This window comes from Haliotis rufescens, unplaced genomic scaffold (assembly GCF_023055435.1).
Source record: "Haliotis rufescens isolate VD_foot unplaced genomic scaffold, xgHalRufe1.0.p SCAF_1, whole genome shotgun sequence".
NCBI classification, from domain to species: Eukaryota; Metazoa; Mollusca; class Gastropoda; order Lepetellida; family Haliotidae; genus Haliotis; species Haliotis rufescens.
Window position 1 is genome coordinate 3,291,670 of NW_025963779.1, and position 72,089 is coordinate 3,363,758.

Genomic DNA, 72,089 nt, shown 5'->3' on the forward strand with positions numbered 1-72,089 from the left:
TTATAGCATTAAGTATTGCATTTACATAGCGACAGCCACTATCCACTACACCCCGGAGGCTGTCTTAAAGGAGACAGACAGTGCAACACGGCCATGCATTATCACGAGTGAGTCGTGTACTGCATTATGCAAACATGCGCAGTGTGTACACAACGATAACTGCATAAACAACACAGCTGGGAGATAAGGCTTTACCAGGGTGCTTCCCCCCCCCCCCCCCCCCCCCCCCCACACACACACACACACACTAGTGAACACTGCCTAGCTCTGTTGAGTGCAGTCTTTCTTTCTGATTGAGTGAACCCGCGCTTAAAGCGTCAGCTGTCACGTGATCTAGCATATATTTAGGGGAATCCTCTTCGATCGGCTGCAAAATTTAGGTCGAAGCAAACTTCAACATGGCTCTCCCAACCCCGCCTATTCCACCGATCAAGAACCCGGAAGTGAAATGCACACAGGTAAGACACCTGCCTTCTTCTTATACTACATCTGATGCAGTGATTTGCACTTGTTCTGATTGACATCGCCCTATCGACCTGAATGGACGCTAAAGTAGCGGCGTTCTGGAATGTGCACTAATGGGTTCCCCTTGTACGCTGGCGGTGCTGCTGTGGATGTTTGTTGTTACTGCCATTGTCACAGACAAACTTAGGATACAGACATTTTACGGTTGTTCCTGTTTGGTAGTCTGTGGATACTTGCTTGAACTATATAGACTCCATGGCTTAATAGAGGGCTAATTTTGATATACAAGTACTCGCCAGTATTTGCTATGGGTTGCTATCTGGTGTCGTCCTTCACTATCGCGGTATCGACGACTGTTATCTCATAGCGGCCCGGGCGCCCAGTGGTTTAACGTGATGTATGGGGTGTTAATGTTATGTAGAGGACGTTAAAGTTATGTATAGGAGGCAAACGTTATTTACAGGAGGTTAACGTTATGTACAGGAGGTTAACGTTATGTTTTGTTTGTTTGTTGTTTAACGCCGCACTCAGCAATATTCCAACTATATGACGGCTGTCTGTAAATAATCGAGTCTGAACCAGACAATCCAGTGATTATTATCAAGATTATCGATCCGCGCAATTGGGATCGATGACATGCATTAACGTTATGTATAGGAGGTAAATGTTATGTATACGATGTTAACGTTATGTAGAGGAGGTTAACGTTTTGTATAGGAGGTTAACGTTATATATAGGAGGTTAACGTTATGTAGAGGAGGTTAACGTTTTGTATAGGAGGTTAACGTTATATATAGGAGGTTAACGTTATGTAGAGGATGTTAACGTTATGTATAGGAGGTAACCGTTATGTAGAGAAGGTAAATGTTATATATTGGAGGTAAACGTTATGTATAGGATGTAAACGTTTTGTACAGGAGGTTAACGTTATATAGAGGAGGTTAACGTTATGTACAGGAGGTTAACGTTATGTATAGGAGGTTAACGTCATGTAGAGGGGGTTAACGTTATGAAGAGGAGGTTAACGTTATATAGAGGAGGTAAACGTTATGTACAGGAGGTAAACGTTATATATAGGAGGTTAAAGTTATGTAGAGGAGGTTAACGTTACGTAAAGGATGTAAACGTTATGTAGAGGAGGTTAACGTTATATATAGAAGGTAAACGTTATGTATAGGAAAAAAACGTTATGTAGAGGAGGTTAACATTATGTATAGGATGTAAACGTTACGTATAGGGGGTAAAAGGTTAATGTAAAAATATTTTTTCGTGTTAATCCACCTCCCTAGCGTCTATAGGGGACTCTCAAGTTCATATTGAAGTTTTTCTATTAACCCTGAGTGAGTTGTATCAATAAACTTGTTTAATACACACTTGGTCATTGGGATTAACAGACATCTATGGCTAGATATTTCTTTATAATACATACCTCTTTTACAGATTTTTATCAACAATGAATTTGTCAACTCCGTCAGCGGGAAGACGTTCCCGACTCTGAATCCGTCGACGGGGGTGAAGATAGTGGACGTGCAGGAGGGCGACAAGGTGAGTGGTAACATCGCCTGATTCTGACACTGGATCAATTTGAAATGATAGCTTTTAACTTGGACTAAAATCATTAAAAGAAGCCATTAAACTGCCACAAAACAGGATCTGAACATTCCCGGAATGACTATTATATCATTCTCCGATTCCCCTTGTCTCTCTTAAATTTACCCGACACAAGAACCCTGAGGCGGGAATCAAGTACTGTAAATCGTGAAATTAATACGTCTACAAAAGAATGCGACCACTGACCCCTAGCCCCAAATGCGTCTCAATATGAATGCGACACCCCCTCCTCTCAAACATCAGAGGATTTACATCTTAAGAAAATGATGTCAGGTTTACAGGAGAATCCTCACATTAATCCAATCATATATTGGCAATAAAATACCGTTGTCAGGACAAGACCCATGTGCTATGTTTGTTAAGGGGGACATACCGTTGTCACCACAAGATCCACGTGCTATGTTTGTTAAGGGAGACATACCGTTGTCACCACAAGATCCACGTGCTATGTTTGTTAAGGGAGACATACGGTTGTCACCACAAGATCCACGTGGTATGTTTGTTAAGGGAGACGCACCGTTGTCACTACAAGACCCATGTGCTATGTTTGTTAAGGGGGACATACCGTTGTCACCACAAGATCCATGTGCTATGTTTGTTAAGGGAGACGCACCGTTGTCACCACAAGATCCACGTGCTATGTTTGTTAAGGGGGACATACCGTTGTCACCACAAGATCCACGTGCTATGTTTGTTAAGGGGGACATACCGTTGTCACCACAAGATCCGCGTGCTATGTTTGTTAAGGGGGACATACCGTTGTCACCACAAGATCCACGTGCTATGTTTGTTAAGGGAGACGCACCGTTGTCACCACAAGATCCACGTGCTATGTTTGTTAAGGGGGACATACCGTTGTCACCACAAGATCCACGTGCTATGTTTGTTAAGGGGGACATACCGTTGTCACCACAAGATCCACGTGCTATGTTTGTTAAGGGAGACATACGGTTGTCACCACAAGATCCACGTGCTATGTTTGTTAAGGGAGACATACCGTTGTCACCACAAGATCCACGTGCTATGTTTGTTAAGGGGGACATACCGTTGTCACCACAAGATCCACGTGGTATGTTTGTTAAGGGGGACATACCGTTGTCACCACAAGATCCACGTGCTATGTTTGTTAAGGGAGACGCACCGTTGTCACCACAAGATCTACGTGCTATGTTTGTTAAGGGGGACATACCGTTGTCACCACAAGATCCACGTGCTATGTTTGTTAAGGGGGACATACCGTTGTCACTACAAGATCCACGTGCTATGTTTGTTAAGGGGGACATACCGTTGTCACCACAAGATCCACGTGCTATGTTTGTTAAGGGAGACGCACCGTTGTCACCACAGGATCCACGTGCTATGTTTGTTAAGGGGGACATACCGTTGTCACCACAAGATCCACGTGGTATGTTTGTTAAGGGGGACATACCGTTGTCACTACAAGATCCACGTGCTATGTTTATTAAGGGAGACGCACCGTTGTCACAGCAAGATCCACGTGCTATGTTTGTTAAGGGTGACGCACCGTTGTCACAGCAAGATCCACGTGCTATGTTTGTTAAGGGGGACATACCGTTGTCACCACAAGATCCACGTGCTATGTTTGTTAAGGGGGACATACCGTTGTCACCACAAGATCCACGTGGTATGTTTGTTAAGGGGAAATACCGTTGTCACCACAAGATCCACGTGGTATGTTTGTTAAGGGGGACATACCGTTGTCACCACAAGATCCACGTGCTATGTTTGTTAAGGGGGACATACCGTTGTCACCACAAGATCCACGTGCTATGTTTGTTAAGGGGGACATACCATTTTCACCACAAGATCCACGTGCTATGTTTGTTAAGGGGGGCATACCGTTGTCACCACAAGATCCACGTGATATGTTTGCTAAGGGAGACGCACCGTTGCCACCACAGGATCCACGTGCCATGTTTGTTAAGGGGGACATACCCTTGTCACCACAAGGTCCACGTGCTATGTTTGTTAAGGGGGATATACCGGGGACATATCACACGTCCCTTCACATTGTTTGTTTGTAGGCTGACGTGGACAAAGCTGTTGCCGCTGCAAGGAAAGCCATGGAGTTTGGGTCAATTTGGCAGAAGATGGACGCCAGCCAGAGAGGTCGTCTTCTAAACAAGTTGGCTGACTTGCTGGAGAGGGATATCGGTTACATAGCCGTGAGTCGAACACCGACACCGACTCTACCCTTAATGCCATACAGGGCAATGAATAACCCATATATGGATGATCCATACGTTGTCAATGTATATATACAACTCAAAAGAAGTTAAAGCACACCCGATTTTCTCTTGTGACTGAAGTTAACATAATCATGGACATGACAGATTAACTATTGTCATATGATAAAATCGTGTTGTTTTTTACTGCAGTGACAGATTAACTATAGGCAGATGAATACACCGGGTGTTCTGTCAGCCATACACTAAGACTTTCACATACTTTCACACACTATACGCCCTTGTTTTGTAGAGTCTGAATTGTTTTGTAGAGTCTGAATTGTTTTGTAGAGTCTGAATTGTTTTGTAGAGTCTTGATGTTTTGGACAACGGTAAACCTTACAAGGACGCCTTCTTCGTCGACACTGGGAGCTGCGTCAACATCCTGCGCTACTACGCGGGGACGGCCGACAAGATATGTGGAAAAACCATCCCAATAGGTGAACATGCAACAGTGAATCATAGGCAGGATTGTTGAATTTCTGACCTCTAGTCATACGAAAGATTTCTTCATATACATGTATGTCTGTTCACTGATATAACGCGACGTCGGTATTGTATATACATGTATGTCTGTTCACTGATATAACGCGACGACGGTATTGTATATACATGTATGTCTGTTCACTGATATAACGCGACGACGGTATTGTATATACATATGTTAGAAACCTATATTTCCCTTTATATTACAAATTTAATTTATTATTTAATTCATCGTACGAATGTATTCCATATTCACACACCAGTTTAGTACATGACGTTCCTGATCGTCCCTACGTTGATAAAACACGCTTGTGTTTCGACCTTTCATTGACCCTCGCCGCGACTGACGGCTGAGGTACGGTCGATGCGCGCATACTGCCTTTACAAGCCATATGATGGGAAATCACATAGCGACAAGCAGAATGCGTTTGATTAACCTAAACTCGTACGATCAATTTATCGGAATATTTCAACAATGGAAATCAATGTGTTCTCATTTTATGCTCCTTATGAAATCTAAAGTCAAAATGTGAACGTGAGAATCTTCACAATCCACATTCAGTGAAACCCCTTTAAACCGGAAACCGACATTCCGGAAATGATTATTTTAACATCTACATGCATACAAAGAACGATATTAAATACCCAGACTCGCCTATCCGGAAACCTGTTTATCTGGACGATGTCACTTGAAACGGCACAGTCCACATTAACGACTTTTCACTGTATTTCAATATATAACACTTTCAAAATCATTTAATTCAGGTGGATGTTATGGACATTTATTTTTATTTCGCAAATAAGGGAAATTCCAATGTATATCTGTAATAATGACCTGATTCCCATTTACATTGTGCAACATGTCACTAACTGTTCAACAACCACCAGCCGCTCAAGTGGACCTCGCTTGTTGACAATGCTGATGATACCATAATCTGTCTATGACAATTGTATATACATGCGCATGTTTAGACAGGTGTAATCAGCTGGGTTATTGTACACAGTGTGTATCGATTCTGTTACCATGTTTTAGAATGGCATAACAGCATGGTACAGCGATCAGCGCATTCACTCAAAGCATAACAGTTTTGTTATCAGTTGAATGTATTTTGTAATCTATTTTTTTTCGTTTGTATGTCGTAGACGTTGAATAACATTTGTGATACAAGAAGAATGATAATATGAGTGAAGTGTTAGAATAATGCATCCTTAAGTAATTATCAGAACCTGGCAGAATATTTTCGTTCAGTAATATATCTGTCGAGAACCATAACAACTATGAACAAATCTGTCTGTTTCAGTTGACAACTTTTGACGATTGAATAAACTATAGTGGAGATATGTACAAACAAGTGTTTGGTCGTAGAGATGTGTACAAAGAAGTGTTGGGCCGTAGAGAGTTGTACAAACAAGTGTTGGGCCGTAGAGAAGGGTACAAACAAGTGTTGGGACGTAGAGAGTTGTACAAACAAGTGTTGGGCTGTAGAGAGTTGTACAAACAAGTGTTGGGCCGTAGAGAGTTGTACAAACAAGTGTTGGGCTGTAGAGATGGGTACAAACAAGTGTTGGGCCGTAGAGATGTGTACAAACAAGTGTTGGGCCGTAGTGATATGTACAAACAAGTGTTGGGCCGTAGAGAGTTGTACAAACAAGTGTTGGGCTGTAGAGATGGGTACAAAGAAGTGTTGGGCTGTAGAGATGTGTACAAACAAGTGTTGGGCCGTAGAGATGGGTACAAACAAGTGTTGGGCTGTAGAGATGGGTACAAACAAGTGTTGGGCTGTAGAGATGGGTACAAACAAGTGTTGGGCTGTAGAGATGGGTACAAACAAGTGTTGGGCCGTAGAGAGTTGTACAAACAAGTGTTGGGTCGTAGAGATGTGTACAAACAAGTGTTGGGCCGTAGAGATGGGTACAAACAAGTGTTGGGCTGTAGAGAGTTGTACAAACAAGTGTTGGGCTGTAGAGATGGGTACAAACAAGTGTTGGGCTGTAGAGAGTTGTACAAACAAGTGTTGGGCTGTAGAGATGGGTACAAACAAGTGTTGGGCTGTAGAGAGTTGTACAAACAAGTGTTGGGCTGTAGAGATGGGTACAAACAAGTGTTGGGCTGTAGAGAGTTGTACAAACAAGTGTTGGGCCGTAGAGATGGGTACAAACAAGTGTTGGGCTGTAGAGAGTTGTACAAACATGTGTTGGGCTGTAGAGATGTGTACAAACAAGTGTTGGGCCGTAGAGAAGGGTACAAACAAGTGTTGGGCCGTAGAGATGGGTACAAACAAGTGTTGGGCTGTAGAGAGTTGTACAAACAAGTGTTGGGCCGTAGAGAGTTGTACAAACAAGTGTTGGGCCGTAGAGAAGGGTACAAACAAGTGTTGGGCTGTAGAGATGGGTACAAACAAGTGTTGGGCCGTAGAGAGTTGTACAAACAAGTGTTGGGCTGTAGAGATGGGTACAAACAAGTGTTGGGCTGTAGAGAGTTGTACAAACAAGTGTTGGGCTGTAGAGATGGGTACAAACAAGTGTTGGGCTGTAGAGAGTTGTACAAACAAGTGTTGGGCCGTAGAGATGGGTACAAACAAGTGTTGGGCTGTAGAGAGTTGTACAAACATGTGTTGGGCTGTAGAGATGTGTACAAACAAGTGTTGGGCCGTAGAGAAGGGTACAAACAAGTGTTGGGCCGTAGAGATGGGTACAAACAAGTGTTGGGCTGTAGAGATGGGTACAAACAAGTGTTGGGCCGTAGAGATGTGTACAAACAAGTGTTGGGCCGTAGAGATGGGTACAAACAAGTGTTGGGCTGTAGAGATGGGTACAAACAAGTGTTGGGCTGTAGAGAGTTGTACAAACAAGTGTTGGGCTGTAGAGATGGGTACAAACAAGTGTTGGGCTGTAGAGAGTTGTACAAACAAGTGTTGGGCTGTAGAGAGTTGTACAAACAAGTGTTGGGCCGTAGAGATGGGTACAAACAAGTGTTGGGCTGTAGAGAGTTGTACAAACATGTGTTGGGCTGTAGAGATGTGTACAAACAAGTGTTGGGCCGTAGAGAAGGGTACAAACAAGTGTTGGGCCGTAGAGATGGGTACAAACAAGTGTTGGGCCGTAGAGAGTTGTACAAACAAGTGTTGGGCCGTAGAGATGGGTACAAACAAGTGTTGGGCTGTAGAGAGTTGTACAAACAAGTGTTGGGCCGTAGAGAGTTGTACAAACAAGTGTTGGGCTGTAGAGATGGGTACAAACAAGTGTTGGGCCGTAGAGAGTTGTACAAACAAGTGTTGGGCTGTAGAGATGTGTACAAACAAGTGTTGGGCTGTAGAGATGTGTACAAACAAGTGTTGGGCTGTAGAGATGTGTACAAAGAAGTGTTGGGCCGTAGAGAAGGGTACAAACAAGTGTTGGGACGTAGTGATGTATACAAACAAGTGTTGGGCCGTAGAGAGTTGTACAAACAAGTGTTGGGCTGTAGAGATGTGTACAAACAAGTGTTGGGCTGTAGAGATGTGTACAAACAAGTGTTGGGCTGTAGAGATGGGTACAAACAAGTGTTGGGCTGTAGAGAGTTGTACAAACAAGTGTTGGGCCGTAGAGATATGTAGAAAGAAGTGTTGGGCCGTAGAGATGTGTAGAAAGAAGTGTTGGGCCGTAGATATATGTACAAACAAGTGTTGGGCCGTAGTGATGTATACAAACAAGTGTTGGGCCGTAGAGATGTGTACAAACAAGTGTTGGACCGTAGAGATGTGTACAAACAAGTGTTGGGCCGTAGAGAGTTGTACAAACAAGTGTTGGGCCGTAGAGATGTGTACAAACAAGTGTTGGGCCGTAGAGAGTTGTACAAACAAGTGTTGGGCCGTAGTGATGTGTACAAAGAAGTGTTGGGCCGTAGAGAAGGGTACAAAGAAGTGTTGGGCCGTAGAGATGTGTACAAAGAAGTGTTGGGCCGTAGAGAGTTGTACAAACAAGTGTTGGGCCGTAGAGAGTTGTACAAACAAGTGTTGGGCCGTAGAGAGTTGTACAAACAAGTGTTGGGCGGTAGAGAGTTGTACAAACAAGTGTTGGGCCGTAGAGAGTTGTACAAACAAGTGTTGGGCCGTAGAGAGTTGTACAAACAAGTGTTGGGCCGTAGAGAGTTGTACAAACAAGTGTTGGGCTGTAGAGATGGGTACAAACAAGTGTTGGGCCGTAGAGAGTTGTACAAACAAGTGTTGGGCTGTAGAGATGTGTACAAACAAGTGTTGGGCCGTAGAGAGTTGTACAAACAAGTGTTGGGCCGTAGAGAGTTGTACAAACAAGTGTTGGGCCGTAGAGAGTTGTACAAACATGTGTTGGGCTGTAGAGATGTGTACAAACAAGTGTTGGGCCGTAGAGATGTGTACAAACAAGTGTTGGGCCGTAGAGATGGGTACAAACAAGTGTTGGGCCGTAGAGATGTGTAGAAAGAAGTGTTGGGCCGTAGATATATGTACAAACAAGTGTTGGGCCGTAGTGATGTATACAAACAAGTGTTGGGCTGTAGAGATGGGTACAAACAAGTGTTGGGCCGTAGAGAGTTGTACAAACAAGTGTTGGGCCGTAGTGATGTGTACAAACAAGTGTTGGGCCGTAGAGAGTTGTACAAACAAGTGTTGGGCCGTAGAGATGTGTACAAACAAGTGTTGGGCCGTAGAGATGTGTACAAAGAAGTGTTGGGCCGTAGAGAGTTGTACAAACAAGTGTTGGGCCGTAGAGAGTTGTACAAACAAGTGTTGGGCCGTAGAGAGTTGTACAAACAAGTGTTGGGCCGTAGAGATATGTAGAAAGCAGTGTTGGGACGTAGAGATGTGTAGAAAGAAGTGTTGGGCCGTAGAGATGTGTACAAACAAGTGTTGGGCCGTAGAGATATGTAGAAAGAAGTGTTGGGCCGTAGAGATGTGTAGAAAGAAGTGTTGGGCCGTAGATATATGTACAAACAAGTGTTGGGCCGTAGTGATGTATACAAACAAGTGTTGGGCTGTAGAGATGTGTACAAACAAGTGTTGGGCCGTAGAGATATGTAGAAAGAAGTGTTGGGCCGTAGAGATGTGTAGAAAGAAGTGTTGGGCCGTAGAGATGTGTACAAACAAGTGTTGGGCCGTAGAGATATGTAGAAAGAAGTGTTGGGCCGTAGAGATGTGTAGAAACAAGTGTTGGGCCGTAGAGATGTGTAGAAAGAAGTGTTGGGCCGTAGATATATGTAGAAACAAGTGTTGGGCCGTAGATATATGTACAAACAAGTGTTGGGCCGTAGAGATGTGTACAAACAAGTGTTGGGCCGTAGTGATGTGTACAAAGAAGTGTTGGACTTTAGAGAAGGGTACAAACAGTGCCCGACATTGGTGTAAGCCACACTTTTAAGGCCTCTACTTCTGTGTTCCAGATGGGGCGTACTTCTGTTACACCCGACACGAACCGGTGGGAGTTTGCGGACAGATCATTCCGGTTGGTTGCTCCTCTGTTGTTCTTCTGTTGTTCATATGTTGTTCCTCTGTTGTTCTTCTGTTGTTCCTCTGTGGTTCATATGTTGTTCCTCTGTTGTTCATATGTTGTTCCTCTGTTGTTCTTCTGTTGTTCCTCTGTTGTTCATCTGTTGTTCATTTGATGTTCCTCTGTTGTTCATATGTTGTTCCTCTGTTGTTCTTCTGTTGTTCATCTGTAGTTCCTTTGATGTTCCTCTGTTGTTCATATGTTGTTCCTCTGTTGTTCTTCTGTTGTTCATATGTTGTTCCTCTGTTGTTCTTCTGTTGTTCCTCTATTGTTCATATGTTGTTCCTCTGTTGTTCTTCTGTTGTTCCTCTGTTGTTCATTTGATGTTCCTCTGTTGTTCATATGTTGTTCCTCTGTTGTTCTTCTGTTGTTCCTCTGTTGTTCATATGTTGTTCCTCTGTTGTTCCTCTGTTGTTCATCTGTTGTTCATTTGATGTTCCTCTGTTGTTCATATGTTGTTCCTCTGTTGTTCTTCTGTTGTTCCTCTGTTGTTCATATGTTGTTCCTTTGATGTTCCTCTGTTGTTCATATGTTGTTCCACTGTTGTTCATATGTAGTTCCTCTGTTGTTCATCTGTTGTTTATTTGATGTTCCGCTGTTGTTCCTCTGTTGTTCCTCTGTTGTTCTTCTGTTGTTCATCTGTAGCTCACTTGATGTTCCTCTGTTGTTCCTCTGTTGTTCTTCTGTTGTTCCTCTGTTGTTCATATGTTGTTCCTCTGTTGTTCATATGTTGTTCCTCTGTCGTTCTTCTGTTGTTCCTCTGTTGTTCATCTGTAGTTCCTTTGATGTTCCTCTGTTGTTCCTCTGTTGTTCATATGTTGTTCCTCTGTTGATCTTCTGTTGTTCATATGTTGTTCATCTGTAGTTCCTTTGATGTTCCTCTGTTGTTCATATGTTGTTCCTCTGTTGTTCATATGTTGTTCCTCTGTTGTTCTTCTGTTGTTCCTCTGTAGTTCCTCTGTTGTTCATTTGATGTTCCTCTGTTGTTCATATGTTGTTCCTCTGTTGTTCATATGTTGTTCTTCTGTTGTTCTTCTGTTGTTCCTCTGTTGTTCATATGTTGTTCCACTGTTGTTCATATGTTGTTCCTCTGTTGTTCTTCTGTTGTTCTTCTGTTGTTCCTCTGTTGTTCTTCTGTTGTTCCTCTGTTGTTCATCTGTAGTTCCTTTGATGTTCCTCTGTTGTTCATATGTTGTTCCTCTGTTGTTCCTCTGAAGTTCATCTGTTGTTCACATGTTGTTCATCTGTTGTTCACATGTTGTTCATCTGTTGTTCACATGTTGTTCATCTGTTGTTCACATGTTGTTCATCTGTAGTTCATTTGATGTTCCTGTTGTTCTTCTGTTGTTCACATGTTGTTCCTTTGTTGTTTATCTGTTGTCCCTCTGTTGTTCATTTGTAGTTCATCGGATCTTCACTGGGAAGAACCGAACTGACGAGAGAAAGTCATTGATGATTATTTATGCAGTATACAGTAAATAAATGATTTCGTTAAACAGCTAAGATGTTACACGCGAATGTATTAACGATACTTTAAGTATTTGTGGTACCAATTTGTTTCCTTCAGTGGAACTTCCCGGTCCCGATGTTGATCTGGAAGATTGCCCCTGCGCTGGCGTGTGGGAACACCATTGTCGTGAAGCCGGCGGAACAGACGCCTCTCTCAGCGCTCTACATAGCGTCTCTTGTTAAAGAGGTATCGTAGCTCACCTGTCTATCTTTGTTTAACCCGACCAGTGTTGGTGCACTGAAATTAAGAGTACAACGTAAGAAAACCAACAATCAAATTACAATTTCACAATGTAGAAAACACGCATTCGTACATTGAAAAGGAACAATACAAAGGTCTACCACATGTTATGGTATAGATGTTTATTACCGATATGCTTGAAACTGTCACCAGGCCGGGTTCCCGCCAGGCGTCGTCAACATGGTTCCTGGGTACGGCCCCACCGCCGGCGCTGCCATCGCCTCCCACCCCGACGTCGACAAGGTGGCCTTCACGGGGTCGACAGAGGTACGTCCACGTCTCATACAGCAACACAAACAAATTAGCCTCCAACTACAATGGAGGATAACGAATTAATTCATTCGGGTACCAGGTTGTCCCAGTCGCTGGTATTGGCTGGTATCTGATACAGCAACATACACAAACAAATTAGCCTCCAACTTCAATGGAGGATAACGAATTAATTCATTCGGGTACCAGGTTGTCCCAGTCGTTGGCATTGGCTGGTATCTGATACAGCAACATACACAAACTAGCCTCTAACTTTAATGGAGGATAACGAATTAATTCATTTGGGTACTTGGTCGTCCCAGTCGCTGGTATTGGCTGCGGAAGTTACGTCTTGTATAGGTATGCCATGTTCCTATGATGATGGGTTCAAATTCCAGACCAGCTCTTGTGATCTTAGATTGCCAACACCGCGCTCGTGGGTTTCACCAAAGTGACCGATTAAGTCACCTCGGGCTTTCTTGTAACTCTAAATAAGCCGCCACGCTGTGACATAACTGGGATACTTTTCAGAATTGTGTGAAACACAACTCACTCAATCTCCTAATGTGAAATATGCTTTTGAAAGCAATACTAGGGTGATTATATATGTAGTGATATTTTCTCCCGCGAGTGTGTGTTGCATGCCCTGCTTGTTGTGTGCAGATCGGGCGGGTGGTGATGACATTGGCGGCCCAGTCCAACCTGAAGCGGGTCTCACTCGAGCTGGGAGGCAAGAGTCCTAATGTGGTGTTCGCCGATGCCGACTGTGAGTACTAATATCTGCACCGATTTGTACTTCTTGGATTTATTGTCCAGTGACTTGGTAAACGTCTGTCCGTAGTTCCACTGTCACCGTCCCCTCCCTCTCTCTCTCTCTCTCTCTCGCTCTCTCTCACTCACTCACTATCTCTCTCTGTTGTCCCAATTACCGTGTCTCTCTGTAGTTAGCCAATTACCGTCGCTATGTGTGTTCAAATACCACCTGTCTCTGTTGCCGACCCCCTCTCTCCGTGTGTCTCCCCCACTACTGTCTCTCTGGGTGGGTGTTGTCTGCCCACCCCACCCTCACTCACTCTTGACAGTGTGTTATCCTGCACCTCTTCTAATCGACGCTCATGCTCCCAACAACTGGATCCCCACGCCCATGTTTCAGTGGACTATGCGGTGGAGATGTCCCACATGGCGCTCTTCTTCAACATGGGCCAGTGCTGCGCAGCAGGGTCAAGGACGTACGTCCAGGAGGACATCTACGACGAGTTCGTCAAGCGGAGTGTGGCCAGAGCCAAGGCCAGGAAAGTAGGAGACCCCCTCGACGACTCCACCGAATCCGGGCCACAGGTGATTCCGTCGAGGCATGCACACTCATGTCCCGTCATATGCAACTCCCGGAGCATCACCTCCAGCAAGTTTGGCATATTATGTGTGGCGCTGCATACATCTCCAACTAGGGGGGTGGGGGTGGGGGAGAGAGAAGGGGGGTTGAAAAAGTGTGTGCGCGTGTGTGTGTGCGTGTGCGTGTGTGTGTGTGTGTGTGTGTGTGTGTGTTAGTCTTAAAGGGAGAGTAAAGTGAAATCACTGATTGTGATACTGTTGCGAATTTCAATTTTCATACATACTTGTAGTTAATTATGATATTCGATATCATGGAGCTTGTACGATAAAAAAAACTTCCAGTCGTCGTTTATTTCCTAAATATATTACTGCGGGGGAATAAACCATGAGGGGCTGCAGTGTTCTATTGTACGATGAACAACGACCACGAGTCGTTTATTTCTTATATGAGATATCAACATTATGTTTAAGGATGTTCATAAGTGTGCAAGCTTTGAAAATAGTTACCTTAATTTTAATAAAAAGGATGACTCCCAGAATAGAATCCGACCTCGGCAATGGCAGAGAGAGAGAGACTATCGACCTAGCACTCACAATCGCGGGCAAAGGACAAAACCATACTCCTGGCCCACCCTGGTCACAGTAAATATAAAATATGCCCTCATCCCCCGGTCATAAATATATTTTTTCAGATTGATGAGACTCAGTTTAATAAGATCCTATCGATGATCGAGAGTGGGGTGAAGGAAGGCGCCAAGCTGCAGTGTGGAGGCAAACGCCATGGAGACAAGGGGTTCTTCCTCCAACCAACTGTCTTCTCTGACGTCACAGAGGACATGTGCATTGGCAAAGATGAGGTTGGTATAAATGTCGGCACGTTGGGACACACGGAACGAATAAATCTCTCTCTGAATTTTACTTCGCATTTTTATAAAAGTTTTGACATAAACATTGTATAGTACAATGTTAAATTTGTAATTAATTGCAAATTCGTTCCTTAACTTCAGGTGGTGAGGTATATTTCCTGCTTAAAAAGTCGATAATTAAATGACATCAACGAAACGTTAGACATTGCCCACATTGTTCTACTACACTTAGATATTCGGACCGGTCCAGTGCATCCTCAAGTTCAAGACGATGGAGGAAGCGATAGAAAGAGCCAACAAGTCACAGTACGGCCTCGCTGCCTCCATTTTCTCCAAGGACATGGACAAGGTCATGGCCTTCACCAGCAGGGTCAAGGCCGGCACAGTCTGGTAAGTTTGGTAACTTAAGACAAAAAACGTCATTGACATACACCGTCTGTTGCTTCTTCCTCTCGGATTTGTGTAGACGGTCCCATGGTGTAAGCTGAAATCAAATACCGCATACGATCCTTTAATGTTACTAATGTTATATTTAAGATAACAATTTCCTAGTAACGTACAACTTCTAGTACTTTTTGCGATGAGTCCCATCCGGGATTCGAACCCACACTGCCAGAGTAAGGTACCTAATCGCCAGCACATCGTCTGCGATCTAACCCACTCATCCACCGATTGTTACATTTGACCACTTTCTAAATGACATTGTTTATTTGCGAAGCTTTTATGATAAAAATAAAAAGCCCAAATATGGAAATACGTTTAATCTGTATATTTAAAAACATTTGAAGCGTCAGTAAAATACTAGAAATGCATAGGTTCTGTAGTGGACAGTGAAATGCTAGTACTCTGCGTTGTTCGTCTCTCAGAATGTCCGGAATCAGAAGAAAACAAACACGGCCATTCCTTGTATTTCGTGATGTATGTCTATTAAACCGGCCAATAACCAACTCTGTGGTTTCTTTATAGGGTGAATTGTTACAACTGGTTAACAGCGCAGACACCGTTTGGCGGCTTCAAGCAGTCCGGATTCGGGAGAGAACTGTGAGTTAACGTCCACCGACTTCCCAGTGTCACTGTGTTAACTAAGAGCTGTATCTCAGCATCACTGTGTTAACATAGACCTGTATCTCAGCATCACTGTGTTAACATGGACCTGTATATCAGCATCACTGTGTTAACATGGACCTGTATCTCAGCATCACTGTGTTAGCATAGACCTGTATCTCAGCAACACTGTGTTAACATAGACCTGTATCTCAGCTTCACTGTGTTAACATGGACCTGTATCACAGCAACACTGTGTTAACATAGACCTGTATCTCAGCATCACTGTATTAACATAGACCTGTATCTCAGCAACACTGTGTTAACATAGACCTGTATCTCAGCAACACTGTGTTAACATAGACCTGTATCTCAGCATCACTGTGTTAGCATAGACCTGTATCACAGCATCACTGTGTTAACATAGACCTGTATCTCAGCATCACTGTGTTAGCATAGACCTGTATCACAGCATCACTGTATTAACATGGACCTGTATCTCAGCATCACTGTATTAACATAGACCTGTATCTCAGCTTCACTGTGTTAACATGGACCTGTATCACAGCAACACTGTGTTAACATAGACCTGTATCTCAGCATCTCTGTATTAACATAGACCTGTATCTCAGCAACACTGTGTTAACATAGACCTGTATCTCAGCAACACTGTGTTAACATAGACCTGTATCTCAGCATCACTGTGTTAGCATAGACCTGTATCACAGCATCACTGTGTTAACATAGACCTGTATCTCAGCATCACTGTGTTAGCATAGACCTGTATCACAGCATCACTGTGTTAACATAGACCTGTATCTCAGCATCACTGTATTAACATGGACCTGTATCTCAGCATCACTGTATTAACATAGACCTGTATCTCAGCATCACTGTATTAACATGGACCTGTATCTCAGCATCACTGTATTAACATAGACCTGTATCTCAGCATCACTGTGTTAACATAGACCTGTATATCAGCATCACTGTGTTAGCATAGACCTGTATCACAGCATCACTGTGTTAACATAGACCTGTATCTCAGCATCACTGTATTAACATAGATCTGTATCTCAGCATCACTGTGTGAACATAGACCTGTATATCAGCATCACTGTGTTAGCATAGACCTGTATCACAGCATCACTGTGTTAACATAGACCTGTATCTCAGCATCACTGTGTTAGCATAGACCTGTATCTCAGCAACACTGTGTTAGCATAGACCTGTATCACAGCATCACTGTGTTAACATAGACCTGTATCTCAGCATCACTGTATTAACATGGACCTGTATCTCAGCATCACTGTATTAACATAGACCTGTATCTCAGCATCACTGTGTTAACATAGATCTGTATCTCAGCTTCACTGTGTTAACATAGACCTGTATCTCAGCATCACTGTATTAACATGGACCTGTATCTCAGCATCACTGTATTAACATAGACCTGTATATCAGCATCACTGTGTTAACATAGACCTGTATCTCAGCATCACTGTGTTAACATAGATCTGTATCTCAGCTTCACTGTATTAACATGGACCTGTATCTCAGCATCACTGTATTAACATAGACCTGTATCTCAGCATCACTGTGTTAACATAGATCTGTATCTCAGCTTCACTGTGTTAACATAGACCTGTATCTCAGCATCACTGTATTAACATGGACCTGTATCTCAGCATCACTGTATTAACATGGACCTGTATCTCAGCATCACTGTATTAACATAGACCTGTATCTCAGCATCACTGTGTTAACATAGATCTGTATCTCAGCTTCACTGTGTTAACATAGACCTGTATCTCAGCATCACTGTATTAACATGGACCTGTATCTCAGCATCACTGTATTAACATAGACCTGTATATCAGCATCACTGTGTTAACATAGACCTGTATCTCAGCATCACTGTGTTAACATAGACCTGTATCTCAGCATCACTGTATTAACATAGATCTGTATCTCAGCATCACTGTGTTAACATGGACCTATATCTCAGCATCACTGTATTAACATAGACCTGTATCTCAGCAACACTGTGTTAACATAGACCTGTATCTCAGCATCACTGTGTTAACATAGACCTGTATCTCAGCATCACTGTGTTAACATAGACCTGTATCTCAGCATCACTGTATTAACATAGATCTGTATCTCAGCATCACTGTGTTAACATGGACCTATATCTCAGCATCACTGTGTTAACATAGACCTGTATCTCAGCATCACTGTATTAACATAGATCTGTATCACAGCATCACTGTATTAATATAGACCTGTATCTCAGCATCACTGTATTAACATAGACCTGCATCTCAGCATCACTGTGCTAACATAGACCTGTATCTCAGCATCATTGTGTTAACATAGACCTGTATCTCAGCATCACTGTATTAACATAGACCTGTATCTCAGCATCACTGTGTTAACATAGACCTGTATCTCAGCATCACTGTGTTAACATAGACCTGTATCTCAGCATCACTGTGTTAACATAGACCTATATCTCAGCATCACTGTATTAACATAGACCTGTATCTCAGCATCACTGTATTAACATAGACCTGTATCTCAGCATCACTGTATTAACATGGACCTGTATCTCAGCATCACTGTATTAACATAGACCTGTATATCAGCAACACTGTGTTAACATAGACCTGTATCTCAGCATCACTGTATTAACATAGACCTATATCTCAGCATCACTGTGTTAACATGGACCTGTATCTCAGCATCACTGTATTAACATAGACCTGTATCTCAGCATCACTGTTTTAACATAGACCTGTATCTCAGCATCACTGTGTTAACATAGATCTGTATCTCAGCATCACTGTTTTAACATAGACCTGTATCTCAGCATCACTGTGTTAACATAGACCTGTTTCTCAGCATCACTGTGTTAAAATAGACCTGTATCTCAGCATCACTGTGTTAACATAGACCTGTATCTCAGCATCACTGTATTAACATAGACCTGTATCTCAGCATCACTGTGTTAACATAGACCTGTATCTCAGCATCACTGTGTTGACATAGATCTGTATCTCAGCATCACTGTTTTAACATAGACCTGTTTCTCAGCATCACTGTATTAACATAGACCTGTATCTCAGCATCACTGTGTTAACATAGATCTGTATCTCAGCATCACTGTTTTAACATAGACCTGTTTCTCAGCATCACTGTGTTAACATAGACCTGTTTCTCAGCATCACTGTGTTAAAATAGACCTCTTTTACAGTCCGAGTAATCCTTAATGATACTGTGGTCGTGTTGTGACTGTGTTCCTTACGGGAGATAACTCAACTTATATGCGATGATCAACTTCGAGATAATCAGGTTCCCTTCTCAGTTCTGTGCACGAACATGTTTACAACTGTGGTTGGAGCGGCCAGCGATATTAGAATATCCACCAACCCATGGACATCCTCGATTATCCAGTGTTTAAATCTCCAATCTAATATCATAAATGTCCTGGAGTCATTCAGCACGATTGCTTGGTCTCGGAAGTGACGTCACCAGCTTAATCTCTCCAATCACTAGCTTAGCACACAATTTCTCTCGCCCATGATATAGTAATATACAACCAACCAAGACGTCTCTACCGAACTCAGTACGACATTTATCTAATTCAACATCGCGACCAAGTGGGGAGCGCTCGATATTTTCTGATCGATTCAGATGACTGCCCAAATGGACATCTAGTTGGAAAGGATGTTTCCTGATTGCTAACGCAAGGAAAGGAAGTTCTGCTAAAAGACGTTCGGGTCGATCGATGAATCCAGGGTTAATGTCATACTGGAATGGATGTTTGGTCCTCTGTCAGCGAGGATATGATCCATGAGATACTGTGGCTATTCCAAAACAAATCTTCGGGTTTTACAAAAACATAACCTTTCACTGAAAAGCTGAATGTTCTGAAAAACATACGTTGTGAGCCCCCCAAAATGTTTACATCTTTTGAATTGCTGAGTGAATACTAGTATAAAGCCTAAAACACAATCTCACCCGAATGGCTGTCCCTTAGTATTGAATTAAAGCAAAGAAAGGGTGAGTGTTCAGAAGGCTGTAGGGTGTCACCTAGACAGCATCTGGGTGATAAGTCTCATGTTCACAGATATGTCGTGTCTCAACGTACCAATACATGTGTCACACACTGATGAGAGCGCTCAGTGTATCATAGAGGTGCGGTCTAATTCCACATACTAAAGTTAAGCTTCTGAACCTCTTCCTTTTCTTTCAGGGGTGAATATGCTCTTCACGAATACACGGAAGTGAAAACGGTAGGTTGATTTCGCCAAGTTCACGACATACATGGTCACGGGGTACATCCAGCCCTTGTCTTCCATTATGACCTCTTCAAAGCAATGTGATGTGACAGATTCCTAACATGGCTTAAGTACTGGTATACAATTACAATAATCTATAATTCCAGAAAATACCGTTACATTGTTACGTTTTGCATTTATTATACACCATGAGCATCACTTTATCTAAGCATATATTACAAAGTGTGAGTGAGTGAGTATGGGTTTACGCCGCTTTTAGCAATATTCCAGCAATATCACGGCGGGGGGACACCAGAAATGGGCTTCACACATTGTACCCATGTAGGGATTCGAACCAGGGTCTTCGGCGTGACGAGCGAACGCTTTAACCACTAGGCTACCCGACCGCCTCCATATTACAATGTACATATTAGTTGTTAGGGCAGAACATGAATACAATCTATGTCAGCTGGGCTAAGTTTAGACATGTGTACCAAATGATAGCTTTTATGAACTAAATGTATCTATAAATATAACGTTGTCAGACATTGCTTTGGGGTATAAATTTAATGTACGCCAGCTAGCACTGACTGATACAGAGACAATCCGCTTCCATAACCAGTGTTTTAACATTGATGTTTATCTTCGCTTTATTAGATAGTAACTGTTGTATTTGTGTAGATGGATTATAAATATTAAAATTAGAACAGTGGTAATATACTACTCAAAAGAAGTTAGGATCACATGATTCTTTCATATCACAATAGTTAATCTCTCATGCCATGACAGATTAACATTACCAATGTGAAAGAATCGGGTGATCCTTAATTTCTTTTGAGTACTATATATTTAAATTGGATTTTATTGATATGACTATGTATTTGGGGGTTTGTCTAGTTCTCTGAGAAACCCCAATACACACACACCTCTGAAAATAATCGATTCCTCAATAAACATTCTCAACTGTGTGATGGTTTGTATACCATTAATGCAAAGATATAGGAGATTCGAAGAAAGTATTTTCAAATTTATAACAGAAACCGCTCGATGAAAGGAAACTATTGTAAAAAGAAATTGTTAATGAAATTGCTGTAATAAATATAAATAAATACGTTTTATATGACCCTAATGACGTACAGATAGTCTGGTTTACTAAACCTGTAAGAGAATAGTATGATACTCCCACAATTTAAATCAGTTAAATACCAACTTTACCAAAGCTATTTATGTTATATCCAGCACATACATACATTGTACTCAGCAACACGTTCTTACATTACATAATAAGATTGTAATTCTTCTTTTTTTTTTTATAACACCTTAAGCTTTGAATATAGAAGCTTGTTTATTGTTTAACGTGGCACAAAACAATATTCAACCTATATGACGGCTGCTCGTACATAACATAGACTTCACAAGGCAAACCAGTAACTGGTATTGTTAGCAACGATCCACGCGAGCGGGGTACGATGGTACACAATCCACCAAGTTACCGGGTCTGGCCTCTTACGACAAGCATGGGCTACAGGGGAATCCCCGCGGGGTGTGAATATTAACATGATTTCACTATGGTGTTGGTATATGCTTAGAAACACCTTTTATATATCTCTAGATATGCTGGATATGATATTTTATTGTAATTAATTTATCTAAAATATGTGTACTTAGAAATTCATTGTTGAAATTAATTAAAATAAAAAAAACAAAACCTTTATGTAGGCAGCTTTCTTCATCTAATTTTGATATCTCGTTTAAAAATGAATAATTTGCAAAAAAAGATTAACAGCTGAGAAATGAGTTGGATGACTTGCCGAATATACTTTTGTACAAAAGAATATATTAGAATCAGAGAGGTTCAATACTTTTAAAACAGGAATAAGCGAGCGCTGTTGTGACGCCTACATACATTTTACTTTCAGACGCGGGTAGAATAAGAGTTATCGTTCTTGTTTGAAGTTGTTCTCGTGTTCGTACGCAAATAATGAAACCTTCGAGGGGGGCACGAGTCTACATTCGGCTTGTCCCGGAAAGGGACGAGTTGGTCATGAATGTAGGAAGACCTAGTCGCATGGAACAATTACGACCAGGATATAGATATTAAAGATGAATTAACTCCCAACGCTACCGTCCTGTCATAATGTATGTGTTACCGTCACGGTGACGTGTTGCAGGTTACAATGAAGACCTCGTCGAAGATTTGAGCTGTTGATGACGTCCGATGCCACGTGACAAGTCTGCCGGACCAACACCAGGATCTGCTGTTCTCCCTTCGCGACATCTAAAGATCTGATGATCTAAATGAAGACTTGTTTCTACGTCCATCGGCGTCACTGAACGTTGACGTAGGGTAACCCCAAACAACGGCTGAATAATGGCTACACGTTTCCATATTCCATATTGATAATACAAAGCAGTCAAGACTCTTGATAGACTCAATTACTGCAATGTTTACCTTTGAGAGAACTTGATTCTGGATACGCTTGACTAATAGCAGTACATAAATATATCTATCCTTACTCAATAATTAATGTTACTTGTGTTTTTGAGCGGCTTCCAACTCTCGCGCTGTTCTTGTCAGCAATTGTAATGCAGTTGCAGGAAATGCCGTCATTGTCAACTGAGACAACGGTGCTTGCAACTACATTTGATCCATGCCCGATGCCGCAAGATTCATGTTGAGATGAATTCCACGAAACAACAGAGACTAAAATAAGAATATGATTACGTCGCTGACAGTTACGTGCCAATGCTATATAATGTCATTCAGCCAAATTGCTAAACATTGTATTCGTTTGGACAGGCTGAATGTGTGGTTTCTCCAAACAAATTCAGATTTGGTTTGTTTGCTGTTTAACGCCGCACTCAGCAATAATCATACTATATGACAGCGGTATGTAAATATTCTGTTCTGGACCAGACAATCCAGTGATTAACGTCATAAGCCTCGATCTACGCAATTGGGATACAATGAAATGCATCAACCAAGGCAGCGAGCCTGACCACCCGATCCCGTTAGTCGCCTCTTACGACAAGCATGGGTTGCTTAAAAATCTAACTCGGATCTTCACGGGTCGAGCCTGGACAATAACAGCTCCTTGAGTGTCTGGGTGGTCGGGTAGCCTAGTGGTCCCCCGCCATGATATTGCTGGAATGTTGCTAAAAGCGGTGTAAAACCGTACTGACTCACTCCTGGAGTGTTGAGTTCAGGGGTAGAAATCCATGCTATGAGCTCCACCTTGCTGACGTCTTACAGGGGTTTGAACATAAACCTGATAAGAATACCATATGCCCATGACTTGTTCCACAGACCTCCACCGTGGTGTAGCGGATCGAGCTCTGCCTGGAGAGAGGAAGGTCGGCTGTTCGATCGCCGACGGTTTCACTAAAAGACGTTACAAATAGTACTTATCTTGCTGCCTAACGACTCTCACCAAGGGGATAAAACAAGGCCAGCTGTCTGTATGAACACTGCTGTCTGCATTATTCTAGACATATTGTAAATAATGGCGTCTTAGCCAGACAAACCAGAGCTATGACAACGTATGATGGCACCTATGACCCAGGTAACCGAGTCTGACCCTCCGATCGATTTGAGACAATATTTCTTTTCCAGGTTCGAACTGAAGCAGTTTCTGAACAAACCAGGAGTGTTGTTATTGCGCAACGGGCTACACGCCTCATTAATTATATTATTGATGACACTAAGTAAACCTCCATCCATGTCGGGGGTCGGCACATAATCGAGGTCGGACCAGTGAGTCTAGTGGTTGACATCATGAAAGGGATATCTTGATTTCTAACCAAGTCAGCGAGTCCGACCACCCGATCTCGTTCGTCGCCTATTAAAAACATAGGTTTATGATATTTTTTCTAACCCGGTTTTCATGTAAGTTCGTTTATTTAAGGACAACTCAACTCAACTCGACGATTATAGCGACTTTTAAGAATTGAGTATCTGAAAGAGAAATTTTATTCCTTTTCCCTCAGGTTTAGGAAATTTATGTTGAAACATAAAATCGTTGACAAATGTGCTTTCAGATTCCAAGTTAGATCAAACACTTCCCTTCGGGTTTTTATGATATTTAAGAATCCGAGGGATAAAACCTAGGGGCGTTATTAAATCTCAGAAAACTCCGAAGTGAAGTGTTTTATCCTACATGTCGTGTAAGTGGGCCACACGTGCAATGGAATCTCATAGTGCTATGTCATACGAGACGGTTGATTTGGCAAAACAGGACATGAGCTTGGTTGTTAGACTGTTAGTTTTCTCAACAAGAAATATGGGTTTCCTACTACGGAATTCCAGCTGGAACCAGTACGAACTGGAGTCTACAGTCGAAGTGACGATTCTCGAGTGATTATACAACAGATTTCATCACACTCAACTTGTGCGGCAACTCCTGTCACAGCTGGAGTCATTGGTTCACGCGACACGTCGGGAATCGAACCAGTTCAATACATCGGCTTTTTGCGCCAGTGAGTACACAATGCCATTTAGAAAGTAGTAAAATGTAACAAATGCTATATTTGGGATAACACTTTCTCAGTAAAACCTTAGTCACACTAGAGGCGGAATGCCGTCCGAATGAAAATTCTTTGTTTATTCCTGGATATTCGAAGTGCATTCTAAAACTTCTGACTGCACTCTGACTGCATTATAAATATTCTTACGGCATTCCAACAGCATTCGAAACATTCTGATCGCATTCGAGGGAGAATCGAAACGCAAAGCCACTTCATATCCTGCCAGAATGCGCCTCAAATGAGCCGGAACGCACCTTGAATGCATCTCGATTGCTGCCGGAATCTATTCGTGTTACATTCTAAGTACATGCGAAGTTCATTCTAAGTATTCGAGCTGCATTCTGTTTGAATTCTTGGACGTTCGAACCATATTCGGCGGCCATTCCGGGAGCGTTCTGACTTCATTCGACGTGAATTCGTACGGGATTCGAGGCACCTTCCAACCAGACTTCGGGCGGTATTCGGGCAGCAATCGAACCGCACTCGTATGACATTTGAAGTGCATTCTAAGTATTCTGACTGCATTCTAACAGCATTCTAAATATTCCTACTGTGTTCCAACTACATGCAAGTTGCATTCGAGAGCTAATACACCGGAATGTGCAAAAATAATTCGAGGCGGGATCGAAGCGCATTCTAAGTATTCGAACGGCATTCTTACAAAGCTTGGTAAATTTGAAATTCCATCTCAAATGTGGCACGAAATTTGAAAATTCTTCATTCCGGCTGGTTCTGCTTGATCCCTGCTGATTCCAAATAAGTGTGACGGGGGCTTAAAGAACAGACTCTAGTACTTTCTTTTGGGTTGAGACCCATCCGGGATTCGAACCCATACTGCCAGAGTGACACCTAATCGCGAGCACACTATGCCAGCAAACTAAGTCAGCTACCAAGGCAGAGTGGGTTAGATTGCTCACTTTGTGTGCTTGCAATTTGGTGCATCACTCTAGGAGTTTGGGTTCGAATCCCGGATGGGACTGAACCTAAAAAGCTCCAAGATTTCCAAATTAACGCAATTATCTGTCCGCCCGATGCGTTTTATCCCAAGTCATAACGAGATATTGGAGGTTTCAGGTCGATCCAACCATACAGATTTTCTTTGGAAGATTTGAGAACTCCACGAAAATTCCCAAGGTGGAATCTATCAGGCAAACGCCCTTCCTTTGGGAAGATGCAGAACTACATGCTCAAGACGTCTACAAATCCCACACCCGTCTCCCACAACATCCGCACACGTCCATCCAGCCAAGTGGGTGGCTGGTGATAGTAAACGTCCACGTGGAACACAGCTTCTCTGGATCTGTTCGCCAAGTGTTTAAACAACTAAATAATATCCTACGCGAAAGCATCCAGGAGCGTCCGGGCAACGACAGGGAACGTCCGGGAACGTCTGGGAACGTCCGGGAGAATAATACTGAATAATAAAGTGTATTCCATATGATTGTGTTCGTGTATTAATATAATAAAGTGCCGTTAATGAGGATGCCAACCCCCTACTCCCTTAAATCACGAATTCATTGCTTACCTCTGAATCCCGAATACTATTTAACACAAATCTTAAAAGCATTGAGAAAAGGGGTGCCATCTGAAGTTAAATGACTGCAACAAATAAAAAAACAAAACATATATCACCATATATAAACATTCAACAAGATCCCAGCATATGTCAATTCGGTATTGAACCCCATGCATTTGATAAAGGTAGGTTATTCACAAGAGTGAGTGAGTTGAGTTTAACGCTCACTAACAGTATTCCAGTCATATCACAGCTTGTCAGCTTAATGTGGGAGGAAAACCCGAAGTGATGCAGGTCTCAGACGTTTACCACTTTGGTGAAACCCACGAGCACGGGTATGGTGCTGACACACCTAGAAACATAATCGGGGCGAACCGGGATTCGAACACACAATCATAGGTTTCTGGCGTGCCCAAGGGACGCAACTCTGCACAGCGAATTGCGGCGCCTTAGACGACTTGGCCACCCGTTCCCCCGACAAGAAATATCAACCAATAGTTATCAGTGTTAATAATTCAAAGAATACTGCCTCTATTACACCATGAGTAATCCGACCTACCTCCCTAATATTTTGTCGACTAGGTTGTTTGAAGTGAAGTATCCAACACTTTCGCATGCGCAACAGGTCAGGATGTCCGGATACCGCTGCTTGCACTAGTGTGATGGCTAGTTGACAGTGAACAGGACGTCTGTTGAAAATCTGAAGGTTTTATTGTGTGATGACAACTTAGATGCAGGATTTATGGCCGTGATAATAATAATAGTAGCAGTGTTGTTTAAATTAAACGGCTGCTTATAACTGCAAATAAGGAGTTAGGGCAAAATATAGGACAATTTGTGTCATAATCCTCTGCCGCGGGAAGTTCAGGTCACGTGTAAATCTTGTGAGTTACGATGACAAGTTTCTTGTTTCACAGCGTGTCCGATAAGCGGGGCACACTGGCCACGTTAACCTTGACATAGTTTCCACAGTGGACGTGACCAAATGGGGCATTTACTTCAGAACAAGATATACTTTTAATAGATTTAAAACCTACTAAATAAATATAATAAAAAAATAAGTTCGTACCCTACCCCCAACCCCTTCAAGAAAGTCATAAGAAACGTTATCATAACTAAAAAAATATTGAGATCTGATTGGTCGACGTGATCCTGTTTAAAATGCTGTGTATCCCGAATGGTAGGGAAATGAAATTCTCAGCGGGAGAATTAATCCCTTATACCCCGCCACGAGCAAAACAGGTTGCACGTGGATTTCTGAGAGGCAGAATATATCCCTTATACCCCACTTCGAAACAAAAAGCTGCAAGCATTTTCCGAGTCAATGAAACTCACGTGACATGGCATAAGTTAGCCTCTGCTCAATCGAACATCTGTCTTCTGTCAATTTTGAATTTGTTTTAATTCTTTTACAATGTCATTAAAACATGTCGGTGAGATGGGGTTTAATGCGTCCCCCGTTAGGTTTTATACTCCGGCTCGTGGTATAAAACCTAACTCGGGACGCATAAAACCCCATGGACCCCGAGTGATCCTGTTTCACAAGATAACAGTGACGCAGAGGATCATGACGGCGCAAAGAATTTGTGTAGCATACCTACCTACTGATGTCATTAAGCGCACATGTGGAATCCAAAAGATAAAACAAATTGAAATTTGCATGTGGTACCTTCAGAATCAGGATTAAGAATATGGCACAATTCAGTTTATATATTCATGTAAAATAAAAGTAGAAAACAAACATAGTATGAAAACAAAACTAGTAATATGTTTTCCCAACAACGACTTCCTGAAACATTTGTTCTTGTTTTCAAGGAACAGGGGGTATTAAGTTGACACAATCATAGTGGTATACATGTACTGTTTACATTGATATATCTACAGTGGTAAAGTTATCAATATTTGTTAATGATTAAACTTTTCAATATAATAGCTATATTGTTGATATATTATTTTATAATGAAGCAGATATTGTTACAATTGAAACCCACAACGTTGTGAGTACGTTTCTTACAAAATCAGAAAATTAGTCCTTAGAGGAAAAAAGGACATCGGATTACACATGAATGGTTTAATAATGTCAGCTAATGACCAGAAACGGTCTGATGCATCAATTAACTACACAAAGACGATTTTGAAGTATCTCTTATTGCTGGAAAAGAATAGCATCAACATTCCACGCACATGATTTGTATGTTTTGTTTCCGTAAATGCGTGCCCCCCTCCCCCCTCCCCCCTCCTCGACAGGCAGATCGCTTCACGGAAACTGGGTCACGCCGCGAGATGCTGTATTGAGAAAGAAATAGGTCGGATAGAGCTAGACTGGTACCCTGCCCTTCTCCACTAGTGGCTGTAGGCAAGGAGAGCAAGCGCTCTAGGGCAGATAAACCAGTGACTCCCGTTTATCTTCTTTGCCGAATATCATAAACATGTTCAGAGTAATAATTTACAATGAGGAATGTTTTAACTAATATTTTCATATTTATATAACGTATGTACGCATATCATTTTACATATGTGAGACAAAAATAGAGTTTTAGTTTGGTAAGAAACATCTTTCCAACAATTACTCATCCTATGTCCCCATGTAGTTTTCTTAAACCCGTAACACATAAGGCAAACCCGAGCAAATATCCTGAGTGACCGAAATTCATCTCTTTTATATAACTTATCACGTGAGAGGAAATTCAATTCGCAACAGCTGAAGACGTTTATGTCCCCTTGACGTGAAAAGTACAGTTATATAGCGGTAGCTTTTCGGGGAATACTTTGATATGCTAATTCATGCAAATGAGGGAGTGAAACTGGCGGGGTGAACTGAGCAGCCCGGAGTAGCCAGTACTGAGAGTAGCATGCGACGCTCAAAGTGTAAGATGGCTCTGCCGCTCCCCTTCACGGAAGCCATACGGAACCCGCAGGTCAAATTTACAAAGGTAGGTGCTTCACTACTTTAGTTAAAAACTAAGGTGACAGATGCAATGATAGTGAATGTGTAATGACGAGTAGATCATTGTCTGTGTATCCACCGATACATGACTGACACCTTGTTGGCATACTGTTGATAAACTTGCGTATAGCTGCTCTTGGTATAGATATCTCTATATAGAAATGAGGCGGTACTGCAACAAACCGGTTGATGAACGAACCTGTTTAAACGGCCCGGATTCTGCGATGCATGTGTTACTCCAGTGTCCACTTTACAGGCGTTTAATGTTGTCAGTTTTACCCTGGTTTTACTACAGCCCCTGACAAAGAAAAAGTTGAAATAAATTTGTATTCATGTCTTGCCCAAATATTATGAAAGCTTGTGCCCAAACCTTCAAGTATGTTTTATACTTTAGGAGTACGTGTGTATAGATAGTATGGGTGATTATATTGTGTATTATATTTTATACTAAATATTATATGTACATAATTACGTCTCTCGTAATCCCTCAAGGGATGGCTCAGTTATATCTTGTTGTATATATTGTTTTTATCTGTACCTGGGGTGAGACGAAAATAAAATATTCTGTCCGTCTGTCTGGTATTGCCCGCTATTCCGCCTGAGGAGCTACCCCAAGATGGACGGTTGCTGTGACACTGGCGTCCACTCTCCGCCCGCGAACATCCCACAGATGCTCATGTCAGGAGATGAAGTGGTTCAGTCCAATGCCTCCTCGTCGGGCGTGATTATTGACGACCTGGGCACGATGTCGTCTGGTATTATCATCTTGCAGTTCCAAATCTCTGCCGATAATATAAGAATGGTACAAAGACAGGACGCAGAATTTCGTCAACATATCGCTGGATCAATCCATTGTCCATTCACGATAACCAAATCTGTTCGCCTGTTGTTTGCTACCGCCCCATGTCATCACCCTACCGTCCCATACCGACCACGGTAAAGAATTGTTGCCCAAGAATACCGCTCGCCGCTACGTTTTCTGCCTTATGTGAATCGGAAGAAAAAACCTTGATCCGTCTTTGCTGCCTATGGTAGGCTGTTAGGGTCACACCTTTTACAGGACGCATCTCTTTCAGGCGGTGTTTTTACGATAGACGTTGAATTCAGACATTTGCCTTCCTGTTACTGCACGGGATTTTCAATTGATAACAGAAGCCGATTTGAATCTCTTGTGTTGTGGAAGAGTAGTATATTATCCTTCGGGCGAATGTATACATGACCCATCTTCTTTCTTAATACCATGAGATCCGTGAAGATCCGGGGTAGAATAAATCTTCACCAACCCATATATGCCGTAAAAGGCGACTATGCTTGTCGTAAAAGGCGACTAACGGGATCGGGTGGTCAGGCTCGCTGACTTGGTTGATGCATGTTATCGATCCCAATTGCGTGGATCGATGCTCATGATGTCAATCACTGGATTGTCTGGTCCAGACTCGATTATTTACAGACCGCCGTCATATAGCTGGAATATTGCTGAGTGCGGCGTAAAAATACAAACCAACCAACCAAATCTTAATACAATGAACTATACCAACTTATGTTTTTCGGCAAAGATGTTTCCTAATGTTTATGTAAAACATGTTAATTCTTAAGTAATTCATTCCAGTCTTCAACTACTGAAACCCTGTCACCCAATGTGCAAATTACATGGCAGACCTTATGATTTACATGTTGCTTTTGTACTACCGTGCTATATAAATCCCTTGTATGTATATATACTGTACTTGGCATTTATACCGCAATGAACTGACATTTATCAGGTAATCAACCGATGTTGGAAGGCAGTTGTAGGCCTTTTGAACAGATAGACATACATGTTAGTTAAACGTCAAATATCGGGACCATGAGTTTCGATGTTCATCAACATCAAATATCCAATTCCCTTCCAGTGAACAACCCACCTGAACTAGAAATATAATAGTCCAGTGAGGCCGCCTTATCTGTTTCATATTGAGATCCATGCATAAAGATTCAGAGTGACAAAACACTCTCCACAAGGCTGCATGACAAGAGGGATGACTTCAACTTTCCAATTGTCTACTTTCCCTTCATGTCGAGCAATATTCCAGCAGCTCCAGCCTTTGGTGTTTACATTTCACAACTTTTGAGATACAATCGAGAATGCTCTTTCTACCAAGATTTCAAAGAGAGTCCTACGAGTCTTGCTGAAAAGTTGTTTGATCAAGGTGACACCATTCAAGGCCTCAGTAAAGCTTCCAAAAACATTTATGGTAGACATGTTGAGGACATTTCCAAATTTGACGCATCAGTGACAAAAATGATGTCCGATGCTATTTTGACTTGTACCATATGTTCCCATGTTTTCAGATGAACAATTGACTTGCCTTTGCTTGTGTTTGTGATGGGTACCACCGCGGGACAGGATACGCTCACCTTTACTCGAACACCTGGTATCAGTACTATTTAATAGTGATTCTGGACACATGCGCATCATATAGTCGGAATTGAACCATCGACTCGGCTTTATGCAGATATCTCTATTGGATATGGAAAGGGTTTTGTCGTTTTATTACCATGATGGCTGCTGCAGTCAACGGTTATATCAAGGGAGCCTGTAAACAACCGTACCTGACTCCGACAAGCCAGTGACTGAATGCATTAGCAAGACTCAGTCGGCGGGGAACCACCACACGCATCCAGCTCTAATCTCCGAGACCATGTGGAACTACTATCTCCAAGGCTATGTCAAACTCAATCTCCAAGGCTATGCCAAACCCTATCGTCAAGGCTATGTCAAACCCAATCTCCAAGGCCATGCCAAACCCTATCCCCAAGGCTATGTCAAACCCAATCTCCAAGGCTATGTCAAACCCAATCTCCAAGGCTACGTCAAACCCAATCTCCAAGGCTATGTCAAACCCAATCTCCAAGGCTATGTCAAACCCAATCTCCAAGGCTATGTCAAACCAAATCTCCAAGGCTATGTCAAACCAAATCTCCAAGGCTACGTCAAACCCAATCTCTAAAGGCTATGTCAAACCCAGTCTCCAAGGCTATGTCACACCCAATCTCCAAGGCTACGCCAAACCCAATCTCCAAGGCTATGTCAAACCCAATGTCCAAGGATATGTCAAACCCAGTCTCCAAGGCTATGTCAAACCCAGTCTCCAAGGCTATGTCAAACCCAATCTCCAAGGCTATGTCAAACCCAGTCTCCAAGGCTATGTCAAACCCTATCTCCAAGGCTATGTCAAACCCAGTCTCCAAGGCTATGTCAAACCCAGTCTCCAAGGCTATGTCAAACCCAGTCTCCAAGGCTATGTCAAACCCTATCTCCAAGGCTATGTTAAACCCAGTCTCCAAGGCTATGTCAAACCCAGTCTCCAAGGCTATGTCAAACCCTATCTCCAAGGCTATGTCAAACCCAGTCTCCAAGGCTATGTCAAACCCAATCTCCAAGGCTATGCCAAACCCTATCTCCAAGGCTATGTCAAACCCTATCTCCAAGGCTCTGTCAAACCCAATCTCCCAGGCTATGTCAAACCCAGTCTCCAAGGCTATGTCAAACCCAGTCTCCAAGGCTATGTCAAACCCAGTCTCCAAGGCTATGTCAAACCCAGTCTCCAAGGCTATGTCACACCCTATCTCCAAGGCTATGTCAAACCCAATCTCCAAGGCTATGTCAAACCCAGTCTCCAAGGCTATGTCAAACCCAGTCTCCAAGGCTATGTCAAACCCTATCTCCAAGGCTATGTCAAACCCAGTCTCCAAGGCTATGTCAAACCCAGTCTCCAAGGCTATGTCACACCCTATCTCCAAGGCTATGTCAAACCCAATCTCCAAGGCTATGTCAAACCCAGTCTCCAAGGCTATGTCAAACCCAGTCTCCAAGGCTATGTCAAACCCAGTCTCCAAGGCTATGTCAAACCCACTCTCCAAGGCTATGTCAAACCCAGTCTCCAAGGCTATGTCACACCCAGTCTCCAAGGCTATGTCAAACCCAATCTCTAAGGCTATGTCAAACCCAGTCTCCAAGGCTATGTCAAACCCTATCTCCAAGGCTATGTCAAACCCAGTCTCCAAGGCTATGTCAAACCCAGTCTCCAAGGCTATGTCAAACCCAGTCTCCAAGGCTATGTCAAACCCTATCTCCAAGGCTATGTCAAACCCAGTCTCCAAGGCTATGTCAAACCCAGTCTCCAAGGCTATGTCACACCCTATCTCCAAGGCTATGTCAAACCCAATCTCCAAGGCTATGTCAAACCCAGTCTCCAAGGCTATGTCAAACCCAGTCTCCAAGGCTATGTCAAACCCAGTCTCCAAGGCTATGTCAAACCCAGTCTCCAAGGCTATGTCAAACCCAGTCTCCAAGGCTATGTCACACCCAGTCTCCAAGGCTATGTCAAACCCTATCTCCAAGGCTATGTCAAACCCAATCTCCAAGGCTATGTCAAACCCAGTCTCCAAGGCTATGTCAAACCCAGTCTCCAAGGCTATGTCAAACCCTATCTCCAAGGCTATGTCAAACCCTATCTCCAAGGCTATGTCAAACCCAGTCTCCAAGGCTATGTCAAACCCTATCTCCAAGGCTATGTCAAACCCTATCTCCAAGGCTATGTCAAACCCAATCTCCAAGGCTATGTCAAACCCTATCTCCAAGGCTATGTCAAACCCAGTCTCCAAGGCTATGTCAAACCCAATCTCCAAGGCTATGTCAAACCCTATCTCCAAGGCTATGTCAAACCCTATCTCCAAGGCTATGTCAAACCCTATCTCCAAGGCTATGTCAAACCCAGTCTCCAAGGCTATGTCAAACCCAGTCTCCAAGGCTATGTCAAACCCAGTCTCCAAGGCTATGTCAAACCCAGTCTCCAAGGCTATGTCAAACCCAGTCTCCAAGGCTATGTCAAACCCTATCTCCAAGGCTATGTCAAACCCTATCTCCAAGGCTATGTCAAACCCAGTCTTCAAGGCTATGTCAAACCCTATCTCCAAGGCTATGTCAAACCCTATCTCCAAGGCTATGTCAAACCCAATCTCCAAGGCTATGTCAAACCCAGTCTCCAAGGCTATGTCAAACCCAGTCTCCAAGGCTATGTCAAACCCTATCTCCAAGGCTATGTCAAACCCTATCTCCAAGGCTATGTCAAACCCAGTCTCCAAGGCTATGTCAAACCCTATCTCCAAGGCTATGTCAAACCCTATCTCCAAGGCTATGTCAAACCCTATCTCCAAGGCTATGTCAAACCCAGTCTCGTAGGCTATGTCAAACCCAGTCTCCAAGGCTATGTCAAACCCTATCTCCAAGGCTATGTCAAACCCAGTCTCCAAGGCTATGTCAAACCCTATCTCCAAGGCTATGTCAAACCCAGTCTCCAAGGCTATGTCAAACCCAGTCTCCAAGGCTATGTCAAACCCAGTCTCCAAGGCTATGTCAAACCCTATCTCCAAGGCTATGTCAAACCCTATCTCCAAGGCTATGTCAAACCCAGTCTCCAAGGCTATGTCAAACCCAGTCTCCAAGGCTATGTCAAACCCAGTCTCCAAGGCTATGTCAAACCCTATCTCCAAGGCTATGTCAAACCCAGTCTCCAAGGCTATGTCAAACCCTATCTCCAAGGCTATGTCAAACCCAGTCTCCAAGGCTATGTCAAACCCAGTCTCCAAGGCTATGTCAAACCCAGTCTCCAAGGCTATGTCAAACCCAGTCTCCAAGGCTATGTCAAACCCTATCTCCAAGGCTATGTCAAACCCAGTCCCCAAGGCTATGCCAAACTTGCATTAAATGATCAGTAATGTACTTACCCTATGTATTTACGTAAACGCAGCACCACCTGAAATGAAACGTCCTTACAACGTCATCGCCCAACACACGACACTACTATGGCCTACCGAGTAACACGCTGATGTGTATTTACGGCAGGGAATTAGGTTTGACACTGACTGTCTTATCTTAATTAGAAAAACCGCACTACCATTTAACATTTCCATCACCGAATAATTTTGAAAATATCCAAAAGCGCCGCGCAGACAATCGCTCCAAGGATCAGGATGGAACAAATTATTATGCTTGGTTTTGACACAAAGTGAAGATTTATTGTCATCCTACCGTTATGTCACATAAATCGGGTTGTCGGCCGTCTGAACCCTGCCCCCGGACGCCTCTGTAAATGTAGCTGTGATGCCTCGTGATGTGACTTACGACGGAAATGTCACAATAAACCCACATGCATGTATTAACAATACAGGTAGCATGATCTGTCGCAAGGTTGGGATCTGATACATAGAATAAGAGAATACAGAGAAACTCGCTCCCGTGTAAAGTTCGGGTATCTGACATGCGAAAAGATACCAGATGTATTCACTCGTTTTCATAAAACTGGTATTACACGGGAGCGAGTTTAGTATTTTAATTTATAGTTTTTCTGAATTTCACAAAGTATACAATCACGTCACAATACCCTATGACGTAATTTGTGGAATTTTGTTGCAAGATCCACCGGCGAAACAATACCATGTGACGTCAGCCTAGCAACAGGGCTGCTGGGTCATCGAGTGTGCATAAGCCCTCTCAGTGATTTATCTTCTCTATACGTAATATCGTTGAATAAGCCCAGGGATGTTGAGAGTTTTCAATATTTGTTCGTGAAACCTGTTCCCGCAGTACAAAAGCACGCGATTTGGTATTACAACATGTGTGTGTATATTGAACGGGTGATCTTTTCACGGGCAAGTAATAAATGAGAGTTTGTAACAGCTAGCTTCCCTAGACTATGACCATGTGGTTTGAGACATCGTCAGGTTATGTTTGGCCTGCTGTCTGGGGGCATGATTAGCTCCCGGGGGTGATTGTCCCACTGGTCTAGGCTCCATTGAACCGGCCCCTGACCCGCGTGGCCCACTGGTCTAGTCTCAATGATCCGGCCCCAGATCTGAGTGGCCCACTGGTCTAGTCTCAATGATCCGGCCCCAGATCTGAGTGGCCCACTGGTCTAGGCTCCATTGAACCGGCCCCTGACCCGCGTGGCCCACTGGTCTAGTCTCAATTATCAGGCCCCAGATCTGAGTGGCCCACTGGTCTAGTCTCAATGATCCGGCCCCAGATCTGAGTGGCCCACTGGTCTAGGCTCCATTGAACCGGCCCCTGACCCGCGTGGCCCACTGGTCTAGTCTCAATGATCCGGCCCCAGATCTGAGTGGCCCACTGGTCTAGGCTCCATTGAACCGGCCCCTGACCCGCGTGGCCCACTGGTCTAGTCTCAATGATCCGGCCCCAGATCTGAGTGGCCCACTGGTCTAGTCTCAATGATCCGGCCCCAGATCTGAGTGGCCCACTGGTCTAGGCTCCATTGAACCGGCCCCTGACCCGCGTGGCCCACTGGTCTAGTCTCAATTATCAGGCCCCAGATCTGAGTGGCCCACTGGTCTAGGCTCCATTGAACCGGCCCCTGACCCGCGTGGCCCACTGGTCTAGTCTCAATGTTCCGGCCCCAGATCTGAGTGGCCCACTGGTCTAGGCTCCATTGAACCGGCCCCTGACCCGCGTGGCCCACTGGTCTAGGCTCCATTGAACCGGCCCATGACCCGCGTGGCCCACTGGTCTAGTCTCAATGATCCGGCCCAAGATCTGAGTGGCCCACTGGGCCCCGTTCCTCAAAGCAATCTTAGCGCTAGGACTGTCGTAAGTCAGTGTTAAGGAATTGGAGTTACAATCACCCACTGGTCTAGTCTCAGGACTCACGTGGCCCACTGGTCTAGTCTCAGGACCCGCGTGGCCCACTGGTCTAGTCTCAGGACCCGCGTGGCCCACTGGTCCATGGTTCCAAGAGTCGGCAACCAGTCGGGCCAGCATTTGAATCATGTGCCCGAAGCCCACTTTCGCGAAGTTTGACTTGATTTGTCAGCAATAAACCCGTGCTGTGTTGTTTCACCCAGGTGACAAATATTCCCGACCATCGTCACTAAACCCCACCCATTTCGACGTTAAACCCATTTTACGCTTTCACACACTCACTCACTCGCTCAAATAAACTGGTTTTGTCGGAAGCAGTCATAAAATCTACAACATGTGCAAATTAGACCCGATTCACATGTTCAAGACTGACATCACTCCACGTGAGTGCTTCCACCGTATTTAGTTTCAGTTATTACTTTACCTACTTTATGCTACATTATTAAGCATACACAATATCTGCTGTGATGTGAAAGAAGTATACAAAGACTTCACAACTAGGATCGGCAACGCGGAGGAAAGTGATTGATGCGACCTGTTATATCTTTTCTTTCCAGATATTCATCAACAATGAATTTGTCAACTCTACAAGCGGCAAGATGTTCCAGGTCACTAACCCGGCCACGGAGGTAAAGATCGCGGACGTCCAGGCGGGAGACAAGGTGATCTTCTTTTTCTGTGTCTCTTATTAATAAGCGTTGAACATGTTTATCACGACGTGGAGTCATCCCACAGACGACATCCTTACCTAAAGGTAACCAGTTAGGTCACGTGGAGAAGGCATCCGACCTCAGATCAGAACATTCATGGTTCTACGGGTGTACACACTTTTATATACGTCTTTAGGGGTTCGAATCCCTCATCGCGAAACTCGGAAATGTTGTGGCCACTACATTGGTTCCCAACTGAGCACGTTTATATAACATTTCTTCAAAATACGTCTTATATTACTACCCGGGACGTACCTTCTGTCAGAAGGCTCGTGGTTCGAATCTCAGCATGGTATTCGGACATGATATGGCCGCTACACATGGCTGAATACACCTATAATACGAAATATCACATATGAAAGTTACATGCTGATATCTCAGGACGTTATTTGTTCTTTTTAATAAGCAAAGAATCTGTGTTTGAAACGAGGTCTGTAAGTCGGTAGGGGCGGTCGGGTAGCCTAGTGGTTAAAGAATTCGCTCGTCACTCCGAAGACCCGGGTTCGATTCCCGACATGGGTACAATGTGTGAAGCCCATTTCTGGTATCCCCCGCCGTGATATTCCTGGAATATTGCTAAAAGCGGCGTAAAACCATACTCACTCACGTACATTAGAGCCCCCTTCTGGCCTTTCAGTATTGGGTAGTTCCTTAAAATACGCACGACATATGCACACATAATCCTAGTCGATATTCCATAAGCCGCTGTTGACATGGTCGTTATTGCAACTGAGGGTTTTTTTCGATGTGCGTTTGAAATTATGATACATGTACCAGTCGATGTTTGATAGGCCGATGTTAACAAAGCCGTCGCTGCAGCTACAAGGGCGTTGGACTTCGACTCCCCATGGCAGAGTATGGACGCCAGCAAGAGGGGGCGTCTTCTTGATAAACTGGCTGACCTTATGGAGCGGGACACTGCCTATATTGCCGTAAGAAAATATAATGATGATAAACTGTCGTAACTTGTAAAGAGTACTATGTTTGTTTGTTGTTAAACGCCGCACTCAGCAATATTCCTGATATATGAAGGCGGTCTGTAAATAATCGAGTCTGGACCAAACAATCCAGTGATTGACATCATGAGCGTCGATCCATGTTATTGGGGCACGATGACATGTATCAACCAAGTCAGCAAGCCTGACCACCTGATCCCGTTAGTCACCTCTTACGACAAGCATAGTCGCCTTTTGTGGGAATCATGGGTTGCTGAAGACCTATTCTTACCCGGATCTTCAAGGGTCGATATTAAAGTCCTTTTACTTGAAATGAACCATTGACTGTTTTAGTATCGAGAGCGAGTTTGGTTTAACGCCACCGATTGCGAAATCGGGTCAATCGGAACCTCGTGAAGCCTCATCAATTAACGCTGCTTTGAACAGTTTTCTCAGTTATATTATGAAGTGTCACATTCACGGAGAAAGGAAGATTTGTGTATTGCTGTAGAAGTCATGACGTCAAAAACGTATCTGTACACAGTAATTGTTGGATTAATTGTATTAACGTTTTCATTGTTTGACTTATTGTATTAACGTTTTTATTGTTTGACTTAATGTTTTTATTGTTTGATACCCGTGTCAGAGCTTGGAGGTCATTACCTGCGGCAAGCCATACCGTGACGCCTTCTTCGTCGACGTTTTGAGCAGTGTGCGAGTACTACGGTATTTTGCAGGGTTTGCAGACAAGATTACTGGGAAGACGATACCGATAGGTAGGACATCTTGTTCCCCTTCCAACAGGACATGACAACAGGCAGACACTACCTTGTCTGTTTGAGACCGTTGGGTCCTGTGCTACCATAGTAGATATATTGTAAAATGCACATCAGTGTTGCAACAATGCATCTATTCACAAATATATATAAGATACGCTATAAATCGCAAAGAACAATGACGAACGAAGCGTTGTTTATTTCACGATGAAACATCGTTCTATCATGACGTCATTTCTGAAGATTCCAATATGCTCTCGCAACTTGCCGACGTCATATATTAGACGGCGTTATTTTGGAGTGGGAAGTGTCCAGCGAGTTGTTCTCTACATGTGTAGCTGGGCTATCCTGATTAAAGCAGTGGCCGTACAATCGCATCCAGAAGTGGGAGAGATGTGACAATCGGTATGAGGAGAAAAGATACAGATAGTTGACGTGAGGAACGTGAGATTGTGCGGGAAATACCAAACTTAACCCACCTGTTCGTAAAATGAGCTTGTCCGACATTTCCGAGGTCGGATTCTATTCATGGTGTCATCATTATTACAATTTGAGTTAATATTTTTAAAGCTTGTATATTTTATGAACATCCTCAAAGAGGCTGTACATAATGTTGATATCTTATCTAAGGAATAATTGACGAGTGGTTTATTTCTTAAGTATGCACCCATGTGCATTTAATGTGCATTTAATGTGCATTTAACATGAAGTGTTTGAAATTCCGCTGTTCTTTTAGTTGTCCATGCTGTAAAGGTTAATACGTGTATATGGGCCCTGATATATGATCCAGGGTGCTTCTGTCTTTGGTTCACAAAATATATTGTTGTATTCATGTCGCAGTAAAAATATAAACAATGTTTCGCCATTACCTATGACACGCTGTCCCCCCACCTTCATTTATCTTCCGCATGGCTAAACTTGCAATGTAATAAACCTGGATCCGCTTCACAAAGCGATCTCTGCACTGAGACCATCACATCAGTCTCTCAACCAGACCCCGAAACAAATATATCGTATATAAACCATGCAAGTCTATAATATTTGGCAAGTCTAGATTACTGTAGTGTCAGGCAAATGAAGAAAGTTTCTCATTATTATAAATTTATTTTATAACTATAATTTAACAGCTGTTTTTTTATCCGTAAAATATGTTAATTTCAGAGACTGTATGTTAGTCTAACGACCACCCCGCACTTTAACATAAACTTACGACAGGCTTAGCACTAAGATCGCTTTGTGAAATTGGGCCCATACGTGTATGGTGTTTCATCAGAATGTGTGTAATCTGCATCTTTCAGATGGGGAATACTTCTGTTACACACGGCATGAACCTATTGGAGTCGTTGGACAAATCATACCGGTAAATTATCTGTATATATTACTGAGGACGGACTAAATGGCATACTTGTACACTGTTATTGTTTGACTAATTGTATTTACTTTACGTTTCATTGTTTGATACCCAGTCATACATAAATGAGTTATGTGAGTTACGAGTTATAACACTATAACTCATAACTATTGCTCCTTACTTGTAGACAACACTAGTAGTACCAGATGGGAACGTGCTGGTCACGAAGACAATGAAACATTATACCATCAAATGCAGATAAATTGATAATTGACTTGAAGAAGGTTTCAGTTTAATTTGAGGTGACGTGTTTTCAGTGGAACTTCCCTATACCGATGATGATATACAAGATCGCCCCCGCGTTGGCGTGTGGGAACACGGTGGTGCTGAAGCCAGCGGAACAGACGCCCCTGTCAGCGCTCTACATAGCAGACCTCATCAAGGAGGTAAGGGGTATTATAAGACAATAGGACACTGCATTGTTCCCGTTATATGACAGAAGGGCACTGCATTGTTCCCGTTATAAGACAGTAGGACAATGCATCGTTCCCATTATAAGACAGTAGGACAATGCATCGTTACCGTTATACAACAGTAGGGCACTGCATCGTTACCGTTATACAACAGTAGGACACTGCATTGTTCCCATTGTAAGACAGTTTGGCACTGCATCGTTACCGTTATACAACAGTAGGACACTGCATTGTTCCCGTTATAAGACAGTAGGACACTGCATTGTTCCCGTTATAAGACAGTAAGGCACTGCAACGTTACCGTTATACAACAGTAGGACACTGCATTGTTCCCGTTATTTGACTGTTGGACACTGCTTTGTTCCCGTTATATGAAGTAGGGCAGTGCATTGTTCCCATTGTAAGACAGTTTGGCACTGCATCGTTACCGTTATACAACAGTAGGACACTGCATCGTTACCGTTATACAACAGTAGGACACTGCATTGTTCCCATTGTAAGACAGTTTGGCACTGCATCGTTACCGTTATACAACAGTAGGACTATGCATTGTTCCCATTATAAGACAGTAGGGTACTGCATCGTTACCGTTATACAACAGTAGGACACTGCATTGTTCCCATTATTTGACTGTTGGACACTGCTTTGTTTCCGTTATAAGACAGTAGGACACTGTATTGTTCCCATTGTAAGACAGTAGGACACTGCATTGTTCCCATTGTAAGACAGTTTGGCACTGCATCGTTACCGTTATACAACAGTAGGACACTGCATCGTTACCGTTATGCAACAGTAGGACTATGCATTGTTCCCATTATAAGACAGTAGGGCACTGCATCATTACCGTTATACAACAGTAGGACACTGCATTGTTCCCATTATAAGACAGTAGGACACTGCATTGTTACCGTTATAAGACAGTAGGGCACTGCATTGTTCCCATTATAAGACAGTAGGGCACTGCATCGTTACCGTTATACAACAGTAGGACACTGCATCGTTACCGTTATACAACAGTAGGGCACTGCATTGTTCCCGTTATAAGACAGAAGGACACTGCATTGTTCCCGTTATTTGACTGTTGGACGCTGCATTGTTCCCGATATTTGACAGAAGGATACTGCATTGTTCCCGTTATATGACAGTAGGACACTGCATTGTTCCCATTATTTGACTGTTGGACACTGCATTGTTCCCGTTATCTGACAGTAGGGCACTGCATTGTTCCCGTTTTACCACAGTAGGGCACTGCCTTCATCCCGTTATACCACAGTAGGACACGGCATTGTTCCCGTTATACCACAGTAGGGCACTGCATTGTTCCCGTTATACCACAGTAGGGCACTGCATTTTCCCCGTTATACCACAGAAGGACACTGCATTGTTCCCGTTATATGACAGTAGGTCACTGCTTTAATTGACTTCGGTGTGACGAACGTTGCATACACCACCAAATAAGAGCTTCAGTGCAACCTACACAGATATTGTGAAACTCGGGGCCGACATGTCGTGGTGGAAGACGTACCGGAAACTGTTCACTCTTGTGTACAGCCATTGTGTGTTTAGTGAATTGGAATCAAGAGCCAAGTAAGTTCTATAGCTGACCGACAGGAAACGTGTCTCGACTGGGAAGACGGAACTCCCCTTGCAAATGGTACAAAGTACCTTATTTCATCATATAAACGTGGGGTTGAATTAGTAAAACAAGTTGATCGCTGTAAACGTTGGATAAATATACACGCACAATTGGAAATATGTGTGTTGCAATACACACTAGCCAAGACAGATTAGCTACAGTGATATCAAAACATCAGGTTTTCTTTAACTTCAATTGAGTAGTATATGACTAGGTCCCTTTAACGGTACACGTTTCCTATTAATAATTTGATAAACACTTACTCACGAGTCGCATGAAATAATACACACCGAGGGCCGACAAGACATACAGCCACTTTGTATACATTACTTAATGAAATCCATGGACGTATGATTGAATAAATTCCATACAAAGGTTTGACCTTTGCCCTCTAGGCCGGGTTCCCGCCTGGCGTCGTCAACGTCGTTCCTGGGTTCGGCCCCACCGCGGGCGCTGCCATCGCCTCCCACCCCGGCGTCGACAAGGTGTGCTTCACGGGGTCTGTTGAGGTGAGAAGATGGAGCACACACTGCCCAGTAACAACCACGACGCTTCAAACCCGTTCTGTTGAGACTGACCCCAATAGGCCCTAGATACACCGAGATCTAGACTAACATTTAGTCTCTGAAATCTTATATTACACAATATCCTTCTTGACTCTAAAAAAATAAATAATTCCCTATGCTGTGGAATAGAGCTAGCTTGAGCTGGCTAGACTTGCTTTTGTATGCATTTCTAGATTATTTTATTTTCATAAAATAAATATATTCCACGGTCATGGTGCAGGACTAGCAGAGATCGTGCATAGCGAATTGTCATTAGGGTCGACCATTCCAAAAGGAAATTGATCCCGACAATAAATATCATTCTTGAAATAAATTATATATCAAACTGTTGAAAAAAGAGAAATTGCTTTTCACAAAAAATGCGTTGTTGCGAATTGATTTTCTTTAAATTTAATTCAGGCTCATAGTTTTAAAGAAAACAAATATCTGGGTTTGAAGCTGAATATCTAACCTCTATACAAAGTCCCATATATATATATATATATACGAATATATATTCGTCAGCTGAATAGAGTTTAAAAAAAATAATTAATCATTATTTGTAACATCTCAATTATTAATCAGTCACAAACACTAATAACACGTAAAAAGATATCGCCATTTCAATAATAAAGTCAACTTTAGTTAGATTTAACTCGGTCAGATTCATCATTGGCCCTCCCTATGCTTGTTGGTGATGTAGATATGTGTAGCCGTCGCATAAGAGCAAAATGAAGACTTTTACACGATCAGATTGGCCGTCAAGTGATGAAGATGGCTGCCGACTCGAACCTGAAGCGCCTGAATCTGGAGCTTGGAGGCAAGAGCCCAATAGTAGTGTTTGAAGACGCGGATAGTGAGTAGACAGATGTTTAGTGAGTGAACGAGTATGGTTTTACGCCGCTTTTAGCAATATTCCAGCAATATCACGGCGGGGGACACCAGAAATGGGCTTCACACATTGTGCCCATGTCGGGAATCGGGATGTTTAGTCACAAGACTTGAATAGTGAATAGACACGTGTTTAGCTAGAACATTGGGATTATGTGTTGGCAAGTGTTTAGCTAGAATACCCATAAAAAATTCAGATAGTGAGTAGACACATGTTCAGATGTGACCAGCTTGAATCCCCAACCAACCGAAATTGATTGGAACTTGGTCAGGAACAGAAAGTTCAGCAGTGTTGTCACTTCTGTTTCAACAGTGGACTACTCCATTGAGAAATGCCATCACGCGTTGTTCTTTAACGCCGGCCAGTGTTGCATGGCAGGGTCAAGGACGTACGTACACGAGGACATCTATGACACGTTCGTGCAGCGGAGTGTGGATAGAGCCAACATAAGGATAGTCGGAGACCCGATGGACACGGCCACAGAATCTGGACCACAGGTAGGCGGGGGAGAGGTGGAGACCTTAAAGACACGACCACAGAATCTTGACCACAGGTCCATCAATGTCACCATCCCCAACTATGTCACATCCCCATCTATGTCACCGTCACCATCTATGTCACCATCTGTCACCATCCCCATCTGTCACCATCCCCATCTATGTCACCATCCCCATCTATATCACCATCACCATCTATGTCACCATCCCCATCTATGTCACCATCCCCATCTATGTCACATCCTCAACTATGCCACCATCCCCATCTATATCACCATCCCAATCTATATCACCATCTCCATCTATGTCACCATCCCGATCTATGTCACCATCCCCATCTATGTCACCATCCCAATCTATATCACCATCTCCATCTATGTCACCATCCCCATCTATATCACCATCCCCATCTATATCACCATCCCCATCTATGTCACATCCCCATCTATGTCACATCCCTATCTATGTCACCATCCCCATCTATGTCACCATCCCCATCTATGTCACCATCCCCATCTATATCACCATCCCAATCTATATCACCATCTCCATCTATGTCACCATCCCCATCTATGCCACCATCCCCATCTATATCACCATCCCAATCTATATCACCATCTCCATCTATGTCACATCCCCATCTATATCACCATCCCCATCTATATCACCATCCCCATCTATGTCACATCCCCATCTATGTCACCATCCCTATCTATGTCACCATTCCCATCTATGTCACAATCCCCATCTATATCCCCATCCCCATCTATGTCACCATCCCCATCTATGTCACATCCCCATCTATTTCACAATCCCCATCTATATCACCATCCCCATCTATGTCACATCCCTATCTATTTCACAATCCCCATCTATATCACCATCCCCATCTATGTCACATCCCTATCTATGTCACCATCCCCATCTATGTCACATCCCCATCCCCATCTATATCACATCCCCATCTATGTCACATCCCCATCCCCATCTATATCACATCCCTATCTATGTCACATCCCCATCCCCATCTATATCACATCCCTATCTATGTCACATCCCCATCTATGTCACAATCCCCATCTATATCACATCCCCATCTATATCACATCCACATCTATATCACATCCCTATCTATGTCACATCCACATCCCCATCTATATCACATCCCCATCTATGTCACATCCCCATCCCCATCTATATCACATCCCTATCTATGTCACATCCCCATCTATGTCACAATCCCCATCTATATCACATCCCCATCTATATCACATCCCCATCTATATCACATCCCTATCTATGTCACATCCCCATCTATGTCACAATCCCCATCTATATCACCATCACCATCTATGTCACATCCCCATCTATGTCACAATCACCATCTATGTCACCATCACCATCTATGTCACCATCCCCATCTATGTTACCATCCCCATCTATGTCACAATCCCCTTCTATGTCACAATCACCATCTATGTCCCCATCCCCATCTATGTCACCATCCCCATCTATGTCACAATCCCCATCTGTGTCACCATCCCTATCTATGTCACAATCCCGGTCTATGTTACCATCCCCATCTATGTCACCATCCCCATCTGTGTCACCATCCCCATCTATGTCACCATCCCCATCTATGTTACCATCCCCATCTATGTTACCATCCCCTTCTATGTCACGATCCCCATCTGTGTCACCATCCCCATCTATGTCACCATCCCCATCTATGTCACAATCCCCATCTATGTCACCATCACCATCTATGTTACCATCCCCATCTATGTCACAATCCCCATCTGTGTCACCATCTCCATCTATGTCACAATCACCATCTATGTCACCATCCCCATCTATGTCACAATCCCCATCTATGTTACCATCCCCATCTATGTCACAATCCCCATCTGTGTCACCATCTCCATCTATGTCACAATCACCATCTATGTCACCATCCCCATCTATGTCACAATCCCCATCTATGTCACCATCTCCATCTATGTTACCATCCCCATCTATGTCACAATCCCCATCTGTGTCACCATCTCCATCTATGTCACAATCACCATCTATGTCACCATCACCATCTATGTCACAATCCCCTTCTATGTCACCATCACCATCTATGTCACATCCCCATCTATGTCACCATCCCCATCTATGTCACCATCACCATCTATGTCACAATCCCCATCTGTGTCACATCCCCATCTATGTCACAATCCCCATATATGTCACCATCACCATCTATGTCACAATCCCCATCTGTGTCACCATCACCATCTATGTCACAATCCCCTTCTATGTCACCATCACCATCTATGTCACATCCCCATCTATGTCACCATCACCATCTATGTCACATCCCCATCTATGTCACCATCACCATCTATGTCACAATCCCCATCTATATCACCATCCCCATCTATGTCACCATCACCATCTATGTCACAATCCCCATCTATATCACCATCCCCATCTATGTCACCATCCCCATCTGTGTCACCATCTCCATCTATGTCACAATCCCCATCTATGTCACCATCACCATCTATGTCACAATCCCCATCTATATCACCATCCCAATCTATATCACCATCCCCATCTATGCCACTATCCCCATCTATATCACCATCCCCATCTATTTCACCATCCCCATCTATGCCACTATCCCCATCTATGTCACCATCCCCATCTATATCACGTCCCCATCTATGCCACTATCCCCATCTATGTCACCATCCCCATCTATATCACGTCCCCATCTATGTCACCATCACCATCTATATCACGTCCCCATCTATGTCACCATCCCCATCCATGTTACCATCCCAATCTATATCACCATCCCCATCTATATCACCATCCCCATCTATGCCACTATCCCCATCTATATCACCATCCCCATCTATTTCACCATCCCCATCTATGCCACTATCCCCATCTATGTCACCATCCCCATCTATTTCACCATCCCCATCTATTTCACCATCCCCATCTATGCCACTATCCCCATCTATGTCACCATCACCATCTATGTCACCATCCCCATCTATGTCACCATCCCCATCTATGTCACATCCCCATCTATGTTACCATCCCCATCTATGTCACCATCACCATCTATGTCACCATCCCCATCTATGTCACCATCACCATCTATGTCACCATCCCCATCTATGTCACCATCCCCATCTATATCACATCCCCATCTATGTTACCATCCCCATCTATGTCACATCCCCATCCATGTCACCATCCCGAACTATGTCCCCATCCCCATCTATATCACCATCCCCATCTATGTCACTATCCCCATCTTTGTCACCATCCCTATCTATGTCACCATCACCATCTGTCACCATCCCATCTATGTCACCCTCCCTATCTATGTCACCATCCCCATCTATGTCACCATCCCATCTATGTCACTATCCCCATCTATGTCACATCCCCATCTATGTCACCATCCCCACCAACAGAAGAGCAAAGTCCAGCATATTAAAATAGATTTAGAAATTGACGTGACTTTCTCTTGATCACAATACGCCTCATGACGACATCAAGCTACGTCAGTCGGCCTTAACAAGACGTTTGCTGTGTACACTTGTAACATTGGCAGAGATTGCTCTAAATTCATGAAGACCTCATCTGCACAATAACTTTTCAGCTATCAATAGATGAGAATGATACTATTTGTACATGCATTCAACACCAAAGATTGGCATTTCTCTTGCATTGTAAGTAATGTTATTTATACACGTTAAAAACCCGCTGTGATATTGCTAAAAGCGGCGTAAAACCATACTCACTCACTATTGTCACAGTTGGACCACGCCCAGTTTAAGAAGATTTTGGCTATGATAGAGTCCGGCGTGGAGGACGGCGCCACGCTCCGGTGTGGAGGCCAGCGGCACGGGGACATCGGCTACTTCATCAAACCTACCGTCTTCTCTGATGTCACAGAGGACATGCGCATTGGCAGGGAAGAGGTGTGTTATCAATTTCAGTTTAGTTTCAAAGAAACCACCACCGGTGAGCATGAACATATACAGATATATACTCACCAAAAAAAGAAATGCGTACCATAAACATACAGAGAAGTAAGTACGTTAAGAAGAGATGTTTCCAATGTGTACCAGTTAATGACAAATCTAACAATCATTCAAGTGTTACCACAGAGTGTGTTCATTCTTATCACGATATGCTGCAAGTAATTTCCGAACTTTTAACGCTTATCCCGCACGTGACAAATGGTGCATCTCGTGCCATGGATCTAGGATTTCACGTGTGATGCGCCATGAGCGTCGGTTCACACAACATAACCGTATGTTCGTTTGTGCATCGAACAAACTAATATCTTTTGAATATGAGTAAGTCTTCATATATTTATTAACATGTAAAATATTCGCGTTTCTCTTGGCGGTGACTATTTTTATGAAAATACAAAAAATATCAGCATGACGATTGACAAGGTCAGCGGTTCTTTCTTAAATTAAATTGACATACAATAGATCTGGACAAGTTTCTTATATCTTTTAGCCTTTTTGGTGATACAATACTACAGAATTTAAAAGTATTTGGCCGTAAGAAGTATTTTTTTAAATATGCGGAGTTCCGTTTCGGATCCAAGCTTCTCATCTGAAAAAATATCAAAAGAAACGTCCCCGTGGCTAGACATATGAGAAACCAAACACTGTAAACATACTTTGAGACACATTAAAAAGACGAAACTTGGCAAAACTGATCATCAACGTTGTAATTAAAGTGTCAAATTTCTTAAAGTGAAACACAACACTAAACATGAGAAAATGGCATCAAAAGTCAGTATCTCGTGTGTAGCCATGTGCATTGATGGCTACCGTGGAATGGATGAGGCGGTTGATGAAGGCCATAGGCCTGACGCAGTTCAGCTGCAGTTGTCGGCTTAGGTCGGACGACATTCAGCCGTCTTTGAATCTCGTCCCGCAGGTGCTCAATGGGATTTAAATCGGGACTGAGGGCAGGCCACTCCATGGTTCTGATGCCATTCTGCTGTAGGAAGTCACTTGTTGCTCTCGCAGTGTGGGCACGGGCGTTATCATGCTGAAACTCGTGGTTGCGGCGACGTGCCAAATGAGGTATGGCGTGTGGTCTCAAGATTTCATCAACGTACCGAACTGCTGTAACACCATTGCCTCTCCCTGGACTGATGTTCTGGAAGACCACAGGGCCGACCCTCTGTGCAAGACCAACTCCACCCCAAACCATGATGCTCGGACCACCCCACGAGTCTCTCTCAACAACACAAGCATCCAAATAACGTTCCCCACGGCATCGCCAGACTCTCTCTGCCATCTGCTGTTGAGTTACACTAACGGCTCTCGTCTGAGAAGAGGACTCTTCTCCACTGCTGGTGGCGCCAATGCTGGTGCTGTGTAGCCCACTGAAGACGGTCCCGGTGATGACGTGATGTCAGAATGTGTCCTCGGTGTGCCCTGTGACAGTAGAGGTGTCTGCTCGTCAATCATTGACGCACAGTGTCCGCACGAATGTGTCGCTGGTGTGTCCCCATGGTCTGTCGAGCAGTTTCCGCAGCAGTAACAAAGCGATCTTGAAGATGCTGTCGCACAATCTGACGATACTGACGTCGGGTGGTGACCCTTGGTCTTCCATTACGTGGTCGGTCATCTGTAGTGTTGGTGGTCTGGTGCCATTGCTGGAGCCTGTATATGGTCCTGTTACGTGGACTTGAAATACATTGGCTACTTGCCGGACGGTTTGTCCAGCTTGCAATCATCCAAAGGCTTGGTGTTGCTGATTTCTTGTCAATCTTGGCATGTGATATCAAGTCAATAACGAATTAATGTTATCCGATCTTGGTGGATTTTTATAGGGCAAGAAATGGGGGAACGCATGTGCATTTCAATTTGCACGGAACTCACGTACATCGGGTTACCATGGCCGTTGCCGTGATGTGTTTGGGCGATCGGTTTGTCATCTGCTTTGATTTTTTATTATCAAATTTCATTTTGTCCGGACATGGTAATGTTAAATTTGAGAAACTTTGACAAAAGTTACCTAGATATTTAAATGACAACTTTTGCGGTTCAGTATGTACTACTGAGTTGTCAAATTCTTTCTTCTCTTGGTATATTCTGCTATCGACCAGTCTCAAGGGCAAGTTATGATTTGAAGTATGAAATTTTAATATCGGCATGTACTTGCTTTTAGGGAGTAACAGATAATGTTCAAACTTTGATGTTTGCTTATAGTGTTTGTAATATAAATCCTTTGGACTCAACTCCACACTTACCGTCCACTTTTGAATAAACTGATCCTTACGTATGTGTTCGACCTTTGAGTGTAGCCAATTTCTGCATCGGATGTATGGTTTATCAAATATTTCGGTTAGTCCAACATCATGTAGTACCTTTTGATCACATCAATCCATCTTGAGCAATGAAAGACCTCTGATTTAGCTGATAATCATGTGGTTGTTTTCACAATCATTTTTTGTATGTTTTGATAGATATTTGGACCGGTACAATGCATAATCAAATTCAAAACTCTGGAAGAAGTAATCACGAGAGCCAATTCTTCCGATTACGGCATTGCTGCCGCCATATTCACCTCTGACATCGACAAGGTCATGCTCTTCACCAGCAGGGTCAAGGCCGGAACAGTGTGGTAGGCTAAATCTTTAACACTTCTTAATACTATTTGTAATAATTATAATGCCATTTGTAATCATTGATACATCATGATGCCAGAAATTAACTACAATGAACCACGAGCTTACAACGATATTCACGTTGAAAATGAGCTCATCGCGTCACGCGGGGACTCATTGGGGACGCAAGATCATCACGAGTATAACTTCGGGTCGCGTCCCTCGTCAGCAATCAGTGTTTCAGAATAGTCCAGCGTGTTTCAGATTTCAACATCAGTTTGCAGCAAGTGTCAAGGTTTTCAATGTTTTAATATCACTACCCCAACTAGAAGGAAGCTGGAATGGGTCTGGGCAAAGACAGTGGCTGAGGAGGAATCCCAAGAAGGTGAAGGTCACGTCACCCAAGCAAAGCCAGGATCAGGCGGAGGACCAGCCTCAGTCAATCAGTCCCCTTTTGGAGAGATCACCTACAACACCCACACAAAGCCATGACGAGGCGGAGGACCAGCCCCAGTAAATCAGTCCCCTTTTGGAGAGATCACCTACAACTACCACGCAGAGCCATGACGAGGCGGAGGACCAGCCCCAGTCAATCATTCCCCTTTTGGAGAGATCACCTACAACTACCAGACAGAGCCATGACGAGGCGGAGGACCAGCCCCAGTCAATCAGTCCCCTTTTGGAGAGATCACCTACAACACCCACACAGAGCCATGACGAGGCGGAGGACCAGCCCCAGTCAATCAGTCCCCTTTTGGAGAGATCACCTACAACTACCACACAGAGCCATGACGAGGCGGAGGACCAGCCCCAGTCAATCAGTCCCCTTTTGGAGAGATCACCTACAACACCCACACAGAGCCATGACGAGGCGGAGGACCAGCCCCAGTCAATCAGTCCCCTTTTGGAGAGATCACCTACAACTACCACACAGAGCCATGACGAGGCGGAGGACCAGCCCCAGTAAATCAGTCCCCTTTTGGAGTGATCACCTACAACTACCAGACAGAGCCATGACGAGGCGGAGGACCAGCCTCAGTCAATCAGTCCCCTTTTGGAGAGATCACCTACAACACCCACACAGAGCCATGACGAGGCGGAGGACCAGCCCCAGTCAATCAGTCCCCTTTTGGAGAGATCACCTACAACACCCACACAGAGCCATGACGAGGCGGAGGACCAGCCTCAGTCAATCAGTCCCCTTTTGGAGAGATCACCTACAACACCCACACAGAGCCATGACGAGGCGGAGGACCAGCCCCAGTCAATCAGTCCCCTTTTGGAGAGATCACCTACAACACCCACACAGAGCCATGACGAGGCGGAGGACCAGCCATAGACCCTCAGGAGGAACTTGAGGAGGCAGACCTGTATAATAAGCCCCCAATCCATCATCCGGACTCCCAAGAAGTTCCCGGGCACCCCCTTCAACCCCGAACAGGACAAAGAGCTGAACCCGTACTCGAGGGCCTTGTAGAAGTTGCCTGTCGGCAGGTAGCAGAGAAAGATCACCAGGCGTAGAGCTGGTCCGTGTGGTTCCCTAATGAAGGTCACCTGCCTCTCTATCCCTGGACCGACCCGACCCAGAAGCTCCAGGAACAACTACGGGTCCATCCACAGGAAGTTCTGGAACCCTGTCCTGTCCTCTCGTGCAAGCTCCTGCAGCAAGGTGTCGGAGAAGCCAAGTCCTCAACCAAACCTTGCGCTGGACTTGACCCCGGCGTCGTCCTCCTCTTCCCTTGGCTTACGTCTGCGGACAACTAAGATGGTGGCCGCAACCAACCCAACCACATATCGTCTGTACTGGAAATCGACAGTCAGCTGCTGGTGTGCCATGTTGCTGCGATAAGCACTGTGTGTTGTTTATGCTGCGAATACCAATAAAACGCGCCAAAATTCGGTCCTATTCTGGTTGCGGTTTTGTCGTGTTGTCATCATGATAAACTCGTAGAGGTCGTGTTAAGGTCGTACTAAGCTCGTAACTGACTCGTACTCACCACGTACGAACCTAGTCGATATCGTGAACACATCGGTATGATGTCGTAATGACATCGCACGAACATCATACAAAACTCGGGATGTGGGCGGGTGGCATCAGTTTGTCAGCTTCTTCCACGTGCTGACATGGGTTTCACCAAAATGGTAAACGTCTGAGACTTGTATCACTCCGGGCTTTCCTCCCACATGAGGCTGACACGCCGTGATATAACTGGAATATTGTTCAAAGCGGCGTTTAACGTCACTCACTCACAACTGTAATCACGACTACGACATGACGTCATTATGTAATCATTCTTGTGTACCTGGCTCCTCTGTGTACAAAGCGAGCCAGTCGTGCAGGCCCTGCTCTCCGTGTAGGTCTCGACAGTAACTCGAATAACATTTGCCAGAACCTAGCTGCCCTTTAAATAGCCAAAATTCGGCGCTCGTTGAAGTGTGCAATAAGCCGTTATCAAAGCATCAGACCCGTGAAGATCTGGGTTAGAATAGGTCTTCAGCAACAATGCTTGTCGTAAGAGGCGACTAACGGGATAGGGTGGTCAGGCTCGCTGACTTAGATGATGCATGTCATCGTATCGCAATTGCGTGGATCGATACGCATGATATCAATAGCGTTAAACAACAAACAAACAAACAAAACATGGTATATAAGCCTTATTGTGTTATTGTGAATCAGTGGTTCCCCATATCATGACCGAGAAATTTAGGTACATTATGATTTACTATTCGTTTTATTATACCATTTGAGTTTGTTATATCCGTGCATGTGCATTATCAGTTGTTGTAGAGGGCCACAGGAGTTCGATATATCAGGACTGGGTTGTAAGTATGCATAATCAACGTAGGATCAGCGTAGTTCGATACATCCAGACTATCTGTAGTAGCGTGGTACATGAATTAACCACCAGCTCGTTTCCTCCAGGGTAAACTGCTACAACTGGCTGACACCACAGACTTCGTTTGGAGGCGTGAAACAGTCGGGCATCGGCAGAGAGCTGTAAGTACTTCACAACAACACGCCTAACCCCATCTTCACGTCACAACAACACGCCTAACCCCATCTTCACGTCACAACAACACGCCTAACCACATCTTCAAGTCACAACAACACGCCTAACCCCATCTTCACGTCACAACAACACGCCTAACCCCATCTTCACGTCACAACAACACGCCTAACCCCATCTTCACGTCACAACAACACGCCTAACCCCATCTTCACGTCACAACAACATGCCTAACCCCATCTTCACGTCACAACAACACGCCTAACCCCATCTTCACGTCACAACAACATGCCTAACCCCATCTTCACGTCACAACAACACGCCTAACCCCATCTTCACGTCACAACAACACGCCTAACCCCATCTTCACTTCACAACAACACGCCTAACCCCATCTTCACGTCACAACAACACGCCTAACCCCATCTTCACGTCACAACAACACGCCTAACCCCATCTTCACTTCACAACAACACGCCTAACCCCATCTTCACGAGGCAAGGCTTTGCAAAGCATACATCTATGTACCGCAAACACGGAGTCAACGGATATTTTCCATGTTTTTAATCAAGGTGCTCATGTGATTTGATGCACTTCGCGCAGGATGACCCGTTTTATCACAATTTAGATTTTGATTATCAATCAGATCGTCTTGACTGGGCGCCGCCACGTCGTTTGAAGCAAAAGCAAGTTATATGAGAGGTGGAATCTTATTGGTCAATAGGGACACAGAGGGACATACCACCTGAAAGCCATTGGTGGCGCTACGATCGAGCCCAGACATTCAAGCCTTGCTCGACAAGGATAGAAACTGGACTTAACAGTCAGTTAACTCCCTTGCTAGGGAAGATGGTCCGAACCTTACAGTCGCTTCTTTGCTAAGTTTTTTTACACACAATATCTATCCTCGCTTCGCGGAAAGGTGGAAGACGGCTCGTGTTAGTTCGCATCGTAAACACTTTTGTATAAGCATAACGTCGGTAATCTATATTGCGTCCCAGGGGACCAAATACACGTGGGTAGATTTATGGGAGAAAACATAAAAATACCATCCACACACATTATTACGTGCATATAGGAAGGAGAATAGGTCATTCATTAACACTGATTACGTGGAATGATATTTCAGTGGTGGCTCTGTTGCTGAACACGGTAGCGCATCTGAGTCGACCTTCAATGACCAGTTTTTCACATTTTGAGATTTAGTAACCTTCCATAAGATATGTCCTCTCCTTGAGATAACTCCAAAGCAAACTTATCATAGAAGGAATAACACTGATAATAATATTACCATAACAGACTGCTTCATCTTCGATGGCTTATGTTTTAGGAATTACGCCAAGGAATTTCCACTTAGTCTTATATTAATATGATACAGCATGTCATCCATTTCGTTGAATTCTTGCAAACAGTGAGTTCACAATACGAAGGCGTTCAGTCTTGAATGTCCGACACCAACAGAGCAGAGGCGTTGAAGAGTTGCGCCCCTTGACATGATCAATTGGTCGATGGTTTCAAATCCCAGTTTCGTCTCGACTCTGGTTCTTGGTTTGCCAGCACAATATCCTCGCTCGTAGTTTTACCAAAGTCGTTCAAGACACCACGATAACACGCTGTGCATATAACTGAAATACTGTTCAAAATGGCCTTGAAGCCAACATGTGCTACTGATATATGAGCATGTTTGTCTGAAAACATCACGGAGTATAGTTTACATGTTTCAGGGGAGAGAGTGCCATCAACGAGTACACAGAAGTGAAAACGGTGAGACATGTCACACAAGTCAGTTAATGATATATACTCTTCAAAACAGAAACTTGACATAGATGTAAAACCACTTTTAGCTTTAGCCAAATATCTAAAATGTTTGTCAGGAGTTCTTACAGCACAACAACATCCAGACATTACCTTGGCAAGCCCGGTCACCAGATTTGTCCCCGTTTGAGCATCTGTGGGCGAGTTGGATCGACGCGTTCGCAGAAGGAATCCACCGCGCCAAACACTTCCGGCGCTTCTTGATGCACTGTAGCATGAATGGCAGCACATCCAACAGTGACATTAACTGTATCGTGTACGTGTGTCTGTCTAGGTGACACGATTAATGTTTTGAACATTGTGTACATTGATCTTCAAACAGTGTTTCAATTATAGTTTCTGTGTCCTATTTTGAAACAATCGCATTATATTACATTTTGAAAGTCAGTGTCAAGTTTCTTTTTTTGAAGAGTATATATAGCGCTTGTTCCACTCTGAATGTCCTGTCGTAGCACGGGTACATCCGTCCACTGTTTCGGTGTCCTACAGGACGACATGCCACTTTGGGATAACAGCTTCAGTATTGCTTGAAACGACGTTTCACTTCCGTATAATATAACATTATAAGCTGGCGGGCGAAGTAAAGTATCCACTTGGAAATTAGATTTGACCAAACAATTACTACGTTATCGAAAAGTTTCAAGGGTGAAAACAGCCTAAACACTGCAAACTTTAGGTCCCTTTACGCCAAATGGAATCTGTTTCGCGGATAATCATATCTTCTCGACGCAAGGGAGTTAACTGACTATAAAAGTCCAGTTTCCACCCTTGCCCAACTAGGCTGAAATGAGGGAGTTATATTTTGGCTGGACTTACGAGTCGATGCATAGTCCAATCAAAATCGCGGAACGAAATTGACATTCGGTTCATAAACAACATGGCAAATCCAAATAATGTGAGAGGTGGAATCTGATTGGTCAGTAGGAGGGACATAGAAGGGGCACAACCCGTAATCGCCACTAGTGGCGCTACAATCGAGCCCAGAAATTGCAGCATAGTTCGACAAGGGTAGATACTGGGCTTTTACAGCCAGTTAACGCCCTTTCCCCAGGAAGATGGATAATCAAGACTGGTTATTCCCTTTCATTGACGTTCTATATTTACAATTAATAAGTTTTTATCCATAAAGGTGGCATGTCTTTATGTTCTTGTAACTTCTCAGTGCCTATCAAAGACACAATGACCATGCTTATGTGTGGCTTGTGTGTGTAGCGTATTTTTTAAACCTTCATCTCAATGACAGCAGGGGTCTATCAGGGTTAAACAACACCTGATATTAATTGCGTTTTGGGTCTTGCCTTTCTGTTCTCCAGGACACAATCCTCGCTCGTCTGTCCGTCATGTTTCCAAATTAAAAAAAAAAATGCTCAACTTTCTTCTGGCAGTTTGTAAAGGGCACATGGTCATGTTTTTCATGATTTGTTCTTGTTCCCATGGAAACAAGATGGAATACTTATGAATGCATGTAATTTCCAGAGCTTAATGAAGTAATGTTAAAGTATCAGTGAGTGAGTTTTGTCAGTATTCCAGTAATACCTCTGCTGGGAACACTACAAGCATTCAACACAGTGTACCCAGGTGGGGACCTGAACACGGGATTCCTACGTGGCGGGCGAACGCTTTACCCACTAGCCCTCGTCCACAACACCCAAACCCCTGCCCTCCCCGTGTGTAATATGTTGTTGGTGTTGCAGGTGACTATGAAGGCTCCGGCGAAAGTGTGAGACGTCACGGACAAGGTGACATCATGGCGTCCTTCCCCTGTGTGTCTCTTGCACATATCAACGTTACAACATCGTGTATTCTCATGCTGAAAGCAATAAATCTACAGAAAACCACAGCTCTTGGTACTATTCTTCCAAACAGTAACGACATGCTTTTGAAGTATAAGTGTAAGCTTTTACAATATACATAACTGTATTTGCTTAGCAGTGTATAACCCCCAATCAAACGATAACACTGTTTACATAACGAGTCCTAGGTCAGGATGACCCAGGGAGTCTAACGGGGTTTGGCAGGTCAGCGAGGGTCAAGTGTGTACCGCGACGACAGTAAACAGTCTACTACACTTAATGCAGGTATATATCCCAGGTCTATTAATGTGATCTCCCAGCTCCATGTGCCTGCACAGAGAGAGGCTTGCATAGCCTTGCTCCAGCGTTGTACTGAAATATAAATCCATGGATGTGTAGTCATTCTATCCTCCTAATAGGCAAGTCTAGATATGTGGACAGTAATGTGTCTTATTGGGACAACTTGTTCTTATTATTTACATAATCTATAAATTATGATTGAACTAATAATTATTGCCTCAGGGCTTGTGCAAGTCTAAGTCTATCTATCTATCTTACTCACGGTCGATGATCCACCGCTCTGTTGTATCTTGTCCACTGAACGCTGTTCACGTGTTGACCTATGTGTGTTTCTGTGAATCTACTTACATCTACTTGGTGCGCCATTGTTCTAACTTTGTACAAAAGAGACATACGTAGAGCTGAATTTCCGAGTAACTCTCCATGCCTTTAAAATAATAGAGAAGAGGCCGTCTTTGTAGTCTGTATTTATACTGCGTTAGTCTCCCTTGCTTGAGACACCATACCTTCATGTGTCGCCGTAGCAATTACACGTCCTCAAATCAAACGACACGTTTTCCGACAAAATTCAAAATTACGTGTCAAAATATTTGAAAATAGTTCTGTACATTCCAAGTGCAAATTAATTGTAATGTTGATTCAAGATAATGCACAATTGACACACAACTATCCATTCCGGAAAAATAAAGGAGTGTTAAATGTTTTAAATGACGTTAAGACATAAAACGTGGCTAAGAGAATTTTGATGCATTCCTTGGCAGTATGCCAGAAAGGTCACAGCAGAGCACACCAGGAATGTGGTACAGATATTGTTATCATGTGGGGAAACGAACCCGGGTCTTCAGGTTTAAAATTCGAGATAAGAATAGGTCCCCAGCAGCACATGTTTGTCGTGGAGGCGACTTTATGTATTGGATGGCCAGCTCGTTGACTTGGTTGATTGCGTCTCTGCACCTCCGCAATGGGGGACGTTGCTCGTAAAATAAATCACTGGTTTGTCTGGTCGAAGTTTGAATATTTACAGGCCGACATCATACAGCTGGACTTTTGCGAAGTTACACGTGAAGCCTGTTTGCAAACATGATCTTAAACTGAGTGTAGTATTATGTCCCATTGCCTTACTTCCACAAACTGACGATGGCCACCACAGACACGCTTGATACAATGACCCCTAGCTATTTCCTCCTTAAGTAAGTGAAGATAGTTTTACGCCGCTTTCATGTTAGTAAGGTAACGGCATCGAGAAACCAGAGGACATTGTATAGCTGCGATGGAAATCACCCGGCCCCACTTGCACAAAGCGATCTTAGCGCTGAGATGATCGTAACTTTAACACAGGCTTACGATAGTCTCAGCTCTAAGATCGCTAAGTACAAGTAGGCCCTGGTATACGTGCGACGAGGAAAGCTTCAACTGCGAAGCTTCAACTCAGTTTTTCTTGAAGAATCAGTGCGCTCAACAGTCATTGATAAAAATCGCAACCCGACTGAACCCGCAGCCAAAGAGCTGTAGTCATACGCCTGGTGGAAATATGCGAAAAACCAATTTGTAAAGAATGTGATTATATCTGTAATGGCGAGAATATTCATTTATTTCATATTAATGTGTCAGTGTTTGAGGAATGATGACTTAACATGCCTAAAATGTCATAAATATGGTAATGAGGTGCCTATGCATTCAGATGTTCGCGTATTTTCTTTTCATCCTAACACAGTCTCGACAATAATCACGCCATGTTGAACAACACTTTAGTTGAAGCACTATTCTCCTCGTATATGGGAGGTTACTCCAGGTTGTCGATTAGCAGGGTGATCAAAGAACATGTGCCATCGTGGGTTGGTTGTACTGTCTGTCTGCAACACAAGACAAACATTTGTTTGCTGTGTAAGGTCGAGCTAAGACGAGGTTTCTGACACCTATAACACACTATGTTTCAGAACACGTCCAGTTTCCTAAACTTTTTGTAAAACCAGAGGACCAATTCATGTCAGTATTTTTGGGGATAGATTAAAAAAACCCATTCCGGAACCCCACTTAGGACGAATCTGGGTACTGGTTAAGTTGCACGGTTAAGTTGCACGGTTAAGTTGCACGGGTAAGTTGCATAGTTTTGTTGTTTAACGCCGCACACAGCAATATGCCAGCTATATGACGACCGTCTGTAAATAATCGAGTCTGGGCCAGATAATCCAGTAATTGACATCATGAGCGTCGATCCACGCAATAGGGGTACGATAACATGCATCAACCAAGTCAGCAAGCCTGACCACCCGATCCCGTTAGTCGCCTCTTACGACAAGCATAGTCACCTTTTACGGCAAACATGGATTGCTGAAGACCTATTCCACCCCGGATCTGCACGGGTGCCTGTATATGCAATGTTCAGACAAAGAATACATACATTGACTATACAAGCATATCATACACACAGCTGAACACAATGACTACACACGCGTACCGTACACAACTGACCTAAGCCTCAACCCACACTGTCGCCAGTTACGCTGACTCGGATACCCCGAGTTCTCGGCCAGCAGCAGTGGGTGGGAGTGTACTGGGTATTTGATCTGTACACCAGGAGGGAGACACAATCCCACCATTGAATGCTGCACTTTTTCTGATTGACTTGAAAGGCTTCAGACACTTGATATTGGCTTGTGCACCATCCGGTAGCGAGGCCGTGTATTTGATTGCATCGTGATCCTCCTGTTGGGAATGTTGTGAATAATTTATTGCGTTAGCAGTCCAGGGTTTAAAAATGCCATCGCATAGGACATGATGTGGTTGATGAGTTTATAGAGTGTATTAAGTGTGTCTACGAACAATTGTGTGAAACCTGGCTAACTTTATCAAGACAGACATTAACGCCCAAACTGTATATACTCGCATTTATGTCCTCATTCGGCCATTTTAAGGTGTAGCGTTGTTTGTGAAATAAAACGCCTGTATAATGCAGTGGTGCTAGTAGGATTTGTTTACATAATGCAACCAACTTGAGATCAAGAATACATTCTACGAAACACCCACGAAAATAGATTATACATGAAATAAGCAATCAGATATTAGAAGTGATCTGCAGGCGCGACAGATTGGTTTGCATTTATTGAGGACAGAGCCCAGGTCCTGCCCCCACTCACCGACCCCCCACCCTCCCCCGACCCCCACCCGCCTTCCCATTGCTGTAAGTAAAACGCTTGGAAACCGTGGGTAGCTTATGTCTTAACGACTGGAATCGATTATTTACAACCCATTTTTAACCAAGCTGGACTATTGCTGACCGCGCCGTAAAACGACATTCACTCCGGCCAGCATACCTATTGCAAGTAGTTGCTTCCCAACACGTAGCATGCCATGATAGGACAGGGAGCTTGACCGCCACACATAGCCAGCACTTCATAGCAGAATTCATCATGTCACACGTCAACCTTGGTATCAGTATCGCTTAGTTTATGTCTACACGTTCATCCCCACCTCAACATTTCAAGTCTTGGTAGGAAACAAACACATTATCTTCAACTTTTGCCAATCCTTGAATGCATAACCTACCCAGCTGACCAAATAGTTCAACACGTTTCCTTAAACATATTTCAAACGGGCCCCTCGTCGTCCCCTCGTCTGCACAATGACGGTGTAGTCAGTCTCCGTCACGGCTGACACCAGGTGAAGCTTGGCAACGCCTTGTTGTATAAGTAGACGCCCGAGGCCATCAAACATGCAATATGGAGATACAACCGCAGATACGACCCTCGTCATACAAATACATAGAAACTTAAATCAACCCTGGCTTAATTTACTCTAAACAGTCTACGTCCACAATTGAAAAATCTACATTTCAAAAGCACAATAAAACCACATAACTTAGGCAATAAATTGCCCAAAGAATATTAATAATATACTTGCCTAACTCTCAGCCGTATAGAGAAAGCGCCTGAGAAAATATATTTCCCTGTCAAGCGGTATCGTTCTTTGTTCGTGCTATGTAATGATATTCCCGGCATTTGGATTGCTCTCCTGTCATAATAGCATACCTTAAATACTCGCTACGCCTGTGTGCATCTTCAGGGTATAGAAAAAGTCATCCGCATGGAGTTTTCGAGGACCGTTTTATCCTGTACATTGTGATAAATAGGTTTCACATGTTACAAATTCTTTGCTCGCCCTATTCCTAACTTCAAGAATGTGAACCCTTCACTGAAGCACACGGCCCCCTTTTCCTGTCCCTTGGGTGTCGATGTGACAAATTTATTTTGTTGTACCCGGGTAGGTTCTATAGAAGGGTATAATTTGGCTCCTGTGTAGTGGCATCTTTGTGCTTAATGTGTTCCGCTTGACTGACAACACGCAGCTTGTGTGAACATTTACAGAGGATCAGAGTTTATGGTCAAAACATAATCTGGTCATCAACTCAACAACAAGGAAAATTGTTCAATTTTGTGGTGGATGACTTTAAAGGGAATTGAAGTACAGCCCATTTTCGGTTTGTATAGATGTGATGATGGTGAGAATGTTGGTGTGAGGATAACGATGCTATAAGATGACTTTGGGAGCCCACATCGGGGCTACGCATGATTGAACTATGTGTACAAATATGCCTGGAAGAAATAGTGTATCACTTTGTAACGCGGCTTCTAAGAAACTAATTTAGATTTGTAACTATCAATAGAGGCATTTCTTCGGCAGTGTCATAATACGCCAAGAACATTCTTGCATTGGTAGCAATAGGACGAGGCAATGATAGTCACGCGTTTGTATGTCAACAGTCGTCAAAACAGATGAAATAAGTAAAGCTGTGTAGAGTTCTAGCTTAGTCTATCACAGAACACCAGGACACACATAGAGGTGGTTCTAGCTAAGTCTATCATAGAACACCAGGACGTGCATAGAGGCGGTTCTAGCTTAGTCTATCACAGAACATTAGGACGCGCATAAAGGTGGTTCTAGCTTAGTCTATCATAGAACACCAGGACGCGCATGGAGGTGGTTCTAGCTTAGTTTATCATAGAACACATGGAAACTCAGTGCTGGTTCCAGCTTAGTCTATCATAGACCACCAGGACACGCATAGATGTGGTTCCACCTTAGGCTATCATAGAACACCAGGACACGCATAGAGGTGGTTCCACCTAAGTCTTCATAGAACACCAGGACACGCATAGGGGTGGTTCCACCTTAGGCTATCATAGAACACCAGGACACGCATAGAGGTGGTTCCACCTAAGTCTTCATAGAACACCAGGACACGCATAGGGGTGGTTCCACCTAAATCTTCATAGAACACCAGGACACGCATGGAGGTGGTTCCACCTAAGTCTTCATAGAACACCAGGAAACGCATAGATGCGGTTCCACCTAAGTCTTCATAGAACACCAGGACACGCATGGAGGTGGTTCTAGCTTAGTCTATCATAGAACACCAGGACACGCATAGAGGTGGTTCTAGCTTAGTCTATCATAGAACACCAGGACACGCATAGAGGTGGTTCTAGCTTAGTCTTCATAGAACACCAGGAGACGCACAGAGGTGGTTCTAGCTAAGTCTTCATAGAACACCAGGATGTGCATAGAGGTGGTTCCAGCTTAGTCTATCACAGAACACCAGGACACGCATAGGGGTGGTTCCACCTAAGTCTTCATAGAACACCAGGATGTGCATAGAGGTGGTTCTAGCTTAGTCTATCACAGAACATCAGAACACGCATAGAGGTGGTTCTAGCTTAGTCTATCACAGAACACCAGAACACGCATAGAGGTGGTTCTAGCTTAGTCTATCACAGAACACCAGGACACGCATAGAGGTGGTTCTAGCTTAGTCTTCATAGAACACCAGGACACGCATAGAGGTGGTTCTAGCTAAGTCTATCATAGAACACCAGGACACGCATAGGGGTGGTCCTAGCTTAGTCTATCATATAACACCAGAACACGCATAGAGGTGGTTCTAGCTTAGTCTATCATAGAACACCAGGACACGCATAGATGTGGTTCCACCTAAGTCTATTATAGAACACCAGGACACGCATAGAGGTGGTTCTAGCTTAGTCTATCATAGAACACCAGGACACGCATAGAGGTGGTTCCACCTAAGTCTTCATAGAACACCAGGACACGCATAGATGTGGTTCTAGCCTAGTCTATCATAGAACATCAGGACACGCATAGAGGTGGTTCTAGCTTAGTCTATCACAGAACACCAGAACACGCATAGAGGTGGTTCCACCTAAGTCTTCATAGAACACCAGGACACGCATAGAGATGGTTCTAGCTTAGTCTATCATAGAACAACAGCACAAGCATAGATGTGGTTCCACCTAAGTCTTCATAGAACACCAGGACACGCATGGAGGTGGTTCCACCTAAGTCTTCATAGAACACCAGGACACGCATAGATATGGTTCTAGCTTAGTCTATCATAGAACAACAGCACAAGCATAGATGTGGTTCCACCTAAGTCTTCATAGAACACCAGGACACGCATAGAGGTGGTTCCACCTAAGTCTTCATAGAACAACAGGACGTGCATGGAGGTGGTTCTAGCTTAGTCTATCATAGAACACCAGGACACGCATAGAGGTGGTTCCACCTAAGTCTTCATAGAACACCAGGACACGCATAGATGTGGTTCTAGCTTAGTCTATCACAGAACATCAGGACGCGCATAGAGGTGGTTCTAGCTTAGTCTATCACAGAACACCAGAAAACGCATAGAGGTGGTTCTAGCTTAGTCTTCATAGAACACCAGGACACGCATAGGGGTGGTTCTAGCTTAGTCTATCATATAACACCAGAACACGCATAGAGGTGGTTCTAGCTTAGTCTATCATATAACACCAGAACAAGCATAGAGGTGGTTCTAGCTTAGTCTATCATAGAACACCAGGAAACGCATAGAGGTGGTTCCACCTTAGGCTACCATAGAACACCAGGACACGCATAGGGGTGGTTCTAGCTTAGTCTATCATATAACACCAGAACACGCATAGAGGTGGTTCCACCTAAGTCTTCATAGAACACCAGGACACGCATAGAGGTGGTTCCACCTTAGGCTACCATAGAACACCAGGACACGCATAGAGGTGGTTCTAGCTTAGTCTATCATATAACACCAGAACACGCATAGGTTGGTTCTAGCTTAGTCTATCACAGAACACCAGGACACGCATAGAGGTGGTTCTAGCTTAGTCTTCATAGAACACCAGGACACGCATAGAGGTGGTTCTAGCTTAGTCTATTATAGAACACCAGGACACGCGTAGAGTTGGTTCTAGCTTAGTCTATTATATAACACCAGAACACGCATAGAGGTGGTTCTAGCTTAGTCTATCACAGAACACCAGGACACGCATAGAGGTGGTTCTAGCTTAGTCTATTATAGAACACCAGGACACGCATAGAGGTGGTTCTAGCTTAGTCTATCACAGAACACCAGAACACACATAGATGTGGTTCTAGCTTAGTCTATCATATAACACCAGGACACGCATAGATGTTGTTGAGTCTTTTGTACATAGCAGGACACACACAGATCTATGCATCTGCTTTGCACATATATTTTGCCTTTCACGCTCAATGAAATTTGTTTTGTTGGATAATCGAGACACGGTTAGGGTTGGAGTAAGGATTAGGGTTGGAGTAACGGTTAACGTTAGGGTTAGAGTAAGGGTTAGGGTTAGGGTTGGACTAAGGATTAGGGTTAGAGTAAGGGTTAGGTTTAGAGTAAGGGTTAGGGTTAGGGTAGAAGTAAGGTTTAACGTTAGGGTTAGAGTAAGGGTTAGGTTTAGAGTAAGGGTTAGGGCGAGGGTTAGAGTAAGGGTTAGGGTTAGGGTTAGAGTGAGGGTTAGGGTTAGAGTGAGGGTTATAGGGTTAGAGTAAGGGTTAGGGTTTGAGTAAGGATAAGGGTTAAAGTGAGGGTTAGGGTAAGGGTTGTAATAAGGTTTAACGTTAGGGTTAGAGTAAGGGTTAGGTTTAGAGTAAGGGTTAGGGTGAGGGTTGGAGTAAGGGTTAGGGTTAGGGTTAGGGTAAGGGTTAGGGTGAGGGTTGGAGTAAGGGTTAGGGTTGGGGTTAGGGTTAGGGTAAGGGTTAGGGTTGGAGTAAGGGTTAGGGTTAGAGTAAGGGTAAGGGCTAGGGTTGGAGTAAGGGTTAGGTTAAGGCCGGGTAGGGCAGGGTAGGATTGGGTATGTTAGGGTTAGGGTTAGGGTTAGGGTTAGGGTTAGGGTTAGAGTAAGGGTTAGGGTTAGGGTTAGAGTAAGGGTAAGGGCTATGGTTGGAGTAAGGGTTAGGTTAAGGCCGGGTAGGGCAGGGTAGGATCGGGTATGGATAGGATCAGGGTAAAGGTTAGGCTGGGATTAGGCTAGGGTTAGGATTGGGTAGCCTAGCAGTCATGCTGTACCTTGTGTCAGTTTGTATAAATAAATGGGCACTACAGCGATCCCAAATGTTCAGCCAGTGTCGTGTAGAAACAAATCAGGTAGTCATGCTCGCAATCTGGATTGTTATGAAAAAAGATCAACACAAAATGAAGCATCAAACTTAAAGAAATCAACACTCAATCGTCAATACTCCACGGGTTATATACACTACATTCCTCCAGCGAGGAGAGACGATGTATTTGTAGCAGACATTTTTGTGACAATATCATCGCCACTGCTTCTAGAGAATTGCATTTGAAGACTATCAGACATTAACATTAACATCTGACTGTGAATCACCCTGTAATACAGAGTAACAACAACAGTGACTACACTGGTTTATTGCAAATAAAATAAATTGCTCGTACGGGTTTAACTCTTTGTGGTCAGCTTCTTTGAGACCAACCAAATTATGATGAATATTAATATTAATACACTGGTATTGGTATTTGTATTAATAACGTGGGTGGTGATTATGTTCGGGTGTGAATACAACTGAAGTACAGACATAGACTTACTAAGAAAGGGTTAGAATTTATTGACGGTGACATAATCGTAATTGAAACCTTCCTCACAAACTCACTAACTCCACTCCTTAAAAAGATTTACTTTTTGCAATCAGTTCATGTAATTCTATTCTGAAGTTGAAGGCAATAAAAGACGCAGTTTAACTAAAAATAGCTTCTGGTGTCACATTGAATTATTTTGGATGTAAAAAATGTTTGGTACGGTTTTAATCCAAGACGCATATCTTGGATGAATTTGTTACATGAGTAGGGTTTTAAAGTCTGAAAATATTTACTTATAATCAAATAGTTTTAAGGTAAGATCTTGGCTCTTTGGTGTATTTTAAAGTTTTAATTCAGGTCATAATGATTGTTTTCCGACAGTGTATGGGCTTTTAGGTTCAAGAACCATTCCTTTGGGAACCGTCACATTCCTGGCATATGTTCCCTGGAAAATAGTGTTTTTTATGTTTATTGGTGTCACTTAGTACGTATATATCGTTTTACATATATAGATATAAACCCTGGATATTAAACACAAGGGGGTGGTGTTGGCTGTCACGGTTACTGAATAGCCTATATCAAAATACAGTGTTTGCGACATCACGGAAAGGAGTCGCACAGCTGGCGATCGTTCCGTACCTCCAAATAACGACATCTCTGCACGAACATCAGGGTGACACATTTTCCGGCATGTGTGTTTGAGCTGTGTGAGAGGGGGTGGGGGCGTGGAGGCGGAGAGGGGGGAATACGTAAGGGAGGTTTACACAGCTGGTTTAGACAGAAAATATTTGGAATGTTATCATCTGGCGTATATAAAGCCAAATATAACTTTTAATAGATTTTTCTGCCCTATTTCCTCATATATCAGGAAATACTTGTTGAATGGCGCAGTGGGGATCGTTCATACATTAAGTACATGTATTCAGTCTAGATTAGAGTTTGAGTATGAGCGACATAGACGGGCACAGATGTTTACAGAATGTGTTGTCTTGGATGTGAAACAGTCGGTTGGTGATTGGCCTGATCAAACCGTCACATTATGCATGTCAGTATCTTCTCATTTGCCCTCGGTAGTCATGATGCTAGAACTTCAGCATTTGAAACGTTTTTCGCCCCGACACAAGCTCTAAGGCACAGTAGAAATAAACCACACTACCTTGGTGTTCCGCTGATATGAACATCAACTCATACATCACTTATCTTTTCCGCCAGCCATTCTGGGCCATTAGAAAACCATTAAAATATATCACTCTGAATAAATGCGAGAGTTTGGTTTAACACCGCTTTCAATAGTATTTCACGGTATATCAACTTAATGTGGGAGGAAAGCCCGAAGTGAGGCAGGTCTTAGATGTCTACCTCTTCGATGAAACCCATGATTTCGGGTATGGTGCTGACAAACGAAGAAACATAAGCAGGGCGAATCTCGAATTCGAACCTATCATGAAAGGTTTGTGGAACGCCTTTATGCCGCAAGCCTACTCTCACCGACTGGGCCACACGGAGTATCCAGCTAAGCTGAGTGAGTGAGTGAGTGAGTGAGTGAGTGAGTGAGTGGGTGAGTGGGTGAGTGGGTGGGTGGTCGGGTGGGTGGGTGGGTGAGTGAGTGAGTGAGTGAGTGAGTGAGTGAGTGAGTGAGTGAGTGAGTGACCCTTCCATGGACAATATGCAGTGACCTTCTAGCAGTCACCGTGATCCCACCCCGTGGGCGGGCGAGCGAGCGAGCGAGCGAGGGGGGTGAGTGAGTGAGTGACCCTTCCATGGACAATATGCAGTGACCTTCTAGCAGTCACCGTGATCCCACCCCGTATCATTACAGACCCACTCCCAAATCTGTCATGTTCGCATGACGTTCGTTAGGACGCCTCCAGACACGTCCACGCCTATGCAGAAAGCACAGGGTAAATCTGAACTCATCTGAAAACTTGACGCGAGACCAACAGCGATTTCACCAGTTTATACACGCTAAACACCACTGACTAGATGTCTAGAATGTGTCTAATTTTTAGCAGTGGTTCAGCATGTGGTCGCCGAGCATGCAGATGGTTGCCAATCGTCTGGTCAGTAACTTGAACTCCGGTGGCCTGACACAAGGGAACAGCGATTCGATTGGCTGTTTGGGCTCGACTTCTTAACTCCTGGTTTCTGAACCGCGGACCTGTGTTGTTGACCTTTGGCGCCATGTGCGGGGCTGATCATTAACATTTTGTGTCTGCAGAAACCTGTTCAAGAGTCTGCCAATCACAGACTGAGACACATATTGGCTACCTCTCGCCGAGTTCTACCAGTTTAAAGCATGCCAATAGCTCTTACGAGTTCATCGCGTTGCAGAAGATTTGATCACAAGTACTACAAGAGTAGAGAGCTTAAGTGTTTCTGTCAACGTCAACACCACTAATAGCTCAGAGAGTGTCAACATGAAGAATAACCGCCAACCCACGGAGAAATTGGTTCGGATGAGTTGGGGTGTTAGGCTTTCATTGTGATACGGTCTATCTCTGGCAGTCGTTTTTCGAAGCTGATCTTTCTTCTGACGATTACAACATTCTTGTTTTTATTATCCCTCACTTATTTGTGAGAGTATATAGTAAATATTTCATTTATTTCATGGCAGTGGACACCACAGGCAGAATGACCTTAAAGCTTCATAAAACAATTTGGGTAAAAATGCGTAAATTACAAGACTATCCAACCGACCTGATGTGAGCTCACAGTCGTGCTACCATGCTTTATATCTGTGAATGCATGGCGTTCTCGCTACAAAAGCCCATTCCTCACTTTAGGGAAGATAATGTCCGACCAATTAAATACATGATTGCTGTAAACAGTTACCATGGTAATCAGGTAATGTTTATAAGCCATAACATGTGTTTTGGTATGCGTCCAACATAAACTGACTGATTGAGTGTGAGTACTGTTTCAATGCAGACAGATGTTTCAGGCGCAAACTGATACAAATTGTAATCCGTCCGTGTGAAATTTACTGTTATACCGCAGTACATTGCCCTAGATCCAGGACATGTAGGACTGCGAAGACGTTTAACAAAATTCTCCAGGGAATTTTTGAAACATGAAATAAGTCTTAGTTCCTGAAACACAAAGAGACAACTTCCTCCGTTGGCGAAGTCGTGACTGAATCATCTGCCCGCACACACTGACGTGGCGTCATGTACGTATAGAGTAGAGAGGGGTGTGTATAAATATACACGCACATATACACATAAAACCATGACAGGGAAGTACTTTACTGGAGGTGTCATGGAGTCACGTGGTCACAGTCACGGTTCTGCCTGGCAGGAAACTGGAGGTACTATATTGGTATCCACAAACCCCGGGTGGGCGTGTCCGGCTGATATAACGCTAGTACAGTTGTAGCTGGAAATGGTATGCCCAGAATAAAAAGTTGGAAGCATCCTAACGTACTCACGTGTTCACAATTGTTTGTTAATTTTGGATTTATTTGAAAAATGTTAGAACAATAACACCACATTCTACACTGGCAATGTTTTGCGGACCTAGAATGTTTACGCGATGAGTGTTTACCAGTGACTGGTTGAGGCTAGTGTGCGAGACTTGTGTACATGAACGATGTACTTGTCTCAGCATCCATGCTTCAGCATGAATCATAAACCACGCATCTACTATACAGGTGCTTGTTTCACCGTCTAACTATTTACACATGTGCTTGTTTCACCGTCTAACTACCCATACAGGTGCTTGTTTCACCGTCTAACTACCCATACAGGTGCTTGTTTCACCTTCTAACTACCCATACAGGTGCTTGTTTCACCGTCTAACTACTTACACATGTGCTTGTTTCACCGTCTAACTACCCATACAGGTGCTTGTTTCACCGTCTAACTACCCATACAGGTGCTTGTTTCACCGTCTAACTACCCTTACATGTGCTTGTTTCACCGTCTAACTACCCATACAGGTGCTTGTTTCACCGTCTAACTACCCATACAGGTGCTTGTTTCACCGTCTAACTACCCATACAGGTGCTTGTTTCACCGTCTAACTACCCATACAGGTGCTTGTTTCACAGTCTTACTACCTATACAGGTGCTTGTTTCACCCTCTAACTACCTATACATGTGCTTGTTTCACCCACTACCTACGTCTACATGCCCTTTTGTCAAGTCCAACTACCTCTACAAGTGCTTGTTTCGCCGTCTAATTACCTATACAGGCGCTTGTTTCACCGTCTAATTATCTGTACATGTGCTTATTTCCCCCTCTCACTGCCTATACATGGGCTTGTTTCATCGTCTAACTATCTAAACATGTGCTTGTTTCACGGTCTTACTACCTCTACAGGTGCTTGTTTCATCGTCTAACTATCTATACATGTCCTTTTTTCACCGTCTAACTAAAGCTCCTAAGACAGGCCCGACCTTGTCTTAATTTTTGTCCTGAACTTAAGATAACTTTGCGCTGAGACAGCTTCGAGAATACACTAAGATTTGCTTCACTCCGACATCTTTACTTTAATCTTAGCACTAAGACAAGGGCAAACTATACTTTATTACACTACACTTAAACTTGATTTCTTACTTATAAAGTGAAAAGACAATTCTTATATTTTTATAGCACTGATTTTTACCTGGTTAGATATATATCTATAGTTATATTTTGTACGTGTGACTTCTTTGTTACATTGACAGCCAAACAACAACCATCTGTATCGCGGAATGAAGTAGTTCCTCAAAGGGGAGGTGACATGAGCGTATGTATGCACACATTGACATATTTTGTAATTTGTTCACAACAAATATATTCAAATGATGTCATCATAAGACGAGAAAAGTATGTTAAGAACTACCACAGTAAGTCAGTCACAGTAACAGCGCGTCGTAATACATTTACATCAAGTACAGGACGTCAAAATGGCCGACACGATAAACGTGACGGGAAAGATGTTAATGAACCTGTTGCGATTAGTTGAGTGTCAGTCGTCATTGTTCAATAATCCATTGTAAAGATGTGTCAAACAGACACTAAGGTAAATTCATAGATTGCTGCAGACTGTCAATCTCGGTCTGGGCACGGGTCCTGTCGATACTGCGATAGTTTGGATGTACATTTCTTCGTTTTGTTCACTAGGATGGGTTGTAGCGAGGATATCCTTGAATGGACATGCAGTCAAACTCTCTAATTTATCCCGAGTAATGCTGAAACGCTGAGTCCAAGATTAAAGGGTTTAAAAGCTTCTGTATTTATTCGTGCAAGTCCACCAGTGTTTACCTCATTTCAAGGATACAGTCTCGTGAAA

The 72,089-nt window shown here is 43.5% G+C and overlaps 2 protein-coding genes across 2 annotated transcripts; both read left to right on the forward strand.

The window, feature by feature from the left end:
* Positions 1–273: 273 nt before the first annotated feature.
* Positions 274–22,358, forward strand: LOC124147015 (aldehyde dehydrogenase, mitochondrial-like). Its single transcript, XM_048396517.1, has 14 exons — positions 274–458; positions 1,906–2,010; positions 4,122–4,262; positions 4,633–4,762; positions 10,204–10,265; positions 11,878–12,006; positions 12,214–12,327; positions 12,973–13,075; positions 13,463–13,647; positions 14,334–14,498; positions 14,740–14,897; positions 15,474–15,548; positions 19,810–19,849; positions 22,006–22,358. Exons 1-14 carry the CDS (start codon positions 399–401, stop codon positions 22,033–22,035), a joined length of 1,497 nt encoding a protein of 498 aa, XP_048252474.1. The 5' UTR covers positions 274–398; the 3' UTR covers positions 22,036–22,358.
* Positions 22,359–28,560: 6,202 nt separating this feature from the next.
* Positions 28,561–57,647, forward strand: LOC124147014 (retinal dehydrogenase 2-like). The gene is made up of 14 exons (XM_046517609.2): positions 28,561–28,807; positions 37,075–37,179; positions 38,019–38,159; positions 38,809–38,938; positions 40,237–40,298; positions 40,607–40,735; positions 42,794–42,907; positions 43,697–43,799; positions 44,148–44,332; positions 48,160–48,324; positions 50,844–51,001; positions 53,908–53,982; positions 55,717–55,756; positions 57,502–57,647. Exons 1-14 carry the CDS (start codon positions 28,727–28,729, stop codon positions 57,529–57,531), a joined length of 1,518 nt encoding a protein of 505 aa, XP_046373565.2. The 5' UTR covers positions 28,561–28,726; the 3' UTR covers positions 57,532–57,647.
* Positions 57,648–72,089: the final 14,442 nt, after the last annotated feature.

What these genes read in the sequence shown, in the direction of transcription:
- LOC124147014 (XM_046517609.2), top strand. Translation starts at nt 28,727, where the DNA reads ATGCGACGCTCAAAGTGTAAGATGGCTCTGCCGCTCCCCTTCACGGAA. An exon ending in ACGTCCAGGCGGGAGACAAG is followed by an intron (nt 37,180 to 38,018) that starts GTGATCTTCTTT and finishes GATGTTTGATAG; the next exon opens with GCCGATGTTAACAAAGCCGT. An exon ending in TAGCAGACCTCATCAAGGAG is followed by an intron (nt 40,736 to 42,793) that starts GTAAGGGGTATT and finishes TTTGCCCTCTAG; the next exon opens with GCCGGGTTCCCGCCTGGCGT.
- LOC124147015 (XM_048396517.1), top strand. Translation starts at nt 399, where the DNA reads ATGGCTCTCCCAACCCCGCCTATTCCACCGATCAAGAACCCGGAAGTG. An exon ending in CGGAAGTGAAATGCACACAG is followed by an intron (nt 459 to 1,905) that starts GTAAGACACCTG and finishes CCTCTTTTACAG; the next exon opens with ATTTTTATCAACAATGAATT. An exon ending in CCACCGAATCCGGGCCACAG is followed by an intron (nt 13,648 to 14,333) that starts GTGATTCCGTCG and finishes ATATTTTTTCAG; the next exon opens with ATTGATGAGACTCAGTTTAA.